Genomic DNA, 72,089 nt, shown 5'->3' on the forward strand with positions numbered 1-72,089 from the left:
ACATGAATACTATCATGTGTTTTGAGCTACTTATTTAATTTAATCAAAATTGCCAAATGCTGTGGGTGTCTAACACGTCACATTTCTTAGTTATATCCGCTATAACGTTTTCATGCACACTCACTCATATTGTGATAAAAAGAATTCAATTTCATATTTTTTCATTAATTAGAATTATAAAACAGTTTATTAGTATATATTGTGAAAAACATCCTCTGGAAAAGTTATTGTTTAATATAATATTTAATTTCGATTAGAATTGATGTAAGTTTCGGAAGTGGCAACAATTAGTTTTTCAATTTACCTCTTATTCTGCAAGAAAGTGATTCTTCCACTCTTATATATAAAACTTGGTTTCACAAAAAATTTGTCAAACCTATGGATAAAAATGGCAAAGGACTTTTGTATTTGAAAAGTATTTTTTTATGAATTGAGTGATGCTAAATTAAAAAGATTGTCGGCCGACAAATAAGAACGCTTATGAAGAACGACGATCTTGATGAAAATCTCACCTAAAAGGAATTGGTAGTCCCTAAAGGAGTTAGCACGAGGATTTTTAGTCAGTCATAATAAAACTAAGAATGCCAAATTTTTAGTGGAAAACTTGTTGCAAACATTTGAGAGGATAGGGTGCAGAATGTCATTGAAGATAGATCCATCCTCAGTTTGATTTTTTCTCTCCTAATTTTGCAATGGTGAGTAATGAGCAAGGTGAACATTTTCATCTAAATATTAAACGTAGAAAAACGCTACCAAGGAAAATGAAATACAAAAATGCTGGGAGATTACTATTGATTTCTAATTCAAGAGGAAAAGTTAATTTTTCCTCATTTTCTTTCATAAAGTGTGGCTTATTTTTCTACTCAATGATAAAGCCTGCGGTATTTCTCCTCACAATGTATGTATAAGTGTATATTTTAACTATATTTGCATTAAGATTCAAAATATAAGTAGATAAACATGTTTTGATTAAATTCAAGAATTTCAGTTTTTAGCCATTTTTGGAAATTACATTTGTCATAACTTTAAAATTTTACGTGTTACAAGAATTTAGTTTATACATTTATGGTTAGCAGGCCCAACTTCAAATAAATCAGCTATTGTTCTCGATATTATAGAAAAAAAAGTAAAATTTTGCCACACAGTGTAATTAGATAAGTTTTTGAAAAATCCGAAGTAAAGTTGGGCTCCAATTTTATTTATCAAGTGTGTAAATTATGAATTGTTCAAATTGGCAGTGAGTTACTCTCTTTTAACCTATTTTCTAAATCTTTACACCATTTCTTTTAAAGAATTTTTTTTACAATTGATTGTTTTATATTTAATTCATTCTTGTATTTGTCGGTGGATAGGAGGGGTGATAAAAAACTAATTGTACCGATTGCCAATGTGAGCAAGTAACAATGCATTGTCTTTTCTCTTCCCGCGCTCTCTCCTGATATTTTTGTAGTTCCAACTACATCTAATAAGGCTTCAAAGTGTAGATTTATATATATATATATATATATATTTTTTTTTTCAAACTTCCCTCAGGGGGAACCCCCCCCCCCCGGACCCCCTACAATTGGAGATATTCTATACTCCACTCAAAGGGGAGCCTTGCGTCACTCTCTTGATACCATTCCCCCTCTTAAGGCCAATCCAAAAAAGACATCAGGGAAAAAACGATCAAAAAAGTAAAAGTATTGCTTTATCAGAAGAAAGAGACAAACATACTAAAGGGGAAAAAAATAAAAAAATGGCTCTTGCACCACTGAGAGAAAAGTTGTTCAAACTACAAGAAAGGGCTCCATATACCTGAAACAGCTTAGGGCCCCGTTAAGTCTAAATCCGGTCCTGATTGCACCCACTGAAACTTTAAAAGAAAACTACGTGTGGGAATGTATTAAATAAAATTATTTGAAATGCAATAAAAAATTGTTTTCATTTTGAAGTGTATATTACTGACAATGAATGAAATCTAGCGTGCTTTATAAGCGTTTTTGAAAAATTATTTTCTAGTCTAAGTAGATTAATTTTTGTGGTTTGTTAGGATATGATTTCTTGTTTAAAAAAATATGCAACATTTTGAAATATGTGCTTTAGTTTTTTTTTACACAATCTTTTAAAAAAAAGAGCTGATGTGGGTCTCACATGATTTCCTTTTACTCCAATTCAATGTCATTTCCCCATTATTAGTAATTTTAACGTGATTCAATAGTTTGCTCTCTAAATATCCCCTACAGTGGCCAAATTGAAACCAGATTTAAAAAAAAAAAATCGCCAAATTTGTCGCTAAGTTGGCGACAAAACTTGGCGACCAAAAGACTGGCGATATATCGCCAAGTGTCCGCCAAATTGTAACACTACTTGAGTTTACATCGAAATTAACAATGTTTTCCCCCCAAAAAGGGGCAAAAGATCCCCTTAGAAACACTCGAATGCAACCAAAACGGGAGGTGCACAACTAGACCCCACTAGGAGTCTACCTACCACCTTTCTAGGACATACCGTTCTTGAGTTATGCGCCATACATACGCACATGCATACGCACATACATACGTACATACAGACGTCACGAGAAAACTCGTTATAACTAACTCGGGAATCGTCAAAATGGATATTTCGCGTGTCTATACGTTTTTAGGCACTTATCCACGTGTGGTCGAGTCGGGAAAAAAACTCAACATTCATTCGGGGATGAGCAAAATGGAAATTAAGGGCGATTTTTGAGTGAAATTTTTTTTGCGAATACAATACTTCCTTTTTTGTGAAAGGAAGTAAAAAAAACTTAAAATAACTTTTTTGATTTTTCTCAAAAATGCCACTTTTGAAATTTTTTAATTTTTTTACAGTTTGTTAGTATTACTGAGCACTACGTTCCCAGAAAAGGTGAGCTTCCGTTTTCTTGTTTAACAGATTTAAGAGCCATTTGAAAAAAATGAGGGTTTTTAATAAACTTTTACGTAAAAGCAAACCTGATTTTTTTTTTTTTTCTTTTCGCAGCAAGTGGCCGGAAAACACTTTTAGTCTAGACATATAGCGAAATTTTCATTTTGAGTCGCCATTTTATTCAGGATATTGAATTTAGTGAAAATAAGATGGCTTTGTGTTTAACGATTTTTTTTTTTTGCCGCTGCGCTGAAAGGTTGTGTGGGGAAATGCAGCGAATCGCCTGAAGACTGCGTTCTTGTTTTCTTAAAACAAGAACTCCTGGTCTTGTTTTATGAAAACCATTTTATGAGTCTCCCCTTAAATAATAAAACTCCTGGATAACATGAAGACTCAAAATGAAAATTTCGCTATATGACTAAATTAAAAGTGTTTTCTAGCCACTTGCTACGAAAAAGAAAATCATGTCTGCCTTTACGTAAAAGTTCATTAAAAACCATCGTAAAAGTTCATTTTTTCAAATGCCTCTAAAATCTCTTAAACGAAAAAGTAGAAGCTCTCCTTTTCAGGGAACGTAGTGCTCAATAGACTGTAAAAGAAATGAAAATTTTTGAAATTGGCATTTTCGAGAGAAATAAAAAAATATATATTTTAAACTTTTTTTTTTTTTCAAAAGACTATGGAAAAGAAACTAAAGCACATAATTCAAAATGTTGCTTTTTTTCACAAGAAAAAAAAATCCTTAAAAAAACAAACAAACCGCAACAAAATATGTTCTACCGTTCCTGAGATAATGTACTTAAGAGATTTTGACGAAAATCCCAAGTGAGAGATCATGACAGGACTGCCATCTTTGGCGGCCTGTATCTCAACCCAGGATTTTTTTTATGGGGGGGGGGGGGGAGAATCTCATTTCTTACTTTTTTTTAATGAATTTTAACATTTGTTAAATTCAAAAAAATCCGAGACCATCCAGTTACGCCCCTTGTTGAATGGAAAATGATTCTACCTTTGGGTTCGTGACCTTCATCATGCGACGAAAAGAAAAGTAAAACTGAGTCTAGCAAACACCTAAATAAAAATGGTGCACCCGCACATTTTAAACTTAAAACCGAGGTTATAATTTCAAGTTTGTCACTTTAAGTAAGTTCCTTATTAAGAACGAGTTTTATGTGTTGTACGGTCGTACCTATCGAAAAAAACGAGAAGCCCAATATAACACTTTTTTTTTAGTTTTTTGCAGAAATTTGATTTTTGAATGTGTAAAGTATACATACTGACTGTTACCAAAACAACTATGTCTCAAAAAAAAAAAAAAAAAAAAAAAAAAAAAAAAAACCACCGAAAATGCAACCAGATATTTTCTTCAGTTTTCAAAACTCGTTAAATGGATTCGCAACACATGATTATGGCAGTAAAAAGTTGAATGTTTTACAATAATTTTAATAGTTTAAAATATAAAATTTCAAAAACTTCCCATCATTTTTTCAAAAAAGGAAAAGAAAAAGGGTTCTTTAGACGTTGTCTAAATATGTTCACACTATCAAAAATCTATAAAACGTGCAGTGTGTTTCATGTTAAAGCCGTAAATTTAAACTTCTTGACTTGAAAATTTTCGTAGGAAAATTAAATGAATGAGCACACCGTTGTTACTCGCAAAATTGTAAATTACTTGCATGCAAACGTTTCAAGCTTACAAGGAACCACTTTTTCAAAGCGCACTGAAAAAAGGGTTTCTTGTAACTGATGCAATTGTAGGTAATGTATGTTACAATTTTGTGCATTACAAGGCTGTTTTCTGATACATAGATTACCTTTCTAATGCCATTAAAATACCATGATTCTTTATATCATAGAAACCCATCCATGCAGTTTTCGTAAACATATCAACATTTGATGAAAACGTTTCATCTGATCTTTTGGGTATATACTTATTTACGGAGAAAGGAGATTCAGTTCTATGTGGATGCAGAAACTCTCTTCATATACATTTGCAAGTTTCACAAAAATGCAAAGTTAAAATACATACAATAAAGATGAAAAATGCACAAATTTCAAACACATATTTCGAATTTACAATGATGTCGTATAGGATGGAGTGAAAAAAAAAAAAAAAAAAAACGAAATTGAGAAATATGTAAAGCCTGCATGCGGAAAAGTTGTCTCTTACCAAGCCTATTTATCATATAAAATTACAGCTAAATTAAATAATATCTTTAGATGCCCACTTGACTTTGAATTTTAAGTAATTAACCTGATTTTTCACCAAACTGGCGAAAATGGAATGATCAAATATAATTTTCTCTCATTTGAAACTTTGAATGTTTGAAATGAAACTCTTGATAAATAAATACTTACTATACACTGGTGTGCAAAAATTAAGGACGAAGTCGAAAAATTAGCATATCAGCTGAACGAAGAGGCAGAGCCAAAGATAGTTCACACGCAAAGATGTTCCACTCCGGTAGAAACGTATGTAACCTTCCTTTCGACCCCTGACGAGAAAGTGGTTCGACCAAGAAGCCGACATTAAGGAACAGGTTGGCGAGACAAGTTTGGGAAAAAGCGTGCTTGAATGATCGAAAAGGCACTAAATCGCCAATGCTGATGTCGCTGCATTTGCAATGCGAATCCGGAGGTGAAGATGTTTTCTCTCTTCTCTCCCCTCTGCGGAAGCGCTGAAAGGGAGGTAATTAAGCCTCATTTGTACAATGGTTCATTGCTAAAGGGTAGTAAAAAAGTCATTGTAGAATCGTCAAGCGTAAGTTATTACGTTAGCGATACGTGATTTAAAAGAATTGGGGCGAAATTAGAATGGCGCAAAAGTATGAAACGAGTAAAAATTTTGAATCCTTAAAATAAATTAATTTTGCCGGAAAAAAAAAACATGCGTTGCTTTTCACTTCGAATTTTTTTTTCTTTTTGTCCTTTTTTAAATCACAATTTGCTTAACACCAGGGCCTGTCATCAGTCGGTGGACCCTGGTATCAGATATTATAAAGAAACCGCTTGTGAACCCCCCCCCCCTCCCTTTCACTTATTCATTTTTACGCGACATTTTTACCTCTTACATATCCCCCCCCCTCTCTTAATTCTAAAATGAGAGTACTAGTGGGTTGGTAAGATAACTTTATATCAAAAGTACTAAATAAACGATCAGCAAACTTCAACATATTAATTAATTAGCATACTAATTTACATCAGAACTAAACATCCGAAATCTAAATATTTTATTTCAGTTACTGGAAAAACCAAAACATACTTTTTCATTGTGTTCGTGTGTTTTTCACTGTGGATTTTTGCAGTCAAAATGTTCTAGACTTTTGATAAACGCTAAACACGTCTGTTATTTGTTCCCAAACGTGCTAAATACCCCTCATGTTGTTGTAAAACAATTGTTAGAAGATCTTCGAAAAAAAGTAATTCATCATTTATTGAATTACCTTCTCAATCAATTTGGCCAGCCTGAAAAATTGAGACGGATGGACATTCTCCATATCCAATTCTAAGTTCCGCAGTACTTCTTAAAGCACGTGAATCAATTATATCACTGATATAGTAGAGATAAGCAATTTGCAATTATTCAAGATATATGCATTTTCTTAAAATCTGAGCTCCCGTTATGTGTGTGTATCTGTCTGTCGCACTCTAGGGCCAAAATGGACGGACAGCTTTATTTAAAAAAAAAAATTTAAAAAAAAATCGAAAGGGGAGTTGATCGGAAGTGTTTTTAGCTAGGTTGTGTTTTTGGATGACATTAATTAACGAAGATATTAGTTAAAAACCTCTGAAATGTTTTTCGCGATTTTTGCAGTGAGAACATAGTTAAAAATTTTAAAATTTAATACCAAAATAAAGAGAAATTTTTTCCGCCTTCTGATAAAATGTGTTTGGAGCTTCTATCTTTCATAAAATTCGAATTATGACTTTTTTAATGCAGATTTTAATAACCGCTAAGCATTTATTCACGCGATTGAAAACCGAATGGGGTTGTTTCCTTCAGTCAAAAGTAATACTTTTAGTCACTAAAATTGATTGAATAAGCAAAAATAAATAAATAAATAAATAAATGACATAACCCAAAAAATTCTTTCATTTTTCCAACAGTTATTTTTTAATTAATTTTTTAATATGTCCGATTTTTCAAACAAAGCGTGGTCTTGGTGACGTCACAAATGATGCTCTTTGACGCATCTTTGTACCGCGTTTCCACGTTATGATAATCAAGAAGCCAATTAAAATTGAGCTCTACGCTTGCTATTAACCATATCGTTGCCAATACACGTGAGTAAAGATGCGAATTAAATATTTTGCTCTGTGAATGGCAACACAGAATGGCATTTCATCATTTGTGATGTCATAGACAAGAAATGTAAACAATGAAAGCGCGCAGATTTTAGCATTTTTTTTTAATATTAAACTTAAACAAATTATTTAAAAAATTGTCAGATCCTGTGTTTTTAAGCATGCTCTTTCAGAAAAAAATACTTTTAAAATTTTGGAAACGACCCCATTCATTGTTGACCAACAAGGGAATTAAAAGCAGTGATTTAAAGTTTTTATCTGTTGCCAGTTTCAATTTAATAGCAAAAAAAAAAAAAAAAATACTTGACTTTGATTTTAAATAATATAAGACTTTTAAAAGGATTTTCAATTTTCCCTCTTGATTCTGCAGTTGCGACTCAATCGGAGGTTTTTAAAATTTTTAATTTTATCGTTCCTTGTGAATATATGCATTTGCGTTTTATTCCGCAATTTTAACTTTAAGACAATAAAAGTCTTCAGATTTCAAGCGATAAATGTTCGCATTGTATCCTTATCAACTAGAAATCAGTCCGCAGACCTTTTCCACGACACATATATAGTGACCTTTATAACTTTTTCCTGAAAATCACCTTTTCGGACAGCGTTTTTATATGAAGAAGGTTTTTCAAAAAAGTACAGAGATAAATACACAACGTCATGTAACACTTTTAAGAGTTTTTTTTTTTTTTTTTTGAACTACTAAAGCTTAACAAAGAGTAAATATTAGGTTTATTTTGCATTCAATATCATAATGCTTCTTGAGAACACAAAAAGCGTTTCCCCAATAAGAAAAATATGCATGTTTGAACACTCAAAGCTATGATTGAAAGCTATATAATGATAAGAAATTCTCTTCATGATTTGAGCCGCACTTTTCTTCGTTTGTGGTGTCATTTTCTTGGAATTTTCGAAGACTACAGGAATGCTTAAATTGTCCTTTCTGACCCAGAAAGGTTATTTTGTCCTTTTGAGTGCGTTATGAAAAGTGCTTAGTATTTTTTTTTTTTTTAATTCTGTTATTTAAGCACTTTTATTATACTTGGCCTGATTGTCTCTGAGAAATCTGAGGCCTGGTTTCTCTTATATCTCTGCTATTAGACTACTTAGAGACTTCGGGATTTCACTAAATGATTTGCTTAATCTTAAGGTACAACTTAGAGCTGAAAAAATAAAATTCTACAATAAAATAATTATTTAAGTTAAGATGGAAAACCGCAAGTTTCATGTAATTTCCTCATTAAATGTTTAAATATAAAACCCATTGTTACAAATTTTGTTGCCTTTCAACACTAATGTTAAAAGCAATCATAATGAAAATTTTGAATCAAGGCTCCTCTGAAGCAATCATGAAATTAGCAAACATAAATCCTACAGAGGAACAAGGATTAAATTTTAGTGCCTACTGCTTAAAGTTTTAGACACGTACATAGGTTTTCTCCCTTTTTGTCGGGAGCATTTATATGAAAAACGTGAGGGTAAAATTATTCTATTTCTGAAATACATTTACACTAAAAAGAATAAAAGAACAGAATATTTTAAAAAATACCAAGCACTTTTCATAATGCACTCAAAAGGACAAAATAGCTTTTCTAGATCAGAATTCTTGTATTTTTCGAAAATTCTACGAAAATGACACCACAAATGAAGAAAAGTGCGGTTCTGGTCATTTCAAACCAAACTTTCCCAATAACAAAAATATGCATGTTTCAACACTCAAAGTTATGATTGAAAGCTAGATAATAATAAATCCTCTTCATGACATGAGCCGCACTTTTCTTCGTTTGTGGTGTCATTTTCAAAAACTACAGGAATTCTTAAATTGTCCTTTGTGACCCAGAAAAATTATTTTGTACTTTTTGAGTTCATTATGAAAAGTTCTTGGTATTTTTTAAAAAATTCTGTTATTTGTTTGTTTACAAAATAAGTCAATTTTTGTTCTGCGCACTTGGATCGTAATGGAAACACAATGTTGTCAGCCCCGCCTTATCTCGTAACGGATAAACGAAAACCCCGCTTATACGAATAAAATCTCCAGGAACCGAATATTTCCCAATGTTAGACATTTCGCAATGTTAGGGATCCCGCTTAATCGAACAATTTCCCCGGTTAATCGAATAATAGTGATCAGCTTTCGCATATGTTTTAGCTGAGAAAATTTTTGAATACATAAAAAATTAATTAAGAGCAATTACTGAAGCAAAAATTAAAAATTGTATTTTTCGGCAAACAACCGGCGGGGGAAAAAACATTCATAATCCATCAAAGCATATCCACTATTCGATTTATTTTCTTTTATCGTTGCCATTACCAACAGACAGTTGATAATTAAATTAAAAAACGCAACGAAATATAAACATTGCAGAAGATAAGAAATTGATAGATATTAATTGCGTAAAACACGGTAATTGAAGTTTGAAAGGTGCTCCCAAAATACCTTGAGCAAGGAATTCACTATTATGGACTGTCTCCAAAAAATATTAACTGAAAAAAGGTGTCGGAACAAAGATTCACCACCCATAGTTGTAAGTGACATATGATTTTCATACGTACTTTTATTTACTTAGCTTATTTAAAACGCTTTTTAATAAAAAACATGTTTCTTCTATTACTTTGATATTGATTTATTATAACGTTTTAAGACAAACGTTGTCAATCAGGAAAAATAAATAAAATTTCCCCGCTGATTCGAATAATATTTCTTGGAACTCACGGTATTCGTTTAAGCGGGGCCGACTACCAGTTTTCCATTCAGTAGGGAAATTCATCACAGACCTCCTACGATCAAGAAAAACCATCGTTCAGCTCGCCTTAAACCTTATCATACTGCCCTGTGCAGGTAAACAGCAGTAACTGCAGAAATGATTTTTCAAGATATTTGAAGAAACGCGTTTTGGATTTAATGCTAACAATAGGAAAGTGTTGGAATTAGACGTCTTTTTCGCGCGTTATTTTCAGCGGAAACCAAATAAGCGAGCTTGTACAGTAAAGATAACGCACAATAGATGACAAAAATGCAAAAAAATCAAAAATGAAAAATTTGCAGTTACTGCTTTTCCCCTGCACACGGCAGTACAGTATTGCACCATTGATATCCTTAGACCTCATTAACAATTTCACTGATGATCTCCGGGGGGGGGGGGGGGGAACTAACCTTACGGACATAGCTTTTTCTTCCGTGCCTCTGGGGGTGATGGGTAGTGATTGGTGTTTTCGGAGGAAAGGAAGAGAAGACAGAACTAATAAGAGAGATGGGGAAGGGGGAAAGCCCGGTAAATGTATCTTTACAGAGTTTCCTAAAAAGTAACAACGACTAGGATCATTCAGCAGTTTTCCAAAAATCATTAGTGGGTCCCCTTATTAAGCGTGCAAGTTGCTCCGATATTCGATAAAGTTCGATAATTTTCCATGATTAAGTAGGAAGAGAATAAGCTTGATCCATTTCGCCGTACGAAACTATTCAAAATAGTTATACCTGGATGGAAACAATTAAAAACTCATGTTTAAAACTATTTTCGTCCCGAAATGTACTCGAGAGAACTCGTACTGAAACTTCACTTTGACAAATTCAACAGAATCTAATAAAAGTGAAAATGTTTTAGATTGTGCAAAAAAAAAAAAAAAAAAAAATAATAATAATAATTTTTTACAAAGGTCGGTAACATGATAATGAGTGATAGTCTTTCAATGATGAAAAGTAATGAAAGATGTCTAATTTAAAAAATAGCTTTGATCCCACAAATTCAATTCATTTCTGGTGAAATGATTCAATGTTTTTCGTAAAACAATGTTTTTTATGCTACGTAATGTGTACTACAGCCTATATAGAGCTAATATTCTAATGATCAATAGGCAATTTCATTAGTTATTTCCTTTTATATTAAATTTACCTTGACTTCAATCAGTTTGGTATGTATTCTCATTTTCCCAATTGCATTGTTTGCATCAAAAATAAAGATTGCATTAAAAATTTGAGTCAATAAAATTCATAATACACTGAAACACTTTATTACATAAAATAAGAATATTTACATGATTAGTTCATTAGTTTGCTTCCATATCACTACATTTCTTATTGTTGTCAGGGTAACAAATTAATTACAACACTACATTTCACTAGAAATATGCTCAGATGCAATGATAAATAAATTGAAATATTTGTGACATGGGTTTAAGTTACATCCATAGATCAAATGAAAAACAAATAATGGAATTTTTATTCAAAGTGTATTATACAAAAGAATCAAATTTTTCCAACCAGACCAATTAGGCTGTTGGCCATGGGTCCCCAATTTTTAAGAGCCCCAAAAATACTAAAATTGCTGCAGTTTCTATGTAAGAAAATTAAGGTACTCTCCTGAATTTATCTAGTTTTTCATGTGTACAAGTGTGGGTTGCTTTGAATAAGTGATTTAACACCTGAACACCCCTGAAACTACCACCCCTGATTCTTTATTAATGCTTTTGTTTATAAGGTTTGACTGTAGAGGACCCCCAAAAAATTTTGTTTATTGTCTACATTAGCCGGACCCTGAAAATATTACATACAAAGATCCAATTCGTCACACATCACGCAAAGCGAATATATGCATTGCAAGAACTTACAAGTTGACCGCAATTCGGTGAAGCCTTGTTACTAAACTTACTAGATATTTACTTCATGTAGTGAGTTTTTCTGAATGTAACTAGACTGCCAACTGATTATAGCAGAGCAAACATGCTGGAGGCAGTCCTTGTTTCAGAAGCCTACACTTTGATTTAGAAATGCATAAAATGGAGTTAAAACTGCATAATTTGGGTAAAGCAGCTGAAATTATCTGAAAACTAGAGCTGCTAGAGAAACTTTTAAATTTATTTCTTCGTTTAAACCATTTCTTTAAATTAAAAAAAAAGAAGAATACTCCCCTAAAACAACTCCCGTAGCAGACCAAAAAGATTATTTTGTTTTTACAACCTCAATGATATAAATCAGCAAAAGTGGAAATAAATAATAATGTTTCTTCCCTCAATGATCAGTAAAAGGGGAAATTTAGGGCGAATTCATTCTGATTAGTAGATGCATTAGTTCGCACAACGCTCAGGGGTCGAACGGCGCGATGACACTTCTTCCAGGCCCACTCAAAGAGAAAAATCGCGGTATCAGTTGCGGTTTTTCAACAGTAGCAAATGAGTACATTAGTTAAAAGAGAGGAACGATTGAACATCTGGAACTCTTCAAATCTTCAGATACAAAAGGCTTTAGAATCTCCATAAGGGGTGTGTCTCCCCGACTCCCGCGAGGAAATGGCAACCCTCCGCCAAGCCAGTTCACCGTTGGCGACGAATTTGTTCCTAAATGTCGGCTTTTGTCCCAAAACATGTTTTCGTTAGTAATTTATTTTCTCTGCTGAGCTTACAAACCGGTCTCGAAGTGAAAGTTCTTCTCCCTTATCTATATTCTTTGGCAGAGCGGACAGAAAGACCAATCAGGAGATTAAGTAAGGTGATGTACGGTAGCACATGCGCAGATATGCAGGCAGACGTAATGGAAGAGTGTCTGAGTAGTATAAAGCATGTTGTCGGTGTAAGATCAGTATTTCTGGCAAAAAGATTGCACGCCGTATAGCAGTTAAAATCACACCGAGTTGCTGCCTCCGCGAGAAATGGCGAATAATCAATCTGTTAGACGACATCTGAATGCTTTTACCCGAGGTCGAATCATTGGGAAGTTGGAGGAAGGCCGCAGTGTGACAAGTGTGGTTGCAGAGTTCGGAATTGCTCACAGCATCGTTTCACGACTTTGGAGACAATTTCAAACTACAGGAACAGCTATCTGGGGGTTCAGTAGTGGTCGTCCACGAGGAACCACACCCGTAGGTGACCGGTATATTGTCTTACAGGCCAGAAGAAACAGGCGGCAGACAGCGGGAGAAATCGCTAGACACACGACACAGGTGACTGGACGACCGATATCGCGTTTTACCGTGGCCAGAAGACCGCACGGTGGTGGTCTGTTTGCACGACGCCCTACGGTGTGTACCTCTAATGCCTGCCCATCGGAGAAGGCGTTCTCTGTGGTGCGGGAAACACCGGAATTGGAGAGACAATGAATGGGGACGAGTACTCTTTACAGATGAGAGCAGATTCAGTCTGAGTAGCGATTCTCATCGCATACTCATCTGGAGAGAGCGGGGAAGCTGCAATCATCCCTCGAACATCATTGAAAGGGAGAGGTATGGAGGTCGCGGTGTTCTCGTTTGGGGAGGCATCATGCTTGGTAGTCGTACAGATCTTGACATCTTCGACGCAGGTTCAGTCAACGGGACCCGTTATTGTAACGAGATTCTTCTTCCATATGTGCGTCTTTTTAGAGGCGCTATGGGTCCGCAGTTCCTTTTCATGGACGACAATGCACCATGTCATCGCACAGTAGCTGCCGAACAGCTCTTAGAGAGTGAGGATATTGAACGTATGGATTGGCCGGCACGATCTCCGGATCTCAATCCCATCGAGCATGTATGGGATTTTCTAGGCAGACGCTTGGCAGCTCGTACTTTACCACCAGTAACGATTCGGGAGCTTCGATTGGCGCTGCAAGATGAATGGGCAGCAATGCTTCAACAACTCATTGACACCCTCATTCTCAGCATGGGCAGACGCTGTGAAACCTGCCTAGCAGTCGGGGGAGATCATATCCCCTACTAAAGACCGGATGTTTCTTGCTGGACACCCATCACAAGGATGTTTCGGCCTTCAGTCGCATTGCGCTCCATGCTACTTTTTCAATAAAGCTTCTTTTTATCCCTCTGATTTCTCTTTTAGTAAGTGTTGCTTACATTACACATGTTCTTACGTATTGGGGATCTTACGGTGTTAAATGTGTTGATTTGGAAAGCTTTTGTACAAAGTTACAGTGAAACCTCATTAAGTAGTCGACCGGTTATGTGGTCACTCCGTTTAAGAGGTCGTTTTTCTTTGGTCCCGACAAGGTCTCATTCACAGTAATGTAAAATAATCCTCCTTAACTGGTCACCAAATTTAATTTTACCCGGTTAACTAGTCATTAAAAAATTGTTTTCTAAAATTCCTTTTCCTTATCGGATTTTAGAAAACAGTTGAAAGGCTGTTTGATAGTCATTTTTCCTTGAAATCTCGATCCTCGGTTCTAGTCATTCAAAGCATACTTTTTGCTGTGACTCTGCCGAGTGCCGAGAATATGAATCAAACTCTTTCCAGCAAGACAGACAAAATCTAATACTTGGAGAAAGTTAGTCAGTATTTAACATCTGTTCAAGGAACTACAACACAGGATTTAATGCTTGATGTATGTTAGAAGAGATAGTTCTTTTCCGTAAGCAACAACTTCATCAGTCTACATTGAAGAATTGTATTAATGTACCGTAACTACATTAAAAAAGTTGTTGTTATTAAGTAATGTATAAGTAAGAAAAAATAAAAAAGTAACTATCATTAGTAGTTTTCCCCCTTTTTAAAATTTCCACTAATTTATAGAAATTGATTCGATAAGTTACTGTTTTTCTCACAGAGTTCTACTACTATTCATTGATATTTGTAAGACTTTTTTTTTTCTTCCTTAATTTCCCACTCCACATAAGTAGACACTCCGCATAAGTGGTCAAAAGTTTTTGGTCCGTTGACTGACGACTTAACGAGGTTTTACTGTATATTGAAAAACCGTCTCGTCCTTAATTTTTGCCCACCAGTGTATAATTAGTTGAATGACTTAGGTAATTTCGAAATTACTTTCAAACGTGCATTAAGCGCGCTAATCGCACACGCTCTACCAACGAACTTTCTTTGCGTTCACTGGTATCAACTGCGTTTTTTTTTCCATTTGATTGTCTCTCTCTCTTTTAAAGCGGTTCATTTAATTTGAATTATTTAAAACCATTAAAATTATTACTTCAACTGTAAATGAAGACGCTGTTTTTACATATAAACAATTTGAAAGAAGAAAACACAATTACAAGTTAAGGTTTTTCTTCAGCATCGTAAAAGATAATTAAACTTCCAAATGTATTATAGGATGATGACTCCAATAGATTAGCGTCAATTCTTATCAATACTGCCTTAAAATATATGAGTTTGGTAAGATCTCATCTTTAGTAATTAGTATGCTGTTCAGTTTTAGTCTCCTTATCTGAAGAAAGGTGATTTTTCATTGTATACGACTGAAAGAAACTCTTCTAGGCTAGTAAGAGGGCTTTTATATTTAGATTATGGTGCCAGACTTAAAAGCCTTAAAATGTTTAGCCTGGAGCAAAGGAAAGTCAGATGGGACATGTTTCAGTTGCTTAAATTTATTAATATGAAAGGTGTTAATGGGTTAAATTTTTGCATAGAAAACAGGACAGGGAGTCATTGTTTTAAGCTATACAAATCTCAGGCTAGTCTGGAAATTAGGAAAAATTATTACTTTAGTAGAATTGTGGGCACTTGGAACAGTTCATCGGAAGCGGCTGTAATGAGTAAGGGGGTAGATCGCTTTAAGAGGGCCATTGATCTTCATTAGGGACTAACTCAACTAGGACCAGCCAAGCTGAGCCCAGAGCCTGATGATGGTCGTAATATTTGTACTTGGATTCGAATCATTGCCAAAGAAGATTCCTCCAAAGAAGTAGATTGTTGCCAAATCAGAAGGAAAAAAAATGCCCACTGACTTGAAAAGAAAAATGAGGAATAACACTTTTTATAAGAATATGCTGTACTTTGACGGTCGAAGGAGCAATATTTTGATTCAAATTAAGGAATGAAAAAATAAGGCTAGAAAGATAACAGAAGAACAAGTTGTTTTACTCTCATAACTTAAATTAAAATATGATTTCCTTGTCACTCCCATGTCTGGTAGCTCTTATAACATTATAAGCATATTAAATTTTTAAAAGAAAATTATTCATATTTCTAACTTACGCGCTGTAGGCAAAGAGTTATCAATACAGGGTTTAAAAGTGGAGTTATAAGGAAAATTGAGATTTCTATAAGACGTTCTTTGCAATGGTTTATTTATGAATTTAATACAAATGAATTACAATTGCGCCATTTACTCCAACATTTGAATGGAAATAACCGCTGGGCAAAAAGTATATGGTTTAAAAATTGGAAAAAAAAACTAGAGTCCTGTGAAAATATGGCTAAAGTAAACTTTTAAAATGTAGATGCATCTTTGGCAGAGGTTGCCCCTGATTAACTTGGTACAGATCAATGGCATGTCTACAAAATGTGGAATGGAATTTAAAATGAAAATATTTCATTCTGCTTGTTAAGAAAGATTACAGTCATTGTAGAAGGTTAACGACAACAAATACAATTTTACCGTTTCGAGAAAATGCCCCTTCAGATGAGAACGTGAAAGTTTCAACAGAATATGTTGTTAGAGTTATACTCTGTAACATTAAATCTATATTATCACGTCGGATTGGAAATGAGTACTTTTACAATTTACAATATAATAAAATTCTGTAGTCATGCTAAGAAAATATTCTATTGTTAATGCTGGCCAACAATAGAAAACGCGTGAGAGACCTGGGCCCTGAAGAGCTTTAAAAGTGAAACTGGTTTAACTCGTTAACTATATTCAAAAATTAGAGATAACTGCAATAAATTTCAATGCATTTAACTATTTGATTGTAATTGACTGGAATTCAGTTGCAATTATAAAAATAAACGCTGATCGTATTTACGCTACTAAAAAAACACCAAAAAAAAAAAACTTATGATTGAGGGTTTTTTTTTTCTTTTCAAGTTGTTTATATGCAAAAACAGCACTTTCATTTACATCTGAAGTCATAATTTTAATGGTTTGAAATAATTCAAACTAAATGAACTGTTTTAAAAGAGAGAGACAAACCAACCAGAACAAAGAACGCAGTTGATCCAAGTGAACGCAAAGAAAATGCGCTGGTAGAGCGTGTGCGATTAACGCGCTTTATGCACGCTTAAAAGCAATTTTTCAATCACCTAGATCATTCAACTAATTTTCAAAGTTTCAAATGAGAGGTACTATATTTTATCATTCCATGTTCGCCAGTTGGTGAAAAATCAGACCAATTACTTAAAATTCAAAGTCAAATATGCAGCTAAAGATAGTGTTTGATTTAGCTGAAATTTTGTATGATAAATAGGATGGTAAGAGGCAACTTTCTCCGCACACAGGCTTTACATAGTTTTCAATTTCGTTTTTTTACTCCACCCTAATGTCGAGTTCTTCAGTGCAAAAAATATGTTTTTGGGTGCAGTCCATGAACTCACAAGCGTTTGCATTGAAAAGCATTACAAAATTCCCTTTAATCCAAACCACGTGTTTGCGAATGTTTTGCAAATTTATATATTTTTATTTTTAGCTCAAAGGTTCTTACTTATTGCTACATTTTTAACATGAAATACCAGTAAACAGTACATTTCCTAAAATTTCGATTCAGTATTCGATATTGTACGAAAAAATTCCCCAGAATTTTTTAAATCCTACTCGTATGATTACTTTTACTTATAAGTACTAACTTTAAAACGAAAAATTCACCTATAGTTGGAGAAGTTAAAACCCTTTTTAGCCTACTTTCCCAGTAAAAGTCAGAAAAGGAAGAAAAAATCATGAAAGAAGGCTTAATGCATCTTAAAAATATCACGAAAAAAAAAAGTCAAAAATAAATAAAATAATTAAATAAATATCGAAAAATTAAAAATTGGAAAGTAGGGTATTGAGATGGGAAAAAATGTCTGTCGGTCTGTCTGTCTGTCCCCCCCCCCTAATAACTTTTGAATGAATACTCCGATTCGAACAAACTTTTTTTTGTTCGAAAGATCTCGGTGAGGACACCTCATTCCCATATTTCACTTTTTGATTTAAACTATTTTTTTGTTCGATTTTGAACAATTCAAAAAAACTTAACATTAGCGCCTACGGGGAAATTCAAGGCAATTCCGAACTATGAGGCAAATTTGCTTCAAACAAACTTTATAGGAAAAGGCTTTTGATGAAAAACTTGTATATAAAATATCTTTTTGATTTGAACAATTTTCCGTTCAATTTTGAACAGTTCAAATCCCTTAACATTAGCGCATACGGGGAAACTGAAAGTCAATGTAGATTCCGTACTTGAAGGTGGATTTACTTCAAACAAATTTTGTTGTAAATAGCTCTTGAAGCCAAATTCCAGACTCCGACTCCGAGAATTTAGAGGCACCTGACTCCGACTCCGACTCCTGTGCCCGACAATTAATTGGACTCCGACTCCCCGACTTCAACTCTGACTTCGTTGCTTTGGCAAAAATTTATACACGGAGGACAAATGACTAACTCCAATTCTTGGATATTCGACTCCGACTCCTTTATCTCAAAATGAGATTGACTCCGACTCCGACGCTATGGTTTTAACTGTGAAATACTTATTGTCATTTATGTTTCTACATAAAGATATGCGCAGACGATTTTTTTTTTTTGAACAAAGAAAATTATTTCTTTAAGTTGACATTTTATTGTTTTTTCATTAATTCATTTTAAAAATGTTTTTGGCAGCAGGGGAAAAAGAAACGATTTTTTTTGATATGATGTTTTTATTTTAATGAGCCTATTAATTTTAATTATTATTTTTTCTTTTTGAAAGCTGTTAAAGATTTTTTTTAAATGGAAAAAAGTGTATTAGCTGCTTTGTTTAAATGCTGCTGCTATTTTATTTGTTCGTTTTTTTTTACGCATCCAATTCCTAGAAATCAGCTTAAAGTATTTTAAAAATATGTTTGAAAAAATTTGCGATTTTAGCTATTTTTGAGAATATTGATCCGGTACTAGAAAGTAGTAAGGGATATACGGGAAAGTAGGCTCGTCTAGTTCTAGACAGAACTTCTTGTTAATGACAGATGTAAACAGTTGTAGATGGTTATAAATATAATTTCCGCAGAAACCCATGGCCATCCCATTATGAAATTTCACTTATGTTAGATAGTTAATGCGTAGAACATATTTTCTTTTAATGAAGGGAGTATATTTTTGAGATTTCTGGATTTGAATTTCTAAGAAAGTTTGTCAAAACTTAAAATTTTGACTATAACCTTGTAATCAATTGGAGGATCAAAAACTCAGAGCAGCAGCGTAACGACAAATTTAGTTCGCTATGTCAAGCATTTTTTTTTTTTTATTTGACAGCCATTTAAAAACATCAAAGCGTTGTAAAATTTCTACGATTTTTCTTTAAAAAAATAAATAAATAAAATCTAAAAGCTCAAAATCGTAAAACTCTTATTCGTGCTAAGGATTGGTACGACCATTGAACCAAAAATAGTAATTTCTGAGAGAGCAAGGCTCAGACAACTCCTTGATTTAATATGGAATGACTTTAATTTTCACTCCACGTATCCTATAACATTTTCATAAAAATCACTACGGAAATGATTGCATAGAAAATGTTTATTTTATTTATTTATTTATTAATTATTATTATTTATTTATTTATTTATTTATTTTTTTTTTGAAATCGCTATAGAAAAGAATTCAATAAATATTCTACAAAAAATGTCCATAAGGCATCGTTATTGGAAATTTAGTTGGGTTTATTCATAAAGAAAAAAAAATATTTGTGTGGCGAAAAAACTATTTTTTACCGAATTTATGTTTTTTTTCCCAAAGAAAAAAAAAAGTTTTTTTTTTACTAAACGGAGATGGCAGTCTGAAGCCCATATGTTAGTTTCATTGCATATTTTGTTACAATCACTAAATTCAAACAACCTTTTAAATAAATTTAGAAATTTTCAAAAATTAACGATTTTTGAATTGAAAGTCCATTTTTGAAAAATGCAAAATGGGCTCGCTTGAACCCCTTTGGATAAACACCAAATCCCGTGTTTTTTCTTAGTTCCCGTCTTTTTCTATAATGGTTTAAAGATTTTTTGAACGTCACCTTATCACCCATGACGTACATAATGGCGAAAAGTGAAATTGTCAAATAATTTCATTCACTGAAATTCTGATACTTTAATGCCTAATAGTTGCAATATTAGTGTACTTTATCAGTAACAGCTAAACTGTTTTCCTTTTCCTACGGGAAGCCATCCAAGCTCAAAGGGATGCAGTACAATGCATTTAAAACGATTTATTTTAATTACGTGTTTTTTTTTCTCGCATTGGTGACCGTGGTCCCAGAATGTTTTAGATCCTACCTCGTATGATTACTTTTACATATAAGTACTAACTTTAAAACGCAAAATTCTCCTATAGTTTGAAAATGTAAAACCCTTTTTTTATGACAGAGGTAATCAGTTGTAGATGCTTATAATAGGTTAATCTAACAAAAGAAGTGCAGGTGCCCTATTATAGTCTGAAGAACTTATTTTAATGCTTAAATTGTCTGAATTCAGCCCGAATCATAAAAAATTACGTGAAGTTAAAAAGAAGTTCGGGAGCAGGGTTGCCAGGTTTAAGAACAGTGAATTCGGGACCATTGAGAAGGAAAAGATAGAGAGAGTGCAACCCTACTATCCCGATACGGCAACAGTACCATGTGACCTGGGGAGCAATTTCGAGTTGACCGTAACCGCTGAAGAAGTTTTCATTAGCTGAAGCCATGCATGGAAACAACCTTTAACGTTAGAAGGGAAAAATTAGATTTATAGTAATAGTGCAGTATTCTAGCATTGTAAACTGTGAGGAAAAAGCCACCCCAGGAGGTCCAGTAACTTTTCCCTAGCATGTACGAATGTTTTTTACTTCTAAATAAAGAAAAAATAACATTTATATGCATTCAACGAGTATATATTCCACATTTGCCTATAATTTTTAAATTTTTGTACTTATTTTACTTATAAAAGTTAAAAAAATATTGTATATCTTGAGTGCAAATAACATTTTAGTTCCATAAAAACACTTTTTACTTAACTAGTAATTATTTTAACGGCTCTTAAGCACTTTTTGTACATTTGCTTTGTTGACGAGTATCTTCTCGCCAAGCTTCTGCGAACAACAGAACAATTTATGCTTCAATTTAAACACTAGTATGCCTGCGTATGAAATCATTTCAAAACATTGATTACAATACATATGAATCCATAAATTTTCAGTCAATAACAGAACACTTTAAACTATTTGTACATGCCCGTCATTTCAGGGAATAAACATCAAAATACATGAAAAATGCAATCTTACTAGTATTATATATGCGGAAGTTTGTCTGTATGGATGTATGGATTCTTGTTACTCTTTCACGCAAAAACTACTGAACGGATTTTGATGAAACTTTACAATAATGTAGCTTATGCATCAGAATAACACATAGGGTAGTTTTCGTCCCGTTATGGGGGGTAAAACCCCCTTAGGGGGGCAATAAAATACAATTTTCGCATAAATTTTCTAATATAGGGATGAAAAAATACTTGCACATATTTACATTATATGTCCATCGAAAGCTCTGATTTTTCTGCTGAAGATGGCACCCATTCGAAATTTCTAAGTAGAATAAAAAACGAGTTATGAGCTTTTTAGTTCCATGTTCGAAGGCTTTCCTCAACTCAATACAGTATTTAGTGTATCATCTCAACTCCCTGTCGATAGCGGCAATTGTTGTATTGTTGACTATCTTTGCTTTTCGCGACTGTTCAAGGCTTTTCTCAAGTCAAATCTTGAAGTAAGATTTTTGCACAAGATTGGCAAATAATACATGATTTGGCTGATCATTTTCCATTTAAACGGAACTTTAATGTAATTAATGGTTTTTATTATTATTTATGCTGATTGAACATTTACTCATTATCCAATCAATCAGCAGATCGTCAAATTTTTGCAGAAAGATTTCTGTAGCTGATGTATTTGGCAGTTTTTTTCAACGTCGCTGTTTTTGAAGCCGAAGACTACGTCATAATGTTTCTGAGCTTTCACCATGTAAACAAAATATCGCCAATCAAAGAATCTTTTAAAAACTTTTTTTACTGTGTTAAATAATCCAACAACTAAATTAGGCGAATCCATAAACAGCACAAAAACTTCCATTAATTTTCCTTTTTGCACAATGTCAAACAATCGCCAAATTTTACTACTTATTTTGGAAACATTTCAGATGAAACTCTTTAGCGCCATTTTATGGTGACCAAAAGTATCTCAGCACCTGGCGATAATATCTCAACGAAAATTAATATATCGTTTTACAAAGTAAGGAAAGAAGGGGGGGGGGGGCATCATCGAAGGTATCCCAAAACGATTCAAGCAAATTCGGTAAAATCGCACCAAGAGCCCACAATAATTGAAATTTCCCAAAATAACTACAGCAAGTATGAGGGGATTACTACCGCGGCTATATTTTTTTTTAAACTTCGTACTTCAATAGCCATACAGAGAAGGTTTTAGACTCCATGTTAAAAAAAAAAAGTATCAAGAGATTAATCTTTTTAAACATGAGAAGATTAATTTCATGTTTTGGAAATTTGTGTATGTTTAAATATAGTGCTTTCGTTTCCAAATCAATACTATTTTGTTCTTTATACTTATTGCTATTTTAGTTTTATGGGTAAGGAAGAAACTCGATTCTTAATCACGTCAAAAAGATGTGTTTTAAATTCTTTCACTTAAAACAGAAAACAAAAGCAAGTAACGATTTTTTCTCATAATTATTATTGAACCAGGTAACGCCGGGTATTTTTGCTAGTTACATTATATTTTAAAATCGGGAAAGAAATGGGAAGAGGGAGTTTGAATAATAGGCCTGTATTTGTATCCGTTATTTATTTATTATTTTGCGGTAAAGGAGTTGGAGCCAGAGTTTCTCTGATTTGTAGCCCCGACTTCATAATAAGCGCCGTTGTGTCGTCTGAAAAATATTTAATGCCAAAAGAGCGATTGCGTGCCAAAACGCGACAACTTCCAGCCAAACAAGTCACCTGACCTGGGAAACATTGGGTCCCAAGCTTATTTCACTGAGACATTTGCTACGGCTCCCTCCATTAGTATTCCTTCTCAATGTTCGGGACAGGCTTTTAGGAGTGAAGGGGGGGGATATTTTTGAGATTGAGTGCAATTATTGCTTATGGTGTATTTTTAGGGGGTGGTAAACAACCATGTTTCTGTAGCTTTCGGAAGATTCCTCTCGATATGTTTATGGGGGGAGCACAATTTTGGAGGAATTCTATTTCAGAGAATAAAGCAAGCAATAGAACGATGTTCAGTATGCAGATCGACGTTGATAGGAACAGGTGCTAATTAGTTTTTTCCTTGCGTTTGCACTAAGAGAAACGGTGCAATCGAAAAAATTTCTCATTAAATGTGAATATTTTATCTGAAATAGTAATGCAAGGAATAGTGGAGCAAAACCTGTTTTTTATGCCACACCAGCCAATGGGGAAATCTGAATGAGTAAGCCTCATGGTCTGCCGCCAAAACAAAAAAATACAAACCAAATCAGAACGATAATAATTTTTGCATTTGCTGCCGCATGATTTTCTTTCTGCTCTATATTTCACATGTTTTGTTATTTTTCTCCCTTAAAATAATGTAAAATCTTAATTTGTAAAATACTGTCATTAGCCAGAATATGGGACTTTAGCCGTCCCGTATGGATGTTCCCCGGGACGTGGGGCAATTTTTCAAAATACGCGGCTGTCCCTTGAAATCCGGGACGTCTGGCAACCCTGTTCGGGAGCTAAGATCCCATGCAAATTAATCCCTGACCAGCAGAAAGTTGCATGATTATCGATATCAGATGGTCACCAAAGACTCTTCTATAATTAGGCAGAGTCATACAAAGAGACGAATCAACTGGATCATCAAAAGCAGTTCGTCACACACACATTATTTAAAGTCAATAAGATTTTAACTGTTACTGATAAAGTACACTATCGTAACTATTACTGTTTGACCGCGGATCGTATGTAATTTGGCAATCTGCCAAGTAAAGATTATTCCATCTGAATTAATCTAGCAGGGGAGAAGGGAAAATAACGATGGAATTTTGATACACGCTTTTTATAATGTCACTAGTGCCTTATTCATTTATTGCATTTTCTAAAATGAAATAAGGGAAAACAAAAAGTTACCATGGAAACAGCAAAAAGAAAAGGAAATATTTTCATTTCGTTCAGGAACGTAAAAGCAAAATGGTAAGCTCAAAACTTCGTTGTGAATAAATAAATCAATTAATTTTTGCTGTGAGAATATAGATCGAATATACTTTAGATTTATAAAATGTTGCTGTGAGCAAATCATCATTTTTACAAAACTAAAGCTTAATAATAGAGAGGCAAAAGTGCACATCTGTAGCAAATCAACTAACACCCCTATAAACTAATAGATACGTCCATTTCCGCCTATAAAACGGATAGCAGCCTTTCCATGTAATCGATGGTCAAACAGTAAGCATGAATTAGAGCATTAGAATTTCAATTAAAAAAATGTTTCGATAAAAAAAAAAAAAAACACTTGAATTTTGTCGTCTTGAATTCAAAGTATGCTATTCGTATAATTACGAATTGCGATAGGACCTTACTCGTTGAATTTCTCGTTTCTAAAACGGTACGGGAATGGAAATTTAGAAGAAATTCGCACCTGTCATATTATGAATGGCGATTTTGTAGATTAGTTAATACGAGACATGTCCTTAGAAAAAAAAGCAATGGTCATCAGGGTGCGGTAGTAAATATCTGGTTCTTCTAATCTATTTATTCGGTAAAAATGAGTAAACTAGTGTAAATTTATGGAGACACGAAAAATGGAATTATACCTGGAATGACGAAAAGAGCGGGATCACTTTATAGAGGTTTCTCTGTAAATCAAATATTTTGTTTCTATTTAGGACTACCCTACGTGAGATTTTGTTGAGGAATTTTTTGTCGCAAATAAATATATCTAGTTAAATATTGATGCAGTTTAATAAGTATTAGTAATTTTCTGTAAACTGTGTTTCTATACAAAAGCAACAAAATAGAACTTTTCTCAATTTTGTAACAGATTCGAGTTATTTTCAAAATGTACTTGCAATTAGTTTTTTTTTTTTTTTTGAACATAAGAAAGAAAAAAAAAACAAGTTTTTAAAACTATTTATTCTTTCTATGAATATTTGCAGACACTTCACTCGTTATATACAGAACAAAGCTCGAAGAATTAGTTTTAAAAAAATCGCAGCAGTTCATCCACTGCGTGTAATTTTAACCTATGTCAAAGACATGTTTGTATCCTTGACACTGAATCCAAAGATGATCTTCAATTGAAATCCTCAACTTCAGGAAACATTTTTTTTTAATCTCCTGTAATTGTTCAGAATCTTTTAACCTTCATCAACTGACATTACTTGCGTATTCAACGTTGGCAAGTTCCACATATAGTACCTAGAAAAGGAAGAATATTATTTAACATTTTAATGTGTTCAAAAGTAAAATAATATAATTGAAGCGTGGAATGTTACTCTCTTAACTGATTCTGTGTAAACATTTCAAGATCACTGAAAAAAACTTTACCACATTTTGGCGCTGGTTTGATGTTCCTGAAATTCATTAAAAGGTTGAATTACATTTTGGAAAGTACTGGAAGTCTTAGACCGTCGTCTAAGTCAGCTGTAGTAAGCCCACGCGAAGGACTTTAAGCTGTAGAAGTTATGTAAACTTAGTGATGAATAGATTAAAAGAATACTAGCGAAGCAAAAGAATGGGTCTCAGGCAAAAGGTCGCAAAAATTTGTTCAACAGACTACAAAGTTTTTAACAATGTTGCCAGGAATCAAAGTTTATAAGTTTAAAAGATTCAACATTTTGAAAAAGAAATGTTTATAGATTTTGGCACTGAGCTTTAAAATTAGTTTTTACTAGTCTACAACCTTTTGGAAATGCGAGGTTTTTTTAATTTCAAAATAACAAATAAAACGTAGAAGAGAGATGTCAGTTTTCATACATTTGGTTTCTGTAATTTCTTAGAGAATTGGGAACGCATCAAAATTTAATAACAATTTGGATCAAAAATAATTTCTTTTGAAACGGTTCTTCTATTTAGGGTTATAATTAGCTGAATTTATGTATCATAGGATTGCTAATCACCAATAATTTTAAAAAAATCTCAAGTTATAAAGAAAACATTTCTTGGTAATATAACTAGATTTGAGTGCTGAATCACTTTTTTAGCCTACTTTCCCAGTAAAAGTTAGAAAAAGAAGAAAAAAACGAGCTGATGTGTGCATCACATGACTTCCTTTTACACCAATTTAATGCTATTTCCCTATTATTGCAATTTTAATGGGATTCTCTCTCTAACTCTTTAAATATCACTAGCAATGGCCACATTGAAAGCAGATTTAAAAAAAAAAAAAAAAAAATCGCCAAATTTTTCGCCAAGTTGGCGACAAAACTTGGCAACCAAAAGACTGGCGATATATCGCCAAGTGACCGCCAAATTATAACACCACTTGAGTTTGCATCGAAATTAACAATGATTTCCCCCCAAAAAGGTGCAAAAGACCCCTTTAGAAACACCCGAATGCAACCAAAATAGGAGGTGCACAACTAGACCCCACTACGAGTCTATGTACCAAATTTCAACTTTCTAGGACATACCATTTTTGAGTTATGCGAGATACATACGCACATACGCACATACACACATACGCACATACATACAGACGTCACGAGAAAAGTCGTTGTAATTACCTCGGTGATGGTCAAAATGGATATTTCGCGTGTCTATACATTCTTAGGCACTTTTCCGCATGTGGTCGAATCGAAAAAAAAACTCAACATTCATTTGGGGGTGAGCAAAATGGAAATTAAGGGCGATTTTTGAGTGAAAATTTTTTCGCGAATACAATACTTCCTTTTTTGTAAAAGGAAGTAAAAAAGAAAGAAGGCTTAATGCATCTTAAAAATATCGCGAAAAACAAAAAAAAAAAAGTCAAAAATAAATAAAATAATTAAATAAATATTGAAAAATTAAAAATTGGAAAGTAGGGTATTGAGATGGGGGAAAATGTCTGTCGGTCTGTCCCCCTCCCCCCCCAATAACTTTTGAATGAATAGTCCGATTCGAAAAACTTTTTTTTGTTCGAAAGATCTCGGCAAGGACACCTCACTCCCATATCTCACTTTTTGATTTGAACTCTATTTTGTTCAATTTTGAACAGTTCAAAAAAACTTAACATTAGCGCCTACGGGGAAATTCAAGGCAATTCCGAACTGTGAAGCAAATTCGCTTCAAACTTTGTAGGAAAAAGCTTTTGATGAAAAACTTGTATTAAAACATCTTTTTTATTTGAACAATTTTCCGTTCAATTTTGAACAGTTCAAATCCCTTAACATTAGCGCCTACGGGGAAACTGAAAGTCAATGTAGATTCCGTACTTGAATGCGGATTTACTTCAAACAAATTTTGTTGGAAGTAGCTCTTGACTCCAGACTTCGACTCCGAGAATTTAGGGGCACTTGACTCCGACTCCCCGACTTTGACTCTGACTTCGTAGCTTTGGCAAAAATTTATACACGGAGGACAAATGACTGACTCCGATTCTTAGATATTCGACTCCGACTCCTTTACTCCAAAATGAGATTGACTCCGACTCCACAGCTATGGTTTTGGCTGTGAAATAATTATTGTTGATCTGACTTGTTTTTATTTTTGCGCTAATGTTTAAATTTAGGTATTCAGTTTTCGGCGAATAAACTCGAAGACATTTATGTATCTACATAAAGTTATGCGCAGACGTTTTTTTTTTTTTTTTTTTTTTTTTTTTTTTTTTTTTTTGAGCAATCACGATTGCTTATTGTTCTTATTTGACTGTTTTTGGCGTCTTTTGATTTTTCCCACCGCCACCCTCCGCACCATCACGGTCAACGGGCTCCTCACGATGCTGCTCTAATAGCGAAAGCCGTCTCCAGGTTGCATCCATGTCCTACACACACACGCATACATACACAACTACACACACACACAAACACATACACACATACACCTACACACAGCTACACACACATACACACACATACACCTACTACACACACATACACCTACACACACATACACCTACACACATACATACGCATACATACATACAGACACCCACACGTACACACACAAAAACAGACATACACACAACTACCCACGCATTCATGCCTGCACACAGACACAAACACATATGCCTACACACACATACACCCCCCCCCCACACACACATTCATACACACAACTACCCACACACTTATGCCAGCACACAGACACAAACACACATGCCTACACACACATAACCCCTACACACAAACACATACCCCCACACACGAACACACACGCCTACGTACACACACTCGTGTTTGCGAAAAACATAATTTGAATTCAAGATGTCAAAATTCAAATTATTATTATTTTTTTTCTTTTTGACATTGAAAATTATTTCTTTAAGTTGACATTTTATTGTTTTTATTTATTTTGGTAAGTGCATTAATTCATTTAAAAAATTGTTTTTGGCAACAGGGAAAAAGAAACAATTTTTTTTGATATGATGTAGTATTTATTTTAATCAACTTATTAATTTTGATTATTATTTTTTCGTTTTGAAAGCTGTTAAAGATTTTTTTTAATGGAAAAAAGTGTATTAGCTGCTTTGTTTAAAAGTTGCTGCTATTTTATTTATTCAGTTTTTTTTTTACTCATTTAATTTTTTTAGATGAATGAGGAATATTTTATTCCTAGAAATCAGCTTAAATTATTTTTAAAATATGTTTGAAAACATTTGCAATTGTAGCTATTTTTGAGAATATTGATCAGGTACTAGAAAGTAGTATGGGTATACGGGAAAGTAGGCTCGTCTAGTTCTAGACAGAACTTCTTGTTCAAGGCTGAGAAAGTAGTGTCATCTTTAAAGTGCAGTACATGACTTTGATTAGTGGTGTTGTTGCCCATCTAGTTATACATATTCCAAGAGATCACACATTCATAAAAACATTTTGATTTTAAAAATCGTTTAACCATCCATTTTAAAATATGAATAACTAAAACAAAGACGGATTACAGATTTTACGTTTGTCTTGGATCAAAAGGCTAACACATCGATTACTAGAAACTCAAAAAACTTTTTACATTTCTCTTTACATTTATGTATTACTATGTGCAGTAATTTTTAAGCATGACTTTTTAAGTCGAGGCCTTTATTTTAGCTCACCCTGTTCATTGAAGAAATGAAATCGTGTATCTTTTAAATTTTGTATTGAAGCATTGCAAAATTAACGACTGCTTTGAAATGTGATGCTAGAATTAAAGTAAATCAGAAAATATTTTCCAGTTGTGTATGCTAATTTTATTGTAGAATGCAGTCAATGTATATTGTTAAAATCCTTGTTTTCTACCCAGCTTACCTTAAAAATAGGCATGTCATAAAAACAGCTAATTTTCAGTGTTTTCCGTTTTTCTGAATCCTCAATTTTACGAACAATTTCACGTGTAACGAGGAGTTCGTGAAATTGAACGTAAAGGTGTATGGGGAACTGTATAAGGAAAAGGGGGGCTCAAGTGATTTTTTTTTTTCATTTTTTTACTTTTTAAAAAATATTATCAATTTCCCAGAGCAAAAATATCTCCACGACTGAATAATCTTTGCTTAGTGTTATAGATTTTTTTTTTTTTTTTGAGATTTTTTCAACAATTTTTTTTTTACTTATGACATATTTAAAGTCTTTACTTATAATTGTTCAGTATTAATAAAATAATTATAAATAAGTATTCTTTGCTTATAATTATTTAGTATATTTAAAAATGATGCCAATTGTTGAGATTTGCCTCTATAGGAAAGTACATGAGAACAAGCTTGGGGGAACATATGAACACGACTAAAAAATGCAGGACATGTATGATATTTCTTAGAGAAACTCTTTAATAGAAAACATGTACGTAATACCAAAGAACAATTTTTTGAAAAAGATTTTGCTTTTAAGCTTCATACAAGGTATGATAATAAATTTTTAAAAAGTTTTTAAATTTCAGTTTTTTAAATGAAAATGTCTTGTCTTTTTACTCAATGCGTGCATTATACAACACGAAATTGTTGACCATTTAGTAACAAAATGTAAATAAATATATAATAAAAGTAATGAAAATAAATAGATAAATATTCAATAATAATAGCAATAGTTACTGACAAATTTACAAATTGATTGTAGAAAAATAATAATTACAAATATTCGCACATTTTTCAACACGTATAATACCCTACACCAATATTAAAGTTACGGGAACTGTTCGCGTGTGCCCCTAGATCACTAAAAAGTATTTATACCGCAGAAAAATAGCCAGAAAAAAAGAGACTTGAACATAATTTTATTTTTTTGCATCACGAAATAGAAAAAGCTATTCATAAATTTCGAGCTAAATTCCCTCGAAGGACAATATTGACAAAAGTAAAGAGTTAATTATGTAAATTAAAAGAGTTTATTTTTTAATATAAAGAAAGAAACACGATGGATTTTAGTTTTGATTTAACTAAGTAATACCATTAATCTATGATGTTAATTTACGAGGTATTTTATTTTCTTTCACTTAAAATTGCTTTAATTATCATTGCTTTGTTAGTACCATCATTCTTAGAAAGGAAAAGAGGAGCACATGTGAACATGGTATGTTTTACTAGGATAACGTCAAGCCAAAAATCTTGAAAAATTCTCAAGTAATGACAGTCCCAGTCCTACTTCTTGGCCAAACTTTTAGAGCAATGAGTCAACTTATGTTTCAGTGGTGACAACTTCTTGCCTTAGCAGGTGTTGTATGTAATTTTTTCGCTGTCTTCTTCACGTGAAAACATATTTTAAACTAACTAATAAGCTCAACCTAATTAGTGTAAAACATTGTATGAAGATTCAAGTAAATTTTTGACAATATTTAAATTTTGTCATTAAAATGAGAACTCTTTATTTTTGCATGTTAGTTCTAAACTATACGATGAGGCACTTGTGAACAGTTCCCATATTCTCTCTGTAGCATTAATATTAGTATAGGGTATTATATGTGTTTAAAAAAATGTGTGAATATTTGTAATTATTCATTTTCTACAACCAGTTATACATTTATTGCTTATGGGAAGGTTGCCGTCAATGAACCGGTTCCATGACTAGACCGCGAAGATATTTCCCGTACCAGAGTTTGTGAAGACGCGTAATCAAATTTAGTACCTTCCTTTGTCTGAAAACAATCTACTGCAGAGTTATCAAGTAGCTAAAAGTATTTAATCATATTGCTAATCGGTCAGAAAAGATTTCTACCATTATCTTACTAATTATTGAGGGTTTCATTTAGTTATAACACGCTTTGAATATCCCTGATCTATTAAACATGAACATTGACTTAAAAAAGTGCCTTTTGCAGTACAATTCCCCATACTTCATGTTTTATCATGATTCGCCCCCGCACTAACACCTATAAGAATATTCAAAATGACGCAGTTGCTATCATTGGATCACTAGGTGTTTCCACGAATGGACCACCTGACAAAGTGGTTCATTCATGGAAAATCTCAAATATTGTTGTAGTTTCAGCTCGACTACCTTTTAAAATTTGTCAATTGTTTTAAAATAAATATGACAATGAAAAAAATAATCTTAGTAATTCATGAAAACTCTTATACTTTATTATAATTTTAGGACAATTTGTTTTATAAAATTGATTTAAAATTTGAAACATAATAATACGTTTCAAATACTTTTGATGTTCCAGAAACTAAAATGCAAAAATCAGTCAAATATGGCCAGTGGACAAGTGAGAGCATGTAACGTGCTACAGTAGCTTTAAGAAATGGTGGAATGGGCCTTAACGAAGTCTGCCGACAATATAAGAGTCCTGAAAGCAACTGTAAACAGTCACATGAAAGATAAAACCGGTTTTTTGTTACCTTAGTCACTTATTAAAAATTTAGGAGATAAGCCTTCCGAATTGGGAATATTATTAGTGAATCATATTTTGAAACTGGAAAAGATGTTTTTGGAATTACTTCCGAAGAATTGGAGGAATTAGTTTTTCAAGAGCGTGAGAAAAGTAACATGTCCCACAAATTTGATTAAGACAAAAAGTTTGTTAGTACTATATTCACTGGTAGTTTAAGACTTAAAAGCTTCTGGTTTCAGTAATAAACTGGTCAGAAATGTTCTCTGACATTTTAGAGAGCAAGTTCAATCTTGTTTTGAACGAAAATTTTCAAAATCGATTTAACAAAATTCTCAACAGTTCAAAAGAGGTTGAAAAGATATTAGCTAAGAACAGTGTTGCACAGGTAGGGAAAATATCAAGTGGTGAACCAGGTGTGATGACAACAGTTGTGTGTTGTGTGAGTGCTGGATAAGTTCCTCTTATCCAAAAATAATTCATTTTAGAAAATTAAATCTATTTTTCTATAACTTATTGTTATTTGTAATGTTTATTGATCACCTGTTATAAATATTTGTAAGTTACGCATTGATTCTTTAATTTGAGGCTGTGGTCCATCGATGGAAACTCGATGGTCCACCCATAGCAACCGGTAGCCATGAATGGACCACATGCTAAAATATTTATTTTTAATTTTCATTCTTTATTGTTTAGATTTATCGTGACAGTGAATATTATTTTTAAAAGAGAAATAAACTGATAAATTGTTCCTATAATTAACGTAAAAATATTTCCTTTCTATAAAAAGCGAAACTGTTATGTGGTTCATTGACGGCAACCTTCCCCTATTATTGTAATTATTACTAAATCTGAAAATCGTCCGTCAAGATATGATGGGTGAAAATTGCTTCTACATTAGAAAGAAGCAATTGCCTGTTTGCTGGTATTTTGATAGTTGAAATTTTAGCCCTTACTCCAGTAGATTAACCCTAAACTCCAGTAGATAGCGTCCATTGTTGATCACTTTTTCGTTTCTTCATTCCCCTGAAATAACAGTTTTACCAGTAAAACAGTTAAGTTACCAGATCCAGTTCGGCCTTGTCACAATAAAGCCTTTCTCTGTATCTTAAGCCAAGGCTTCACTTGATACGCGTCTTATCAGGCTCAGTCATTTCAATAAAAGTTGTAGTATGAAACCAATCAATCAAATAAAAAACCTGGTCAGACTCCAGTGACATCTGGTGGATTTTGTAGCAACTTTTAACTATATAAACAACAGATAAGATTATTCTTAAAGAGATTCAAAATTGAGTTCAAAAGTATTTGAGTTAATTTAAAAGCATTTTGTTTTCTTCCTGATTAAAAGTGTTTGAAAAGATATTTTAGGCAAAAAGTGAAAAAATATGAAACTTTGTTTTCAAGAAAAATTAAGTTTGGAAACAAAATCAGATGAATATAAGCTGAGGAAGACTAATCAATGTAAATTCCGTGTATGAAAAAATGTTGTGATTAATTATTCCAACTTTTCGCAATAAGCATTTTCAAAATTATTTGAGTAATGTAACTGCAAACCTTCAATAAATATAAATAGGAGTGAGCATTTATTGCAATTTACACATTGAATAACAATTTGAAACGAGCTGAAAAAGAAGTTTTCTGTTCGAAAACGTATGTGAATAAATGTTTTGGAAATACTGTTATTTTTTCTTCTTTTTTTTTTGGGGGGGGGGGGGGGGGCGGGGTTTAATTTATGCTTCCAATTAATAAAAAAAAACATTGGAAATGTGGCTCTGAATGAAATAATGCGTAATATTATATAATTAAACATTACATCTTATGGACGAAACCATACTGTCTATTAAACGCATGAACAATGCTTAATAATTTGTATCAAGAAAAAGTAATTTTTTGGTTTTATTATGCAAAAATTAATTACATATGCTTCATCAAGCACAAATGATAAATATATTTATCAGTTAAAACAGAAAAAAAATGAAAGCAGCGATTATTACTCATAATTATTACTAATCCAGGCAACGCCGGATATTTTTGTTAGTTGATAAATATATTTATGGAAACATTCAAAGAGCTTTCAGTATTTTTTTTTCTTATACTTTAAAGTTTAATTCAAAATTAGTTATTTCTTAAACACATATTCTAAAAATGGTGAATAGCTCAATTTGATATCTTTAGTTTTTTTTACAATAAGAACTATTAAAATGAATGAACAAAAAATGCATAGAGATACAATTTTTCTAAAGAAAAGTAAGTAGAAAACATATCAAATAAAATTTTTGCCATAAAATTGATCGTTAGTATCGATCATTATAAATTACAATTTATATCATAAAGGAGTACGTTATGTTAAAAAACAAGAAATTTAAATCAAGTACATTGAAACAATAATGAATTCACCCGGAAAAACATGCCAATAAAAATTTCAAAAAAGGAAAATATGGCAGCTTTTCATTCAAAGATTTTAATAAACCTAAACATTCCAGCCTTTAAAAAAATAATAATAAAAATTCCTTCTTTTTTTTTTTCTTGAACGAAACTTTTGCTTGTTGAAAAAATAAATAAACAAAAATAATAATAACAGTTAAAAAATAAAAACAAGCCTGTTAAAAAGGCAAACGGTATTCCAATGTTTACGCATTGTGAGGAAATTTAAAGGGGAGAAACTTCGCCACATAAATACATTATTGCACAAAAAAGCATGAAAAGTTCCACAAATTTTTTAATTATTTGTTAAAGATCAAATTAAAAAAAGGCCATTAAGTAGCGTAAAAGTTACATTAAAATGAAAAAAATAATAAAAAAATGGAAAATTAAATTAAGCTATTTCGTAATCCGCCAAATCAAAACTAAACAGTATTAGGAAGCAACCATGTTACTGTATTCAGCCAAGGATCAATTAAAGTGTAAAATAATTCGCCAGATAAATGTATTAATTAATTAAAAAACAACAAAAGTTCCATCAAAGTATCAAAAGAACAAACATTGGCGACAGCAATTTTAGCAATAGAAAAAGTTTTCGCCAATTTCACATGTTCCGCGACTCGATAATTCCCCCATGATTTTAATGTGAATATTAAATGGCAAGAAATATAATGCTGTCAAATTTTGTGACGCCAAAGAATTACATATATGTGCGTCACGATGCATTTCAACTCTTGGCGATTATTTTTCATTTTATTTGTTGTCCCCGTATTCGGTTTTTTGGTTTCAAAAAAATGAAGCTTTTATTCTTGTCAAATATAGTTTGTTCAGCGGGTTTTTTTTATATTTTACTGAAACTTTTAGTGTCGTTTCGTGGGTGGTTTCATTTTCTGAGAGGATTATTGAAACTTTTAATAAATATATAGGTAATAAAACTATATGTAACAAAACTTTAAATACTTTCGATTATCGAATTTATTTATTTTTTGAAATAGTATGTTATTTTGTTTTTTTCGCGGTTTTTTAATCAAAACAAAGTAAAATAATTCGCCAAATAAAAAACGAGATGTTAAAATAATATGAGAAATCTCGTTAAAATATTTCGCTAAATCAATTTCAATTCTCCATTATTATGTGACATAATCAGCAGAATAAATTAACCTTGTCATAAGTAAAAATTGAAAGTGTGTAAATTTTGTAACATTAGAAAAAGAAGCAAACATACGACAATGTTTGCCTTATTTCTTAATTTTCGCCGACGATGATGTAAGTGCAATTTTTCAGTTTTTGCCAAATAAAGGTAAAGAGAAAATTCATCAAGCTGAGCGATGTACCTGTAAACTAAATAATATCAAAAGAGCAAATATGTATTACAGTCTTACCGATATTGTGAAAATAAAACAATTATTGTCGAAATCTTGAAGATGGCGCCATTAAATACCACTTTTAAATATGCAGTAAAATACTATATAATTTATAAACAGCAAGGTTTCCTTCTCAGACTTTTTTTCTTTAATTTAGAGGAAGCGTAATGTTCGAACCCTTCTCGATATCAACTCACATTATATGTCTCAAAAAATGTATGCGTAATCCCTGGGGCCGACTTACTAAAGTGAGACCAAGGCTCAAAATGCTTTGGAGTTCCCTGTGCTTCAGGGATGCATTTTACCAGAAGTGAACGCATATGAGAAATAGTTGAATACTGAGTTGGGACCAGCTTTACCTGAAAAGGGAATTTATTTTCCTTGAAAAACAGACCAGGTACGCCGTTCCGGCATCAATTCACCTGTACTACACATCGGTTAACCATCAATGAAATTTTACGTTAAAGATTGAAAAAACATCACTTTTTACAGCGGAAATAATACGTTAACTAATGTAAACAAATGATTTCCCCCGGTTATACTACAGCGCCATCTTACGGGCAAGGCGGCGCCTTTGATCTTTTGAGAAATGACTGAGCCTGATAAGACACGCATCGAGTGAAGCCTTGCTTAAGCATTTTCAAAAATTATTATCAAATTATCATGCTGTGGTGAGAGTTTCATTGTTGATGACGTCAGGAGCGTTACTCGATCATTCGCTATTATACATATGAGGATAATTATTTGTTTATTTTCTTTTATTTTATTTATTCTTTTTTTATTTTTTGTTACTAAATTGTCACCAATTTAGTGTTATAACAATATATCTTCTTTACTAATAATAAAGCTGAAAGTCTCTCTGTCTGGATGTCCGGAGGATGTCTGGATGTCTGTAGGATGTCTGGATCTCTGTGACGCGCATAGCGCCTAGACCGTTCGGCCGATTTTCATGAAATTTGGCACAAAGTTAGTTTGTAGCATGGGGGTGTACACCTCGAAGCGATTTTTCGAAAATTCGATGTGGTTCTTTTTCTATTCCAATTTTGACAACAAAACTATCATAAGATGGATGAGTGAATTACGAAATTATCATAACGTGGATCCGTAACATTGGTACAAGCCAACTGGCGGGAAAATTCACTATACATTATTTGTAAATATGCAGGCGAACCAAAGGACCTTTTAATTTTTCTATTACGGGCAAAGCCGTGCGGGTACCACTAGTAGTGAATAAAAAGAGAAGATATTTTGATTTAATTAAAAACTGAAATTAAAAATCCTTTTAAAACATATTATCATACTTTTTATGAAGCTTTACGCAATGTATAATAAGAACAATCTTTCAATAATAAAATGTTCTTTGCACTCTATACTCTTGTAACTTTATTTCTTGTTTATCCAGTGATCAGAACATGCCACGAAACTTTCAAATTTGACAATGAGCAGAGTTATATATTAGGAAAAAAAAACTTTCTTAATGACACAATTACTGTACAATTTAAGCGAACACAGTATGGGTAACAAACCCTTCAATGAAATAGGTATATACCTTTATAGTAGGGGAGATAGGACAGTTTTTAATACATTATTTATATAAAGCCAGAATTTTTTCAAATCTTAGATTAGTTTACTTAAAAGAAGAAAACGCGAGTCTACCAAAAAGTTATCTTTGCAATAATTAATAAAAAATTTTGCAATATGTTGCAAAAACTTGAGAAATTGTCTTATATATATAAGGCTGAAATTCGGTAATATTATTGATTACGTATAAACATAACGAAAAATATATGTCTACCGCGTCCGAAGCGTTGCCGTGCCGTGTCTACCACCCACGCAAGGTGCGAAAAAATCAGTCAATTTTGACTTAAATATATAAGCCTAAAATTTTTTTAAATAATTGTTTATAATGTATAAAATATAAAAACAAAAGCCTACCAGTTGTGTTATGTTGCAAAGGCATGATAGACGCCGCGGAATGTCGACCTCGTATCTCTATGTACCGTTAATCGGGCTGCTAGCACTCGCTCAAAAAAGTTTGCTATCGTCCCGAAATTTAAATAAATAAAGCTGATTTATTTTTTAATAAATAGTTTAAATCCTATTTTCACTAAAATGTTTAGTCTACCGTGACTAAGAGGTTGCATAGTCTTTGGTAGATGTTGCTTAAAATATAAGATAGTTGGAAAAGTACGATTATTTTATCTTTTCATTCTTTATAAATTTAAATTTTTCAATTATTATTATTCTTTTTATGATTACAATTTTCTATCATATTTAAATTGATATTCATACTTTTGCTACATTATTTATATATATATATATATATATATATATATATATATATATATATATATATATATATATATATATATATATATATATATATATTTTTTTTTTTTTTACTTCTTCAAAAATATTTTGAATCACTACCTTTTCAAATACATTTGGTAAATGGTGAAGTAAAGCTGTTTATTCATCTACTGCGAAGAAAGAAGAGGGGAGAGGGGAAGGACACGCCTATAATAACCTTGGGTCTGGGGCCTGGGCCTGAGTAAGACCCCTATAGTGGAGGAGCAGGGGCGGCAAATAGGGGGGTCAAGAGGGGGCGATCGCACCCCCAAATTTTTTGAGCAGAATTATAAAAAGTGGGTTAATTCAATTTATGTAAGTCGGAAATCAATGTTCATGAAAGGAAATCTCGCTGGTTCTCAGCAACTATTTGATGGAACTCGACACATTCTCAGACTAGAAAAAGTGTTTTTCGTTATTTGGATGATGACTTAGAAATTCATGAAGTATTTTCGGCTTTTTCACAACATAGACAGCTGATAGAGAACAATGGTTAATTTTAACTAAAGAAGACATTGCCTCATATAGGCTAAATATTTCACACTTGTATGCCCAGTGTAACGATGGTATCTCCAAGGCTCGTGAAAAGTGGTGTGGTTGCATGGTTTTCACAAAAAAATTCCTTGATATTTCACATTCACTTTTACGCTCATTTATTTAATGAGTGTATATTTATTTAATGAGTGTTCATCGCTTTCTTCTGCTCGAAACACGTTTCAGCTGCCCAATACATTATAATGCTTTCATAGAAACTTCTTAAAAATGCATGTGATTATTGAATAAAAAAAGACATATGAACCAAATGCCTTTTATGGGGCTCTATAATTATGCAACCGCGGAGTGACACACGATAATCTTCAAGCGTTAAAACGATCAAAACATTTCTCTATAACTTCAAAGCAGTGATTTGACGACTGGAAGAATTATTGCAAAACGATTCTTTCAATGGTGAAAAAGCTCATGCCCTTTAGGATGTATGACTTCGTTTGAATTTTTATCCACATTGTTCGCTTTGGGAGTAGGTTTTTGAAAAATGCTTTATTTTCTATCAAAATCTTTATCTTCAGTCCGCTACTCGACTATTCAAACCACAGTTCAATCTACAATTGATCTATGCACCATACTACCACAGTTGAATCTACAATTGAAACTGAAAATAGATTTTTTACAGATGTATATTTCAATCAATCGTGAAGTTTTTCCAAAAAATTCTTCCTCCGAGTCAATTTTAAAGAGGCGAAAAAAAAAAAGTGACAAAAATTCACATGATGATGTGAAGTCAAACATTGGTTTTTGAATATTTTGTATGAAGTAATAGATTCAGTTTTGTATGAAATTAAACACAAGATTTGATGATAATTATTTTTCTGTATGATTGGCTGGGATTATGGTTATTTGGATCGGATTTTGAAAACGAAAAATAAAATGTTTCAACTGTGAGTAAAATTTTTAGCATGAGGCAAGAAAAATTACAAGCAATATACCGACAGAATGGTTTTCACATCCAGAGACTGCAGTTTCGCCCTTGTTATGGACTCATTAGTATGGAATAGTGAATAACAGAGCTGGAGGCAGATGATATCTCATTGAAGCTGAGAGCGCCGACATGACTAGATTATTCAATCATGAAAAGTTAAAGCCCCTCACAGTTTTTGAAGTAGCCTGGGTGATTTTGAAGAGCAAGATATAAAAAGTGTTTTCATACATAACTTTGTAATACTTCAATTATTTTTTAACTATTACAAACAGCTTAGCTAGTAGAGAAAGATTTTTTTTATGTCTCAGGAAGTTAGAGAAATATTTTCGAAGCGCAAAGGGGGAAAAAAATTCTTTTCCATTTAGCTAAACTGGCAAAACAGCACGACATTGGGCACTGATTAATTAGTAACATGATTCCCTGCTCTTCCGAATTCCAAAAATCAAGCATTATAACTTTTCCAAAAGATATAAAAACTAGTAGCAAGATGTTTTTTATGATAACTTTTTAGTCAATGAATCAAAATTTTAATTGTTTCTAAACACTAATTTTATTCATATTAAACCGATTTTATGACAACTTCTTGTTAGCTAATGTGTGTTTGGTTTCGCTTTGGGGTTATACATATTTAAGAAACTCGACCCCCCAAATGAAATGGTGAAATGCCGCCCCTGTGGAGGAGCCGACGCATCCGCCATTTTGGAGCAAACTTGATCCAGTGCTTCGCGGCGATAGCATTGCTGCTGATGTTTATATTTCTTTAGCATATGTTAAATTGGGTCAACAGATAATAGCCATCTGCAGAACTGAAAAATCTGATTTACTGCATTTACTGGAAAATAACAGATTTTTTTAAAAAATAATAAGCACTTTTCATAATGCACTCAAAAGGACAAAATAACTTTTCTGGGTCAGAAAGGATAATTTAAGAATTCCTGTAGTTTTCAAAAATTTCCAAGAAAATGACACCACAACGAAGAAAAGTGCGATTCTAGTCTTGTAGAGAATGTTTTACCATTATCTAGCTGTCAATCATAAATTTGAGTGTTGAAACATGCATTTTTTTTTCTTAATGGGAAAGTTTGGTTTAAAATGACTTGAGCGCACTTTTCTTCGTTTGTGAAATCTTTTTCTTCAAATAATTAAAAACTACAGGAATACTTAAATTGTCCTTTCTGACCCAGAAAAGTTATTTTGTCCTTTTGAGTGCATTATGAAAAGTGCTTATTATGTTTTTAAAAAAATCTGTTATTTTAAAGTTTTTCGTTTTCAAACAAAATTTTACTTTAGAATTTGATTTTTTAGCGTTAAGTTGTACCTTAAGGTTAAACAAATCATTTAATGAAATTCTAAAGTCTGTAAGTGGTCTAATTGCTGAGTATACGCAAAAGAATTGTTCACAACATATAAGTAACTTGGGATAAAGATCCTAATACGTCTTTTTAGCCCCGTTATCGATTATTGGCATAGATGCATAGATGAGGATAAAAACCCTAAGAAAGCAACGACTGTGAATAAATTTCATTCTTGCTCCAGAGAGGACTTGATTCGAAATTTTCATTATGATTACTATTAACATTACATTTGCAAGGCAACAAAATTTGTAACAATGGATTTTATACTTAAACATTTAATGGGGAAATTACATCAAATTTGCTATTTTCCATCCTAACCGAAATAATGATGTTATTTCAGAATTTTAAATTTTCAGCCTTAAGTTGTACCTTAAGATTAAGCAAATCATTTAGTAAAATCCAGAAGTCTCTTAGTGATCTAGTTGCTGAAGATTAAGCAAAAGCAGGCCTCAGATTACTCCATGACAATCAGGCCAAGTGTAATAAAAGTGCTTTAAAAAACATCAATTCTGAGCCACCAAAATTTCTCATCTATGATGGATTCTTTTTATTATATCTAATGAAAGAAATTCCATCATCTTATGCTATGATATTGAGAAAATTATTAAGTATGTTCAACAGTATTCGTAGTAATTGTTTTCGACACGTACCCCGTCTCCTTCCATAAAAGATAACGAACATATCGTCGCCTCAGAGCAACAGTAAGATATCTAATCCCAGAAATAACACTAAGATATCTTACTGTTGTTCTGAGGCGCCGATATACTAAGCGAACTCACAGAGGTCAAAAAATTCAGATAGGAGACTGCAACACGTCCCTCTGACTTTTTGAATCAATTAAAAAATATTACTTTTAAAGAAGATTTGCTAGAATATTTACTAAAAAACTGGGAACGAGATAACAAAGCGATTTATTTTGAAGATAAATTTGAGTATATTAACTACAAACAGTGTTATAGATTTGAAACCATCAACAGAAAAGTTGTAAAAATAGTAGATCATATTCAATCGTGCCCCAGACCGCGAAGAATCCGACCAAAAATGATTTACCATCTTTGTAATTTTTGAAGAGCTGCAGCCTCCATATGACGTCCACCGGTCCACCTACGATGTTCAGATACTGATGTATTAGTTATAATATTGGCTAACATGAAGTTTTTGAATTCTTAAATAAAGGTCTGGATGGAAGTTGGCGTTGGACAATCATTAAGATGTATCAATGTCTTTGAGCTTTACAAGAATTTAGGAGAAACCGTTTGTTCCGCCTTGGTTGCTTTACACGCAATGACTGGTTGCGATCAAAATCCGGCTTTTTTCCGAAAAGGAAAAGTCCGGCCTTACTCTCTATTTACAAAGTCTTAAGGATACACAGGAGCGTTAACAAATTTGAGTAAGTATCAGCCATCGCACAATGTAAAATGCATGTCGCAAATTTGAATACAACTCGAAATTTCGGAAGAGTTGTGCGCCGAATGTACAGACAAAATAAAATGGAAAAAATTAATGATGCAAGAACCATTACGTTTTTAAAAGTTTATAAAAATTTTGAAAAAAGATAAAGTAATTCTCTCGAAAACGTGAAGAGTTTTGATCCGCCATCCTTAACCCTATGTTAGTCTGAACTTCGTGAACATTTCCTCAGAACAGCTTGCATTTCGCAAATTTGGACAAATTCTCATTTAAAAAATCTGACAAGCTTATCACCTTTTGATTGTGGGTGGAAAATTGAGGACAACTGAAAAGTTTTTAAATGGTTTACTGAAAACAATTATCGCAAGCAATAAAAGATGTTACATTCGAAGCACAGCCTTCTGCCTCAGGTAATCATTTTTTTCTTTTTCAACCAGACTTGGCTTTTAATAAAATTTTTTCTTTTTTTCTTATCAACTGTTTTCTATTACAGATATTGATGATTTTACCGAGGCAGCTAATTAATAGTACCGACATTCACAGTGATGATGATTATTGAACTGACAATGATGCTTAGTTGAGCGTAAGACATTTTGAATATAAATTCAGCAACGAAAGCGAAAACGAAAATTATTTGGGTGAGTCAGACGTGAGCGGCGATGCACCTGATGAATAGTTCGTTTAAATAAAATTATGTTCCTTGCTACAGTTTTATAGGTTACAACTGGTAACCGCACGGCTTTGCCCGTAATAGAAAAATTAAAAGGTCTTTTGGTTCGCCTGTATATTTACAAAGAATGTATGGTGAATTTTCTTGCCAATTATCTTGTACCCATGTTACAGTTCCACGTTATGATAATTTCGTATCTCGCCAATTGGCTTGTGCCCATGTTACGGTTCCACGTAATGATAATTTCGTAATTTACTCATCAATCTTATGATAATTTTGTTCTTAAAATTGGAATAGAAAAAGAATCACATCGAATTTTCGAAAAATCGCTTCGAGGTGCACAGCCCCATGCTACAAACTAACTTTGTGCCAAATTTCATGACAATCGGCCGAACGGTCTAGGCACTATGCGCGCCTGAGAGATCCAGATATCCTACAGACATCCTCCGGACATCCAGACAGAGAGACTTTCAGCTTTATTATTAGTAAAGATTAATTAATATGTAAAGTACTGTTTATTTGATTATTTTTAATTATTTATTGTTATGTAAGATCGATGCAAAAAATTTTATTTCATAAGTACTTGACCATAAAAAATAAATAAATAAAAGAGGCATAATTTAAAAGGTCAAGACATTATTAATGAAAAATAAATTTCACTATGATTTTGTACATAATTTTAATTTTAATAAAATATTTTTTAATTTTGTTTAAATGTTAAAATTATTTTTTTAATATGCTTAAATCATTCATACTTTTCCAACTACTTTATAATTTAAGCAACGTCTACCAAAGACTAAGCAACCTCTTAGTCACGGTAGACTGAAAATTTTAATAAAAAGAGGATTTAAACTATTTATTAAAAAATAAAGCAGCATTATTTATTGAAATTTCGCGACGACAAGCAAACTTTTTTGAGCGAGCGCTAGCGACCCGACAAACGGTACATAGAGATACGAGGTCGACATTCCGCGGCGTCTATCATGCCTTTGCAACATAACACAACTGGTAGACTTTTGTTTTTATATTTTATACATTATAAACAATTATTTAAAAAAAATTTAGGCTTATATATTTAAGTCAAAGTTGACTGATTTTTTCGCACCTTGCGTGGGTGGTAGACACGGCACGGCAACGCTTCGGACGCGGTAGACATATATTTTTCGTTATGTTTATACGTAATCAATAATATTACCGAGTTTCAGCCTTATATATATATATATAAGACAATTTCACAAGTTTTTGCAACACATTGCATATTTTTTTATTAATTATTGCAACGATAACTTTTTGGTAGACTCGCGTTTTCTTCTGTTAAGTAAACTAATCTAATATTTAAAAAAAATCTCGCCTTATATATATTGTCGTAAAATTTCGGTCGCTATCTCCCCTACTATTATGTTTCCTATCGAAAAGTTTTTCATTGAAATATGATGCCTATCCTGCATTTTTTAATCTTATTAATATGTGCGCTAGGCTTGTTCACATGTGCTATATAGAGGTAGGCAAATGTGAACAATTGGCAGCATTTTTAGAAATATACCATAAAGTAAAGAAATAATTTTTGTTAAAAATCTCAAAGAATTCCTTGATACAAAAAAAGATCATTCAATCAGGGGAACATTTTTGCTCTGAAAATTGATAACGTTTTTTGAGATATAAAGAAATGAAAAAAATTGTTCTTATATGCTCTCTTTCCTCTTTATTATGAATGGACAGAGTATTGTGTTCTTATATGTTCCCTTTTCTCTACATTGTGGATGAACAAAACATTGTTTTATTTTATTTTTTATTTATTGAGCTATCACGATTGCTTATTGTTCTCATTTGACTGTTTTGATGTCCTATCTTTTTATTTTCCCACCGCCACCCTCTGCACCATCACCGTCGACCGGGTCCTCACGATGCTGCTCCTATAGCGAAAGTCGTCTCCAGGTTGCATCCATGTCCTACACACACGCGCATACATACACAACTACACACACACGCACGCACACACACCACAATACACACACACACATACACACAACTACCCACACATTCATGGCTGCACACCGCCCCCCCCCCCCCACACACACACATTCATAGGCACAACTACCCACACACTTATGCCAGCACACAGACACAAACACACGTGCCTCCTACACACAAACACACAACCCCCACACACAAACACACACGCCTACATACACACACTCGTGATTGCGAAAAACATAATTTAAATGCAAGATGTCAAAATTCAAATTAATTTTTCTTTTTTTATTCTTTTTAAAGTGTTTACGTAAAACTAGGTGCTTTTCTAAAGTGTTATAAAAGAAAAAAACTGATTTTATTTTATTTATTTATGCTTTTGTTTTGCCTATTCAGCCCCTAAATTTTAAATTAGGGATATTTTGCAGTGATTAAGTTTTACAAACCGCTTTTTCAACGTTTACACGCCGCTTATACATTGAAAAAAAAAAAAAAAAAAACTGCGCCTGGCGATGAGCCCTTCGGTCCATTTTCATTTGAATGCTAGCAAGTTCCATTCAAAAGCTGTTTTCGCAATCCAAATTGCCATAGCATCTTAGCACGTTAGTAGTGCGATAGCGAGTTCTTCATCAGTTAATTTTCGTCGAAGCATGACAAAACTACAAGGTATAAACCAACCTAAGGTAAGGAGGAAGTTAGGAAAGTGTAACCCAACTCCCTAATTTCGTATATAAATTTGATTCATTTATGTTATAAAAATCAATCAAACTCACATAACATTGTTACACCTCAATCAGACGTCGCTCAATTAAATTAAAAATCTATCGAACACGATCTCGTGCGTCCTTTACTTTTCAACAATGAAGTGCTGCCATTCGGCAGTTTGTGTAAAATGAAATCTTACTAATATTATATATGCGAAAGTTTGTCTGTATGGATGGATGTATGGATGTATGGATGGATGTATGGATGTTTGTTACTCTTTCACGCAAAAACTACTGAACGGATTTTGATGAAACTTTACAATAATATAGCTTATGCATCAGAATAACACATAGGGTAGTTTTCGTCCCGTTATGGGGGGCAAAACCCCCTTAGGGGGGCAATAAAACACAATTTTTGTATAAATTCTCTAATATTGGGATGAAAAAATACTTGCACATATTTACATTATATGTCCATCGAAAGCTCTGATTTTTCTGCTGAAGATGGCACCTGTTCGAAATTTCTAAGTAGAATAAAAAACGAGTTATGAGCTTTTTAGATCCATGTTCGAAGGCTTTCCTCAACTCAATACAGTATTTAGTGTATCATCTCAACTCCCTGTCGATAGCGACAATTGTTGTATTGTTGACTTTCTTTGCTTTTCGTGATTGTTCAAGGCTTTTCTCAAGTCAAATCTTGAAGTAAGATTTTTGCACAAGATTGGCAAATAATACATGATTTGGCTGATGATTTTCCATTTAAACGGAACTTTAATGTAAATAATGGTTTTTATTATTATTTATGCTGATTGAACACTTACTCATTATCCAATCATCCAGCAGATTGCCAAAATTTTTGCTGTTTTTGAAGCCGAAGACTACGTCATAATGTTTCTCAGCTTTCACCATGTAAACAAAATATCGCCAATCAAAGAATTTTCAAAAGACCTTTTTTACTGTGTTAAATAATCCAGCAACTAAATTAGGCAAATCCATAAACAGCACAAAAACTTCCATTAATTTTCCTTTTTGCACAATTTCAAACAATCACCAAATTGTATTACTTATTTTGGTAACATTTCGGATGAAACTGTTTAGCGCCATTTTATGGTGACCAAAAATATCTCAGCATCTAGCGACGATATCTCTGTAACGAAAATTAATATCATATCGTTTTACAAAGTAAGGAAAGAATGGGGGAGCATCATCGAAGGTACCCCGAAACGACTTTCGCAAATTCGGTAAAATCGCACCAAGAGCCACAATGATTGAAATTTCCCGAAATAACTAAAGCAAGTATAAGGGTATTACGAGCGCAGTTACTTTTTTTTAATCACTTCGTACTTCATTAGCCATACAGAGAAGGTTTTAGACTCCATGTTAAAAAAAAAGTATCAACAGATTAATCTTTTTAAACATGAGAAGATTAATTTCATGTTTTTTAGATTTGTATATGCTTAAATATAGTGCTTTCGTTTCTAAATCAATACTACTTTGTTCTTTATACTTATTGCTATTTTAGTTTTATGGGTAAGGAAGAAACTCGATTTTTAATCACGTCAAAAGGATGTGTTTTAAATTCTTTCACTTAAAACAGAAAACAAAAGCAAGTAACGATTTTTTCTAATAATTATTACTGACCCAGGCAACGCCGGGTATTTTTGCTAGTAAATAAATATATTTAACAATCGAATTACATTACAAATATGGATGAGGTGTTGCCTTATATATTAGAGATGATCATTACGTAGGAATATTGGAAAAGGAACCGGAACGTCAATTCGCAACTCCAGCGCTCGAATACGCTACCTTGCGGTGATTTACAGAATTAAAGAAAAAGGTAAAACAATGCATTCCACGTGTGTCTGTTGGTAAATATAGGCAGTTTGTTATGGGTATTTATTAACGCTTTCGATGTGTCTTACATTGCTTTCAGCTACAGGAACTATTTCGTCTCTTAATAGATTCTCGAGCTTCTCAAAATAATGTTAGTTTTACTTATTTCCTTTTAAAAAGTGAATTAATTGTTAAATGGTGAAAGCATTAACACAAGAAAACTCTGGATTAACAAACTTGAATAACGTTATACCAGGTAAAGAATTTTATTGTTTTGTGTGAATTTGTAAGAATATGTTTTTTTTTAGTTTTATATTTTTAAAAATTTACTTAAATCGGTATGCTCTCATTTTTTTATACTTCTGCCGCTGACATCACAAATCATGAAATGCAATTCAGTGTTGCCATTCACCGAACAAAATATTTAATTCGCATCTTTACTGACGTGTATTGGCAACGATATAGTTCATAGCAAGCGTAGAGCGCAATTTTAATTCGCTTCTTGATTATCATAACGTGGAAACGCGATAGAAAGATGCGCCAAAGAGCATCATTTGTGACGTCATCAAGACCACGTCTTGTTTGAAAAATCGGACATTTAAAAAAATTAATTAAAAAATAACTGTAGGGAAAATGAAAGTATTTTCTGGGTTTTTTTTTTTTTTTTTTGCTTATTCTATCAATTTCAGTGACAAAAAGTACTACTTTTCACTGAAAAAAACAACCCCATTGAAAAGAAAACTACCACCATATATCGGTGAGAATTTTGTTGATGATTTGCATAGCATGACATAATTAAATCAGGACTCAGAAATTAGAAACATACGAAACAGAAAAATTTTAAATTGACCAATTCGGCAATTTGAGAAAAAAAAACTCAGCTACAAATGCAAAACAATTAGCGCTAGCCAAGCAAAGCAAAGAAATATCATCTTTTGATAATATTTCGTAACGTCATATAATTAAATTATCTATCATTAATTGTTACTCTTGTCAGGCCACAGTTATTATTTAGTTTTATCAAGAATTAATAAATATCGAATTCAGCATCGTGGAAATGGCTGCTTAGAACTACGAACTACGTAATTTGCATTAATTTTTGACGTTTAGTAATGCTTCTTGCATTCTCATTTCTTTCTACGTGGACCAGAATATCCACAAGATTTTGAAAATTAATTTAAAAAGAATAAAGCGAAAAAAAAATCACGCATACGAACGAAATTTACTAGGCTTATGAGCATTTTCTACGCTACGGAATGCGTTTGTTTTACCTTTTTCATCCGCCATTAGACAGTGACTGCAGTGCCCCCTATAGTTTGTTGGAGTTGCGAATAGCGGTCAAGTGAGGATAATAAGCGATTCGAATTGCTCAAAAAGGCTCAATTAAGTGTGAAAATGTTCCTAAAATAAAATGCAATGCTACAGTTGAAACTAACTGAAACATTATGAGATAATGAATTTGGTATCACTTTTGCAATAGTTTTCTTTTTTCCTTCAAAAGATGTTTAAGGGTTAAAAAAAGCTGTAGTCGAAGCCAGTTGTAAGAGAGATACAGCTAAGTTTAGAAAATCGATGTTGGTGTATACAGTCTGCCCACCCATGAGATAGAAAGGCTGTTTACATTTTTTTAACTACATAATTTTAGTGGGCGATGTTATGTTCGTTCGCAAAAAAAGTTTCACTAGCAAACAGTGCACTTATTTTAAGGTTCAGGGTCTCCTGAACCTTTTAGGGAGCACTGATTTTGTTTGTGTTCAATTAAAAGTCGATCATATGCATATTTCTGATTGCAATAAGAGATTAAAACGAACTGAAAAAACTAAAACCTCATTTAAAATTATCATGAAATGAAATTTTAAATACTATTTTTAATGCAAGTTTAGAAAAATTATGTTAAAAAAGCAAAGAATTATTCTTACCTGATTATGCTTTTCGTCTTTTGTTTGATGCTCGAAGAACCGGGGACTGAATTTCCGTGAACAAAGCTGTTATAATACGTACGGAATAAAACTTGTTTTCTTCCTTTGATATTCTTTCCGAGCCTTTTTACAAGGCATGTCGCTTGCTCGTATAATTATCCTTACCGTTGTAATATGAGCTGGACTTTCGACTACCGTTAAAGACCATAATTCAGAGTTTTCAAAACAAACCTTAACTTTTTATTTGTGTTTAAAATTTATACTGCATGCGTGCTTTATGGAAGTTCTTAGAGTTCAGAATGTTTTATTCAGTTTATGTAAACCAGAGTACAAATAAACTTATTTGTCTTACAAACTATGTGTGTTCTTTAAAACCAGTACTTCTCTGGCATATGCCAGTCAACAATCTAAATTTAAATTAAACCAGACTTATTTGTTTCTGTTAAATGCAGCTGTTTTATTCAAAAACTAATGCTACTTGATTTTCAACCCGTACAACTTCCATAAGCTTGAGTTCATTCAGCAAACAACCGTGATTTTTGTACAATACATATTTAAAGTAAAATAATTTTTGAAATTAACGGCTTATTGAAAGTAGAAATTTATTATACAGTTTTATATATATTTTAGAGGAAAACTATAACATAAACGCATATGTGTATGGATTGTTAGCTTTCCTGCAATATAACGATTTCTATATACAACAAACGATAGAAAACTCTTTCCAATGTGAAACATGTTGAAAATTAATTGCTACGGTTGACCTTAGCTCTATAACACCCCTTGCTCGTTTCATAACATTTATAATATTACGTTTTCTTCGCTCCAAAAATACACTCAAATATCGTTTCCAAACTCTTCAGTAAAACTTAATTGAAATGAAGCCTAATACTTGCATTGAAATAAGCGAAATAATGAAAGTGGAAAATAAAAGTTCATACCTTTACCCTGCATCTTTGAGTGTCAGACTAATAAAGATTGCTGTTTCTTCATGAAAGAGTGGCTCAAGTTTTACAACCTAAGCAAGATCCCGGTTCTGAACTCTGACAAGGAAGCCATTGCGCTGAAAATCAGTAGGCAAGTTGGTCTCCGTGACACGTTGCCTCAGCACTCATAGAGTTGGATAAATACCTTTGTGCAACAAAGTAGCAGTAGTAACAGTATGAAAATGAAGCAGAAAGAAGAAATTGAATTGCAAATGCCCCGTAGAAAGAAATGTTAATGTGTGAGCTTTGAGATGTATAGTCATCCTTTCTCGGATGACTTTTCATCTGAATTCTCCCCCAAAGGCACAGGTTCGATCCTGGCTACAATCGATGGATTTTCAAGATGCAACAAGTCAATAACCTTCATATCGTATGATTATGCAGCATGTGAAAGTCCCTCAAGTACTCACTTGGCTTGGAGTGCTCTTGGCAGAATTAAAATCCTAGTGCAGCTTCGCATTGAATAGTACACAGGTTGGTGGGGAAACTGAGTATCAAAATTTTCGTAGCAGTGGCATCCGCCGATAGTGGTGCTACATGAAAGAATGGATACTATTTCGGGAAATCGAAATGGGTATGCAAAAGGTAGTGCCTTTAACGCAGCCCCATTCGAAAGAACTTTACACCCCAAAGCTCACACTTTGTTGCAATGAAAAAGGGGAACCCGGATTCCTTGAAACCCCAAAACGCGTGACTACAGCTCAATGGGGTCGTTTCCCAAATTTAAGAATTTTTTCCTGAAACAGCATGATTAAAAACATAGGATCTGACTATTTTTAAATAATTTGTTTAAGTTTAATATTTTCAAAAAATTACTTTAATCGGTGCACTTTCATTGTTTACGCTTCTGCCGATGACATCACAAATGATGAAATGCCATTCAGTGTTGCCATTCACAGAGCAAAATATTTAATTTGCGTCTTTACTCACGTGCAGTGGCAACGATATGGTTGATAGCATGCGTAGAGCGCTCTTATTTAATTCGCTTCTTGATTATCATAACGTGGAAATGCGGTAGAAAGATGCGCCAAAGTGCATCATTTGTGACGTTATAAAGACCATGCCTTGTTTGAAAAATTGGACATTTAAAAAAATTAATTAAAAAATAACTGTTGGGGAAAATGAAAGTATTTTCCGGATCCATGGTATTTTTTCCCCTTATTCTATCAATTTCAGTGACTGAAAGTAGTGCTTTTGACTGAAGGAAACAGCCCCATTGCTTATTTTTGCTTTGACTACATCATGTACTACTGTTACTCTTTGAGTTGTCTCACAAGTGTTTCCCTTGCTTTCTCCTAATCAATGAACCATCTTGGAGTTCCTTTTCCAAGGTAGCCCATCCCAGGTACCTTTTACCGAAATGGACTTCGTCTGATGCAACGCAGTTCATTGAGGATCGCGACTAGAGTCATAAACTACAAAAGAAACTGCAACTTACCCAATATTTGATTATTTCCATTCATTCTGGGATATTCGAGAAGAGCAGTTTTGATTAAACGTCAAGTAGTCGCAAGTCTAAATAGAGTCACATCTTGGGTATTCTTTTGCCTGAAAAGATTTTTGGGAAGGAAAAGTGGGATTAGGAATAAGTAGGATTTGTACACAAAAGCTAATAGTATTGCTTTACTTTAAAATTCAAATAAATAATTACAAAACGCATTAACTATATTTCTTCTCAATAGAATACAACTAATACAGAGGATCATAATTAAGTAAAATGTAGGTTAAAGAATACTCCTGTAAATATAAGCTATTTGACATCGTTCTTCGAAAACCTACCCCCTTTGGGCCACCCTCCACTATGTTTGCCCTACAATAATCACGAAAGAATGGTAATTCGGTTTTGAAATTTTTAAATCCATGAAATAAAGCCCTACAAAAACGAGACCGGGCTTAACGGGAACCTTGGAAACATTCAGATTTGCTTGATAGTACGTTCGACCCTTGACTTTTGGTCGTTCTTGAGGCTATTACAAGTGAATAAAAATTAAAATTTAGTTCTTCTTTCATGTTGTTTATTTGTTTAAGGTGATTGGACCTCCCCCCCCCCTTTCTATTTGTCGTTTCTCCCTAAAAAGTGTTTAACCTTGAAATAGTTTTTGCTTTATTGCCATGATTATTAGCTAAAAGGTTTTAGTATAGAATTTAATATTTTCAACATTATTGAAATAAAAATAGGATAGGTAGGTACTAGGCTATTTCGGATTCAAAAATAGTTTCATTTTTAAAAGTTTTCTGGTTTTATGACATTTTCTTCTTTAAACTTTCATATCTATTACTGTATTTAAGAACAGGCAAGAGAAGTTCGGTAAAATATCTTAATCTGACACATTAAAAGGTTTGAAATAAGACTGATTTGGGGAGGTCCTTACCTATAGTCTATGTTTTTTGTGTAATATGTAATTTATGTATTAAATTTTTTATTACTTTACATGCACACCTGTGTGTGTGTGTGTGTGTACATGCAGCACATGCACGTAGCTACAGGTGCTTATAGTAATCCTCATATAAATACTAGCCGATGATCGAGTTATCCCGCGTGTTTCAACAATGAAACTCGCGCCACGGCATAATAATTTTTGAAAATGCTTAAGATACAGAGAAAGGTTTTATTGTGATAAAGCGGAACTGGATCTGGTAACTTAACTGTTCTACTGGTAAAACTGTCATTTCAGAGGAATGAAGAAACGAAAGAATGGTGTCAACAATGAACGATACCTACTGGAGTTTAGGGTTAATCCACTGGAGAGTTATTGTTACAATTTCAACTCTCAAAATATCACCAAACAGGCAATTGCTTCGTTCAAATGTAGAAGCAATTTTCCCCCGACATATCTTGAGGGGCGACTTTCTAGTTTATTGTATAATTTTACACTATGATTTTGAAGATCGTTGCATTTTACGGATTACTTTTTGTCTTACTTGCATTAGAAAATCATAATAGTTGTAATTTGATGAAATAATTATCAGGGGCGTGCACAGGGGAGAGAAGGGGCACCAGTTAGCCCGGGCTGAGCCTAAAAGGGCCAGAGATTTTTAAAATGAGGGTGAAATATATGTTTGGACGTAAGGGTAAACGATATGGAGGAGGACCCGCAAAAATCGTTTATGACGGGCCCAAAAATTTCTGTCCACGCTTCTGATAATTATCTAAGCAATATTTTCTGTGAATGACCAAACATTATTTATTGAATGAAAACGCATTTAAAAAATACTGAACATTTTTGTGATGATTTAAAAAAAATAAATAAATAAATAAATAAAATTGGCGCAGAAATTTATAATTTTTGAATGGTATGAATTACGCATACAACTATCAAACGCTTATTTATATGTGTGCCTTTATAAGATTAAGGTATTAAGCTCATTTAAATTTCAATACGCTAATAAAAGTCTTTACATGTAATAATTCATAGTAATTTATTTTTTATGTCACGGAAAAAAGTAGCGAGTAAAAGATCGCGATTATTTTGTTTCAGAAATGTAATTAGCATCCGTTATTTAACAATTAAATCGTTGAAAAGGGTAGAAATAGTAATCAATCCTACGGAGAAGACTATAATGGAATATATTTAAAAGCTGAAGAAGCTTTAATGGAATAGGGTTATTTCGGAATTTTAAAAATATTTTTTTATGAAAGAGCATGCTTAAAAACACAGGATTTAACCATTTTTTAAATAATTTGACAAAGTTTAGTGTTTTTTAACAATCATTTTAAACGGTGCAGTTTCATTGTTTACGCTTCTGCACATGATATCACAAATAATCAAATGCCATTCACTGATGCCATTAGCGCAGAGCGCAGTATTTAATTCGCTTCTTTACTCACGTGTAATGGCAACGATATGGTTGACAGCGCGCCAGTGGGGATGCGCCAAAGTACATCACTTGTGACGTCATAAAGACCACGCCTTACTTTCTAAATCAGATATTTTAAAAAATTAATTTAAAATTAAGCGTTGAAAAAATGAAAGTTCTTTTTCTCGTTCCATGTTATTATTTTTTACTTCCTTTTACAAAAAAGGAAGTATTGTATTCGCGAAAAAATTTTCACTCAAAAATCGCCCTTAATTTCCATTTTGCTCACCCCCAAATGAATGTTGAGTTTTTTTTCGATTCGACCACATGCGGAAAAGTGCCTAAGAATGTATAGACACGCGAAATATCCATTTTGACCATCACCGAGGTAATTACAACGACTTTTCTCGTGACGTCTGTATGTATGTGCGTATGTGTGTATGTGCGTATGTGCGTATGTATCTCGCATAACTCAAAAATGGTATGTCCTAGAAAGTTGAAATTTGGTACTTTGTTGGAGGTGCACAACTAGTTGGGTCTAGTTGTGCACCTCCCCTTTTGGTTGCTTTCGGATGTTCCTAAGGGGGTCTTTTGCACCTTTTTGGGGGGAAATCATTGTTAATTTCGATGTAAACTCAAGTGGCGTTATAATTTGTCGGACACTTGGCGATATATCGCCAGTCTTTTGGTCGCCAAGTTTTGTCGCCAGCTTGGCGACAAATTTGGCGGAGTTTTTTTTTTTTTTGGTTTCAATTTGGCCATTGTTGGTGATATTTAGAGAATAAATATTGAATCACATCAAAATAGCGAATAATGGGGAAATGACATTAAATTGGAGTAAAAGGAAGTCATGTGATGCACACATCAGCTCGTTTTCTTTGCTTATTCTATCCATTTCCGAGACTAAAAGTAGTACTTTTGACTAAACAACCCCATTATTAAATCAACATTTCGCATTATCCTCTGTCTGTCCTCCTGTCAGTTTGTGTGGGACAAGTTTTTTAAATGTTACAAAAAAAAAAAAAAAAAAAAAAGATACTGGTATTTGCAAGGTTAATTGATGATAAAGTTAACAAATGGATTTCAAACCTAAACCTAAGCCAGCATAGAACTATGGATTTAGGGCTTTTGAAACTTTTCTTACTATAATCGAGGCTTTCCTCGATTCTAGTCATCAACTTAAAAAAAAATTTTTAAGTTTTTTTTTCTTTCTCCATATACTAGCTTTTGTGTTTAAATTTACTCGCTATTAATCTTGTTACAGCGACATATAAACTCATTCTCTCCAAAGAAAGATTTTAATATGTATCCATCACATTCATTGTGATTTTCAATATTTTATGGGGTAAAAATAATTACAAATGTACAATGCTAGAAACAGATATAGCTAAAAAAATATTTTTTAAAAACCTAACCTAACAAGCAGAGTGCTAAAAAATTATGAATTCTTTTTCAAACCAAAACAGTTGGACAAGATCAGCTATATTTCTTTGTAATCGGACTTTTTTAACACTTTAAAAGCTTTGACCATTCATTAATTTAAATGTATAAACATAATTAAACTTGAAATTGACATTTTTTTAATTACAAAATTATTATATATCAAGTATTACTTCAACAAAAAACTTTCATAATCTGATGTAAAACCAATTTAACTGGAGAGCCGGAATTATTTTCACTTAGTCAGCAACTCTGCCAATGCTTGCGGAGTCAGCCTGTTTTGGGCAGGGCAGTAACCAGAAATTAATTTCGGGGAGGGTTTAAAAACTTTCATACGGAGTTTTGAGCTATTTGTGATTATGTTCAAGTCGTCAGGTTATCTATTATGAAACAGTTTTATGCAGTTAATATAATACATATGAAAGACATTGGAGTTTTGGAACAATATTTTTGGGAAATTTTCAAATATAAACGAACATTTAAATGTCAAACCGAACTTTTTTTGGGGGGGGGCGGGGGGGGGGATTGAACCCTAAGAACCCTCCCTTGTATAGGGCCTTGGTTTTCAGGGTAACGAGGTCGGAATCGAAGGCTCTAAAACTCCCGTAAGCCAGAGTCCGAGTCGGTCATTGTATCTACGACTCCACCGGCGTTGGTTACGACACACACAAATCAACTTGAAACTTAAAATCTCAAAAATGAGACTGTAACTTAATTGATATAAAAGTGATATCAATGTATTCTTTTTTTTAGTACTAAATTTAGTATTAGAGTAGTTTTAGTTTAACGGAGAGCTATAAAATTATTTTTTTAAATATCGCTTTTTAAGAGAAAAAAAGAAAGATTAGAAAAAAACATTTTTTTAATAAATAAATTCAGGTTCAAAGAAATGGTAAGGAATAGGTAGATAAGTTAAAATGAAATCATACTCGGTAGTTGTTCTCAATATATATTTAAAAAAAAAACATAGAATAAAATTATTGAAACATTACTGCAATATTAACCATAATGCAACTTACCTTTTAGAAATACAACGAGAGAATTGGTCTTGATTGTGTGGAGAAAATTTTCTCGAACGAAATTAACCTTCACATTAATAAGAGTACTAAAGATTGCCAATGAAAGTACGAATAAGACATTGCTGAAAAATCGATAAGAAACAAAACCGTTTTCTTCTATCTTCGCCTGTTTTTCTTCGAAATTATGGACGAGTGATTCATGACGAAAATCATTCGACAAAACATAATTTCTTGCCAATTCACCAAACGCTTTTTCAGAATTATGTAAGCTTGAGAATCGATTAAAAAAAAATACAACTGATATGTCAATCAATTTCTTGGAAATGCGTATGAAACATCAGAATTATGCGCTTTTGAAACAAATCGATAAAAAAAAATACAACTGATATGTCAATCAATTTCTTGGAAATGCGTATGAAACATCAGAATTATGCGCTTTTGAAACATCAGGGAAAATTGCTGACAAGAAATTCCTCGAAACGTTTTCGTGCTTCTTTGCATTTCTGAATGCATTAAAATCACTTCAAAATCAGATTATACTATTCGTCTCTTGAAAAATTATTTGTTTCGTACTCTTCACAATTAGTTCTGATTCGAATCTCAGACGAACCTAAAGTAATCTATCCAATGCGTAAGTAATGCGGCTTTCTTTATTTCCATTTCTTCACAACATTCGAAATGATTAAAAGGCGGTTTGGATGCGATACCTAGCTAAAAAAGATATTTATTCCAGCTATTAAGTAGTCTTGACTATCCATAAATTAATCTCATCGGCAAAGGGACTTCACCAGATTCAATTCTGACATTATATGCTTCGAAGAATTGTTTGCAGATGTAGACAAAGTTACGTGCATCCAAGAACGGATATTAAGTTAAAAATAACAGAACCCGAAGCCGATTATTTTCAGGGTGATTTCCTTTACAGACCACGCCCAGTTCCGTAGGGGTGAGATTTTATTGCTTATAGGGATGTGTCCTTCATGAACGAACGGGCCTGAAAGAACGAATCCTTAAAATGAACGGTTCAGAACGTGTCCCCTAAAAGAAAGAAGAAGAATGATGAACAGTCTTTAGAATGGTGAACAGTATTGATACACTTGCGCTTAAGTCATTTATTTTATTATTATTTTTTTTAATACAATAACGACCATTATCTTCAAATTTTTAACTCTCAATCAATCGCAAATATCCTTTTTCTCAATGCAGTACAATATATTAATTTCGAACCACTTTTACTTCATGCTTTATTTTTCTTTAACCGTTGTAGTACCTTTACATATTTTCAATGTGTTCATGGGTAATATTTTGTGTAAGTTGTAGTTTAGGCTACTGAAAAGATGTTTTGACTTTTCACTTCATATCCGAGGCAATGGTTTAAATCCTTCTCACGCTTTCTGTCGCCAAATCTATTTCTAGTTATCCTAATAGGAACTGAAAACTCTTCTGATCTCTTTTGTGGGGATCTTTTTGTTTGATATCTTGTCTCTTCTTTTGTATACATTCCTACTATTATAATGTATATAAATTCTTTCTTTTTTCAAATTCAATTTCAATTTTTTAAATTATTTCTTTTTTAACTAGCCTGGCGACTTTTAAGTCTAATTTTATATCCAAAATGCTGAGAATTTTCGATTGCGATTAATGTTGTCTATTTTTTTTCCTCATTTTAATGTGGGCTGATTTCTTTCTTTTTTTTTTTCTTTTCTTTTTGTGTTTTCCCATGGGTTATAGAATTCACCTAAATATAATCACCCTATTAATGTTCAGGAAAGTCCAGGAGTGATAGTGGGTTCAGGTAAAATTTTCTGAAGACTGTCAAATTTTCTGAAACTATGAGAAAACTCGAGCACCTCGCCCCTCTCCCCCGAAAAAAACTCTGTAAATATATGCACAGAAAAATCATTGGAATCATTGATAAAAATCATTTTAAAGCTTTTTTTCTTTAAAAATAATTTTTCAGTGATAGAATGTGTTCTCAGCCCAAATATTTCAGAAACTGTAACCCAAAATTTTAGGAATACAAACATCCTTGGTTTCTGAAACCATTTTTAAAAATACTATAACATGAAGAAGTAATTTTAAAAAGTCTCGAAAATTTTCATGACGCAAAGAAAAGGCTTTTCAATCGTAAAATCATTTTTTCTTTGAGAAATTGATTTTTTTTTTGCAAAATAAAGAAACGAAGTACATTGTTCACATGTGCTCTCCTTTCTCCTACTACTAGATTGAAAAATGTATACATAACAATCATAAAAATGTAAACGTATGCTTAAAGTGCCTTCAAAGCTTCAAGTGTAGCTGGTCGCTGCTAACAGATGTACTTGTACTATTATACGAATAGCAATTGAAAAAAAGTTTGATATGTACACTAGGGTGGAGTGAAACAAACGGAACTGATAAATATGCAAAGCCTATATGCGGAAAAGTTGCCTCTTACCAAGCCTATTTATCATACAAAATTTCAGCTAAATCAAATAATATCTTTAACTGCCCATTTGACTTTGAATTTTAAGTAATTAACCTGATTTTTCACCTAGCTGGCAAAAAATATAATTAACATTTAAAGTTTCAAACATTTTAACCTCAGACATTTAAAACTTTGAATGTTTGACATGAAAATTTTGAGGAAATAAATACTTAATATATAGTTAGTTGAATGACCTAAGTGATTGAAAAATTACTTTCAAACGTGCATAAAGCGTTCTAATCGCACACGCTCTTCCAGCGCACTTTCTTTGCGTTCACTTGTATCAACTGCGTTCTTTGTTCTAGTTGGTTGTTGCTCTCTTTTAAAATAGTTCATTTAGTTTGAATTATTTCAAACCATTAACATCATTACTTCAAATATAAATGAAGACGCTGTTTTTACATGTAAACAATTTGAAAGTAGAAACACAATTATAAGTCAAGGTTTTTCTTCAGCATCGTAAAAAATGAGAATTTAACTTCCAAATGTAGCATATCATGATGACTTTGATAGATCAGCGTCAATTTTTATCAATGCTGCTTTAAAAAAGTAATATGAGTTTGGTATGATCTCTTCTTTAGTAATTGGTATACTGTTCAGTTTCAGTCTCCTTATCCGAAGAAAGATATTTTTTCATTGTAAGGAGCTCAAAGAAGGGCTTCTAGGCTTGTAAGAGAACTTTTATATTTAGATAATGGTGCCAGACTTAAAAGCCTTAGTATGTATAGGCTCGAGCAAAGGAGAGTCAGATGGGACATGATTCAAATGCTTAAATGTATCAATATGAAAGATGTTAATGGGTTTTAAATTTTAGCGTGGAAAGCCGGACAAGGTGTCATTGTTTTAAGCTATTTAAATCTCAGGCTAATCTGGAAATTTAAAAAAAATGTTACTTTAGTAGGGTTGTGGGCACTTGGAACAGTTTACCGGAAGCGGCTGTAATGAGTAAAGGGGTTAAATAGCTTTAAGAGGGTCATTGATCTTCATTAGGGACTAACTGACGTAGGATCAGTCAAGCTGGGCCCAGAGCCTGTTTCTGATCGTCACATTTGTATTTTAATAATTGCCAAAGAAGTCTACTCCGAAGAAGTCGATCGTCGCAAAATCAGAAGGAAAAGAAGAAAAATACCCATTGACTTGAAAAGAAAAATGAGGAATAACACTTTTCATAAGAATATGCTGTACTTTGACGGTCGAAGGAGCAATATTTTGATTCAAATTAAGGAATGAAAAAGTAAAGCTAAAAAGGCAGCAGAAGACCAAGTTGGTTTACTCTCATAACTTAAATCAAAGTATGATATTCTTGTAACTCCTATGAATGGTAGCTCTCATAACATTAAAATACGTATATTAACTTTTTGAAAGAAAATTATTGATTTTTCTAAGTAACGCGCTGTAGATTAAGTGCAAACAGTTGTCAATACAGGTTTTAAAAGTGGAGTCATAAGGAAAATTGAGATTTCTATTGGACGTTCTTTGCAATGGTTTATTTATGAATTTCTTACAAATGAGTTACAATTACGCGATTTACTACAACATTTGAATGCACAATCACTGGGCCAAAAGGATATGGTTTACAAATTGAGAAAAAACAGGAGGCTGTAGATATGGCTGTAGTAAACTTTTAAAAAATAGATGTATCTTTGGCAGAGGTTGCCCCTGATGAACTTAGTACAGATCAATGGTATATCTACAAAATGTAAAATGGAATTTCAAACGAAAATATTTCATTCTGTTTGTTAAGAAAGAATACAGTAATTGTAGAAGGTTAACGACAACAAATAAAACTTTTCGGATGGTTATATCTCCCAATTTTGGATGGTTATCTCTCCCAAATGATTGATATTTACTTTAACCTATTCTTGAGCGAGAATTGAAATAAATATTTAACCCGTTGCCAAAGGAGAATTCGCAACTCCAACGAACTATAGGGGGCACTGCAGTCACTGTCTAATGACCGACTTAAAAACTAAAACAAACGCATGTGGTAACGAAGAAAATGCTAAAAGTGTTGCGATTTTTGTTCGTATGTATGATATTTTTCGCTTTATTCTTTTTAAATTAATTTTCAAAGGCTTGTGGATATTCTGGCCCACGTAGAAAGAAATGAGAATTCAAGAAGCATTACTAAACGTCAAAGATTAATACAAACTACGTAGTTCGTAGTTCTAAGCAGCTATTTCCACGATGTTGAATTCGATATTTATCAATTCTTGATAAAACTAAATAATAATTGTGGCCTGACAAGAACAACAATTAATGCTAGAAAATTCAATATGACATTACAAATTATTATCGAAAGAAGATGATACTTCTTTGCCTTGCTTGGCTAGCGCTTATTGTTTTGTATTTGTTGCTGAAGTATTTCTCTCGAATTCCCGAATCGGTTAATTTAAAATTTTTCTGTTTCGATTTTTCTAATTTCTGAGTTACGATTTAATTATGTCAAGTTATGCAAATCATCTACAGAATTCTTACGGATATATGGTGGTAGTTTTCTTTTCAGTTGATTGACCATTATTTCTTTTTACTTATCGAATTCTGTAATCTTACTACCATTTTATTCCACTCATGATAAAAATTAAAAATGGTTTAACTAAAAACGCGAAATCTCGCCAAGGCTACTTTGCTCGCACAATACTAAAACTACAACCCTAAACAAATTTGGCGAAACCTTTCAGCTGAGAATAAAATTAATAAAGTAAATTCTTTCTCGGTGAAACATTTTTCATTTTGTTCTACGATAATATATTCAAGAAAATATTTTGCATACCGTCCATTCCAACTAAATGCTGCTGTAAAAGATGGTTAGTTAACTTAATTTAAGATTAAAAAAAACTCATATTCTTACAAATTCATACAAAACAATAAAAAATTTTACCTTGTATAACGTTATCCAAGTTTGTTAATCCAGTTTTCGCTTTCACTATTTTCAATCAACTCATATTTTAGAAGGAAATAAGGAAAAACTAACATTATTTTGAGAAGCTCGAGAATACTACTAAGGGACGAATTAATTTCTGTAGCTGAAAGCAAACTAAGACTCATCGATTGCAATAATAAATACTCAGAACAAACTGCCTGTGTTTACGTCAACAGACACACGTGGAACGCAACGTGACAATGTTTTAGTTTCATCGGCAGTTTTGTAAATCACCGCAAGGTAGCGTATTCGAGCGCTGGAGTTCCGAATAAGAAAGCTAGCTGTGCTTTTTGAAATGAAATTTTCTACTGTGATATGTCAATTCGCAACTCCAACGAACTATGGGGGCACTGCAGTCACTGTCTAATGGCCGACTTAAAAACTAAAACAAACGCATGTGGTAACGAAGAAAATGCTAAAAGTGTTGTGATTTTTGTTCGTATGTATGATTTTTTCGCTTTATTCATTTGAAAAGATTTTTCAAAGTCTTTTGGTTATTCTGACCCATATAGAAAGAGATTAGAAACAAAAAAGTATTACGAAAGTAAACAATTAATGCAGAACACACAGTGAGTTGTTCTGAAGCAGCCATTTTCACGATGTTGAATTCGGAATTCATAAATTTTTGGTTCGCTTCGAACGGCATTTTCATTTTGTACCGTTTTTTCTATACATTAGTACATATTAAGTTCAGTTTCGTGACATTTCCAGCATTTGTTGACATTTTTGTCACATAGTGCACATACGTGGAAGACTGTCAAGAGTAACGTTTAACACTAGATAATTTATTTCTATGATTATATGATTGGATATCCAAAGAAATCATGCATTTAATTCATTCGTCATGGAAATGATTTACCTGATATGCGCAATCTTGTCAAGATACATTATTCTTTCACACAATTTTAAAACCATAACCATATAAACAGATTTTTGGCGAACTTTTATTTTTTATTGTTCAAATTCTTAACGTTCTTTCTGGATTTTTCAATCTGTTCTGCGATAAATATTTTCAAGAAAATTTATTTGCATACTGTCTATTTCAGTAGGATACTGTAGTAACAAAGGTTATTTAAATCATTTATGTGGAATTAGGTTAAGGAAAAGTGTCCAGTCAATGTTGTTAAGTTCGTTTATTTTTCATCGAATTGAAAAACTGATATTTATTCAAATTCACTCAGAACAAAATAAATAAAATGTATACTCACAGTTTATATATGGTGGTAGTTTTCTTTTCAGTTGATTGACCATTATTTCTTTTTACTTATCGAATTCTGTAATCTTACTATCATTTTATTCCATTCATGATAAAAATTAAAAATGGTTTAACCAAAAACGCGAAATCTCGCCAAGGCTACTTTGCTCGCACAATACTAAAACTATAACCCTAAACAAATTTGGCGAAACCTTTCAGCTGAGAATAAAAGGAATAAAGTAAATTCTTTCTCGGTTAAACATTTTTCATTTTGTTCTACGATAATAAATTCAAGAAAATATTTTGCATACTGTTCATTCCAACTAAATGCTGCTGTAAAATATGATTAGTTAAATTAATTTAAGATTAAAAAAAACTCATTATTCTTACAAATTCATACAAAACAATAAAAAATTTTACCTGGTATAACGTTATTCAATTTTGTTAATCCAGAGTTTTCTTGTTTATGCTTCCACCATTTAATACTTTTTTGAAAGAAATATGGAAAACTAACATTATTTTGAGAAGCTCGAGAATACTACTAAGGGACGAATTAATTTCTGTAGCTGAAAGCAAACTAACACTCATCGATTGCGTTAATAAATACTCAGAACAAACTGCCTGTGTTTACGTCAACAGACACACGTGGAACGCAACGTGGCAATGTTTTAGTTTCATCGGCAGTTTTGTAAATCACCGCAAGGTAGCGTATTCGAGCGCTGGAGTTCCGAATTGAGAATACATAAAACGTAGAGAGAGAGAGTGAAGCCTTCGTTTCTTGAAAGCTACGATTTTAGGTCCCGTCATACATTTTGAAGTAAAGTACTGGAATGTTCACGCAAAACGTGTGTTCTGTCGTAGTTGAACCATGTGACCGGATCGGTGCTTTAGGTTTTCCTAACCAAATGATCAGAAAGTACCGTTCCTAGCAGCATTTGTTTCTCGGCTTAAATCCATCTGAGTTTTGGCACCAATGTAAAGAATATACTTTAAGGATTATCAAACTAATCAGTACATTGATAAATAAATACCTTTGTGCTGAACAGTAAAGTAAGACAAAACAACGTTAGGTGCTTCTTCTAACGTTGTTTTGTCTTACTTAATCAGTACATTATTAATGGAAAAGATGATGGACTTTAAAGACGAAACAAATTTTATTTTCGTCCAGTAAATTATAACAGGGTAGTTCTGTACACAAAACATCAGTGCAGTGGAAGATCTTTATGTTTGGTGGAAAGAACAAATTAGGCAATATATGAAGTTTTAAAAGTTTTCGTTCAAAAGATCGGACCGCTAATCTGTCGGAGTTGGTTTCGCTCACTGATCGGCTTGATTACAGTAACGTGGTGGCTTGGCGATTTTGGCTATAAACAATAGAGTTGCGTGATCATTTGTTTACATTTTGAAACTACTGTTAATGTAATGTATTGTATTTTTTGTTTATTTGGCGAAATATTTCAAATTGCAAAGATTTTTTTTTTTTTTTTTTTTTTTTCGTTTTTAAAGAGTTTTTAGTCATTTTAGTAGAAGAATGTGTTTATTTTACATCGGGAGGGTGGGGGGAGGGGATGAGTGATTTTCGTTTATTCAGAAAACTGTTTTTACCTTTATCTTTTTATAAAAACGATATCCTTTCGATTGTTTTTTTTTTTTTTTTTCATATGGGAGATGTTGTAGCGGGATTTCCCGTTTGTTATAAATGGGTAGTTCGTTTTTTACACTTAATATCCCAGGACGCTTTTTATCCTTTGAGTATGAAGGAACAAACCATCAAGTAAGGGAGAAAAGATAGTTAATAAAACAACTGCTCAGTTGGCATTAGATAAATCAATTAGTAATAAATATACGGATTCTGACACCAAGCAGCTTAAAACATTTTCTTCTTACTTATTTTTTTTCAACAGAACGGTTCAAACACTTAATAGTTTATTGAAATTTTATAACTTTTCAATTTACAAATGTTGAACAGAACAACGTCTGTCGGGTCCTCTAGTACTTTATAATATTAAATCTAAATTATCACGTCGGATTGGAAGTGAATACTTTTACAATTTACAGTGTAATAAAATAACGTAATCATGCCAAGAAAACATTATATTTTCAATGCTGACCAACAATGTAAAACATGCGAGAGAGATGAGCCTTCAACAGCTTTAAAAGGGAAAAAATGGCTAAACTCGATAACCATGTTTAAAAATGCAAGATTCCTACAATAAATTTCAATGCAGATAACTATTTGTCTTTAATAGACTGGAATTCAGTTACACTTATAAAAATCGACTCTGATCTCATTTACGATGCTAAAGAAAAACCTTGACTTATAATTGCGTTTCTTCTTTTTTCCTTTCAAGTTCTTTATGTGCAAAAACAGCGTCTTCATTTATATTTGAAGTATTAATTTTAATGGACTGAAATAATTCAGACTAAATAACTACTTTAAAAGAAAGAGACAGCCAACTAGAACGAAGAACGCAGTTGATACCAGTGAACGCAATAAGAAAGTGCGCTGGTTGATCATGTGCGATTAGCGCGCTTAATACACGTTTGAAAGCAATTTGCAATCGTCTAGTTAATTCAACTAACTATATATTAAGCATTTATTTATCAAGAGTTTCATTTCGAACACACAAAATTTCAAATGAGAGGTAATTATATTTTATCATTCCATTTTCGCCAGCTAGGTGAAAAATCAGGTTAATTACTTAAATTTCAAAGTCAAATAGGCAGCTAAAGATATTGTTTGATTTAGCTGAAATTTTGCATGATAAATAGGCTTGGTAAGAGGCAACTTTTCCCGCATATAGGCTTTACATATTTCTCAATTTCATTTTTTTCACTCCACCCTAACACATTTCTGAATTCTAAGTTGATGTGTCCATTGAGCTCTTGATAAGGGAGACTAGGGATACTTGATCCCTGTGGATACATGATCACTCAGTCAAAAATGTACCAAAATCATTAGGTAGAGTTTTGAAACCTGACAACAATGTTAAAGTTATACTTGTACATAAAAACTGGCAACACTTTGTGTTTTTCAACATTTTGATTTAACTCAAGAAATGATTGCCTGAATGTGTCAAGGGAAATTTTTTTTAAGAAAAACATTCTGAAGTTTCTGTTACATATAACTTAAAAAAAATTGCTAAGTGTAATTTTCAAATATATACAGTCTTTAGCAATTAAGACATTTTTAGTAAACTGACACTGATTCTTAACAATAGAACAAGTATGTTTATAAAAATCTCATATTAAGGATACTTGATCCCTTTGTTTTCAAGGATACATGATCCCACGGATCAAGTATCCCTATAACAATATAAACACAATGAAAACAATATAACTGTAGTTCACTGAAATGACTTTAATATTTAACATTCAAAACAATATTAACATAGTAAAATTTATCATAGTATAAGTGAGAGATAAACAATCACTGCAGTTAATCTGCTAAATAATTAAAATATCAGTTCGCACTTGTAACCAAACTCAGGATTTTTATTTACACATAACACCTGAAACATATAAATATAAACTACCTCTATGGATAAATTACGTTCTGTGATCAGCCAAAATGAGCTTAAACAAGTTGAAATTGATTGTCCTTGTTTGAATTTCAGGGTGGCGACAGGAACGGCAAAAAAAAAAGTTCCCTGACTTTTCCCTGATTAAGTTCACTGAATTTTCCTGATTTACGTTACCATGGATAATGGTTTTCTTCCTTTACCCTACCTGAAAACCATTGCATATTAAATAAAATGCAGTGTTTAAAACGTTTTAAGCTGTTAATTAAAAATATATTTTGAAAATAAGCTTCTTCTTTTTTTTTTAGTAAAAATAGTATATTAAAATATCTACGGAGAAATAGTATAGGAAATCTAAAACAAATACTCTTTACTTCCAGTAACCTGTTAACATAAGAATTCTAAGAAATTATTAAAACCACTCTTAAAGACATATCTAATTATGATCAAACTAAAAAAGTTTATTTGGAAATAATTTTGAACTGAATTTTCAAGCAGCATAATTGTTGCTGCGAGAATAACAAGTAATTGTGAAAGTATAGAAGTAATGCAGTTTTACTTATGTAAATAATGGACATATTTATGTAAAACAAATTGGAACCTTTTTAAACAACCAGTCATATTGAGCTGTTCTCTAATCAAGAACTTAGGTTTTAATGAAGGAATACAGCATTTTAACTATTAAAAAATAGCAAAAATATTTACTTATGCACACAGCTCAATTTCAAATGATTTCATTATTAGTTGAAAAAAAAATCTTTTGTAACCAACAACATTAAAATGTAAAAAAACAATATTTAATTTCAAAATTTATAACGTATAACTTGGTTTTAAAAGAAAAGAATTTTAAAGTCTGAAAAAAAAGAAAAAAAAAACCTTCGTATAATCTAAAGCGATAGCGAATAATAAAAAGGCAAAAAACAAAGTTGATTTTCATTTAACATTCAATTTTAGCAATTAAATCGAAAATGCCAAGTAAAATACCTTTTAAGCTCTTAGCAGTATCAATTTAAAAAAAAAAAAATTTCTTAAAATTGTGATTACAGTACGCTAGCTACTTCAAGACAATGAGTAAAGGCAATGGAGCAAAGTCTTTAATGGCGACTTCCTCTTTGCCTGTAGGATTGTTTATTTTACGTAGCATGGAATGCCTGGCAGAAAAATTCAAACTACGTAAAATAAACAACTTTACAGACACAGAAGCTTAGGAAGTTTATCCTGTGGTTAATAACTAAGATTCAATACCTTGACCTTAAGGGGAAAAAATGCACAAACATGTGTCAGTGTATAATCGCACCTCAATAATTTTACTTTTTTTTAAACAAATAATTGACGGAAAATGCATAGGAAATAAAGGTATTCAATTTTGCAAAGCAAGAAAAAAAAATATCTTCATTTGATCAATTTTCCCTGAATTTTTATTATTTTTTCGAAATTCCCTGATATTTCCCAGATCATTAAAGTTCCCTGAATTTTCCCTGATCTGTCGCCACCCTGAATTTAAAACAAACAAACAAAAAAATAAAAAGATTTTGCTATAGTTAGGTTTACAACGAAAGAGAGCTGCCCATTATGTAAATTAAATAGAATAAAAAGTTGAATTTTCAGAGTTTGAAATAAGTTTTTTAAAACGAAAAAGTAATATGTTTGATCAATCTATCTTTTTCTGAAAAATTGTAAAAACTGTAACAGATGAGAATGAATGTGTTAAGATGCCACATTCAGTTAGGTTGAGCGGAACTTTAAGAACTACAACAGCTGTAATGTTTGCATTTGAGTTTTCAGGTTTTGAAAACATATGTTAGGATTTCTTTTCTCTTTCATAAGTATACAGATACTTACATTTTTCTTTAAAAAAAATTAATTCAATTGAAAAAATTCCATTTTTATTATGGCAAGACAAGAAGCAAATAAGTTTAATTTTTGTAGTTATCATTGTTATTTTTTTATCAGTTGTTTTAATTTTTGCTTCATTACACTACTTTTAAAAGAATTATTAGTTTTATTTATAAAATATATTGTTCACAACAATATATTTTATATAAGCAACTGATATAATAAGCAACTGATCAAAAGCATCTAATTTCATTAAACTTGTGTACATTTTACTACAAATTTACTAGTTGAATTTAAAACAATGTTATTTTTGTGTTCGCATTACTATTATCTAAAAAATAAAATTAAAAATATTGTTATTTTATAGAAACATAATGTAGAAAACTAAAATCCATAGGTAAACTGCTGATCTAATGAAAAGTCTACGTATTTTCTCAGTGGGATCAAGTATCCTCCATCCATGAAGGGATCAAGATCAATTATCCCTTGATATGGGGATGATACCTTTTTAAAAATATTGAAAACAATTTTTTTACCAAAAGTATCTGTATAGTTTAAACTGAAAAAAATACTGTCAGTAGAGGAAATAATTACGATTGTTCAAGTGTATTTAAAAAAAAAAAATGATAATTTTCACTCTTCTACTTGCAGGAACCGCTATTATACACTACAGTAAAAGTGGCAGGATGGACTTAAGTGCTGTAAGAAGTGGCGAGACATTTCACAATCACTTTCTTTTTCCATAAGATTTTTTTTTTTTTCATTTGAATAACATTTAGTGTAGGACTTTTTTCTTTCTTTATTTTTTTTTAATTAGTAGCATTGCCTATCCATTTACAGATAAAAAATAATTTGAATTGAGCTGGCTTTAAAATAAATTAAGTCTTAAAAAAATATCCAACCAATTTCCAATTTAATTAGCGCAGAATCTATACTTCATAAAATGTACTACTACTAGCCTGAACAATCAATAATGCTAGAATATTAAGCAATTATAATATAGTTGTTGACGTTTCCCGTCTCATACGCTTTTACTGAGGTCATATGGTGGATGCACGGATTGAGCTGGTGTTGAAATAAAATGGGATTTTGATCTGATAAGATAAATTGTTTAAAATGTTAAAAATAAATAAAAAATTTAACAAAGTATTTTAATAATTTATTGAATAAATAAATTTTTATAAAAATATTTTTTTTAATGTGCAAGTTAAGAAATAGGCTAAAATACGAGTCGAGAAATGTCACATTAAGGTTTTTAAAATTTTCCGAGCCAATCTGCTATATAAGTTTGCTTTTCAAAAATCGCATCTCTGGTAATTTATTATACTACTAGGAGTACCCGCACGGCTCTGCTCGTGCTATAAAACTAAATAAAAAAAAACTCTTAGAGCAAGTGTAAATTTCTCTTTCCACTCCGAAATAAAAAGAAAGATCCTGTTCCGTTAGTTAAAATGTGCACATATATTTTTGTCTGAGCTCCAAACATAGTCCATAAACTAATTTTAAGAAAAATCCTGATATAAAGATTACACCTGTCCGTCAAAATTCTCTCGAAAGATTTTTTTTTCATTAATTTACTGGAATGATTTTGTAAACTATATCACTCATTACGCCTCATTCATTATGCGTTGGGGGTCTTCGTGGCAGAAACTTCGCTTCCAATGCCGATAAACGTGTGTCCGATAACCTCGGATGCTCTGAGTGGTGTAGTTCCTTTCTTTACGCTGACAATCTTTCTCATGTTGTCTATGTGTGAATAAATAAAAATCTCGAGGCAATGGCCCTCAATCTTTCCATGGTTATTAACCATGGACACGTAAACAACAACAGTAGTGTCATATAAGATAAAGGCAACAATTTTTAACTTAATTAAAAATATCGTCTTTTTTATAGCAATGAATGGACTTTAAAAGCCACTCCACCGCAGTTATTCCGTCAAAACGCATAAACTTGAATTTTGTCAACCTAGTGCATGAAAAATTATTTAAATTAACAGTTTCTTATTGTTACTTCTCTATCACGAAAGTATTCGTCAGTTAAAAGATTGAATTAATACACAATGTCACAAAAATATCCAAAAAGTCCAAAAACTTGGTTCAGAAAAGTGTCATTTCATTACGGAGCAGAAAATAGCACAAACATTGAGGAAAAAGGAATAGAATTTTTTTTCTGTCTCGTTTTTCATATTTTAATAATGAAGTGCAGAGAAAAAAAAGACAGCTGAAATGAAAATAATTTCACTGTAATCGCTCAAACCTTTAAAAAAACTGTCTTTCCGTTACACATGAAATTGCTCTGAAATAAAAGGCATTATTTTCTCTATTGTAATTAAAATAGCAGCGCAGTGGACATTACCGTACGCTATGGATCGCTGTAAAATAAAATCCCAACAAAACATAAAGGTGAAAAGGAGCCAAGTTTGATCAAAATGAGGTCCAGTGTAGACAGTGTCACCGATAAAATAATTCAGATCTAAACGGGTACCAAGTTCCATAACTGTTCCTCAAAAGTTGGATTGCCCCATGTTTTCCAATTCATTCAGAAAGCAATTTTTTTATTTTCTTTGATTTCGGATTTTAAACTTACGGCAAGTTTTGGTCGTCAAAAAACAATTTCAAAAACATGTGCCTACTCCAATTATACAGTAACTTGGCAAGTTTAAATCCGGGATGAAAGAAAGTAAAAAAAAAAAAAAAAATGTTTTCAAAATGAATTGAAGAACAAGAGGCAATCCAATTTCCATGAGGAACTGCTATAGAACTTGTTATCCGTTGAGATCTGAATCTTGTCGGTGACACCGTCTACCCAGAACCTCATTTCGATCGAACTTGGCTACTTTTCCCATTGATATTTTGTTTGGATATCATTAAGTTTTGAAAGCTAAATCATAGTAATGTTCTTCTTTAGAATTAAATAAAAAAGCGCGTACAAATACAACTTCCATCCCCTCCTGCTTTTTCGATACACTGATTTCTTTTCATTAGTAATTTCGAAAATATTTCGATAACTGGGGGTTTGGCGCTATCGTCAACTATGGGCTATAATCGTTTGCTTCTGTCACTATCAGCAAAGCCATGGTCGAAATACATTAGCTCTTGGTCTTTGGCGTCCACAAATTTGGCGATAATTAGGAAAATTGCTAAGTCTCCTAGTTTTCAAACTCTTCCCACAATTTCTACATTGTCCGGGGGAATTATCACAACGTACATCGTAAAATATGCAGAATTGGCGAAAGCATTTCCCCACTGCTTTATAATTCCGTGGCGCCAAGTTTGTGGACCTTTAAGAAATTAAAATGAAGCGAAGCTAAAAGACGTAACCATGGCAATGCAAAACAAAACATCAGCAATTTTGATGGAGATTAGATTTATTCAAAGTTTATCTTTAACGGCTTGTAACTTTTTTCCTTTGGAGATAGAAGGGTTTTTTTTCGACCATAGGTCGAGATATT

At 32.5% G+C, this 72,089-nt stretch overlaps 1 long non-coding RNA gene across 1 annotated transcript; it reads right to left on the reverse strand.

Annotated features, from left to right (window-relative positions):
* Window positions 1-25,164: 25,164 nt before the first annotated feature.
* Window positions 25,165-57,446, reverse strand: LOC129216087 (uncharacterized). The gene is made up of 3 exons (XR_008580169.1): window positions 56,697-57,446; window positions 51,878-51,987; window positions 25,165-25,467 (listed from the first exon to the last, which is right to left on the reverse strand). It is a non-coding gene; the product is annotated as an uncharacterized LOC129216087 (long non-coding RNA).
* Window positions 57,447-72,089: the final 14,643 nt, after the last annotated feature.

Source organism: Uloborus diversus, chromosome 2, assembly GCF_026930045.1.
Source record: "Uloborus diversus isolate 005 chromosome 2, Udiv.v.3.1, whole genome shotgun sequence".
Classification (NCBI taxonomy): domain Eukaryota; kingdom Metazoa; phylum Arthropoda; class Arachnida; order Araneae; family Uloboridae; genus Uloborus; species Uloborus diversus.